We start from the raw sequence: 60,003 nt of genomic DNA on the forward strand, positions 1-60,003 counted from the left end.
GAATACGTTGTACCCTCACGTATTGATGGCCTCACGATGACTGGCCTCATGAGGGCCCTTACGGTGGGCCTCATGAGGGACAATGCCTCACGACTCTCCTCGTGAGGAACGTTCAGCGTGGTCTGGCCTCACTGACCCTCATGTCATCGTCGTGAGGTGAGGGTGAGGCGTCTTCATGAGGGTCCTCATGGGTGAGGATGCCCAGCTATGCGTGAGACACCCTGTATAGGCATGGACAGTAGTTTATCCAAAACCGCAAGCTCGGAGGGCAGGGGTGGTTGCAAAAAATTTGGGGGTGCAGTTCCGTTGTAACAATAGTACACAGGAAAAAAAAAAAAAACTGGGGATGTTTCCAGAGATTTGGGGACTGTTTGGGGCTGTTTCCCTACACTACACCAGTGGAGTGTACACCCTGATTTTTTAACACCCCCCCCCCTGAAATTTCTGAGATTACCCAATAAGCTCGGCTAACAATACATATCCCCACCCCCAACACCTGAAAGCTCGGCACCCGCCCAGTGGTCGATTCCTGGCGAAATTACTTCCTGTAGGAGGGATGGACACTGACACTCTGCCCTTGTCTATTCTTTTATCGACTCATTGTTTATCTGTGAGGACACGTATTTCTGTAAGAATGGTACAGCGAGCCGATGGCAAGGTTTCATGACAAACCGCCCTCCCCTGAGATCTTCTATCTTTCCCAAGACAGATATGGTGGAAGGGCGGTTTCGTCATGAAACCCAAATTTCAGTCACAAACCAATATAAATGAAAACAAAAAAAAACAATAATAATAAGGTGGACCGGATCTGCCACGCAACATTGCGCCATTCTCCTGCCGTCATCGACATCAGAGCCTCACGCTCACCTACCGCTTCCGGTACGTCGCGGTAGCCGACGCCACGACACGGTTTCTCCAGCCGGCGTCTCGGCACTCATCATGGTTAACGCAGCCTTATCCTCATCGCCCCCCCCCCCCGAAAGACGTCAGTTTATAAATTGGATTTCCCCCTCTCCCCTCCCCACTACGCGCTCCGACAAAGGAACTGCGCCCCAAACCGAGGGTCTGGATCTGCACCTGGATCCTACGAACTATTGCTCCCGTGCCGGCTGCGGCACCTCCGGGCATCGCCTTGGACAGCACCCTCCGCTACTTCGCCGCATATCTGTGGTAAAATCTCGTCACGTGCCAGCAGTCTTCTTCCGCTACGACGCTTTGACGTGTCGCCAACGAGTGCCGTGCTCTGTCCGCGTCTCGTCCGGGTCCACGTCCTTGCTCGCCTCCTGGTCCTGCGGCTAAGACAGGCTTGTCTCCACTATTATCGCCGCTCCGCCTCTGAGGGCAGGAGTGATGTGGCGGCCCGTGGATAACGACGAAATCACCCAGCTACGGACACACACCAGAAGGTACCTCAGTTCTATTGGTAACGTCCTGAAGTGAAGCCACGGGTTCAGAAGCTCCCCAGCACATCCGGCCCTCCGGGACATTCCATCGTCGCCTGGACTCATGTAGAGGAACACCATCTTCTCTACACTATCATGGCGCCGACAAGTGTGGCTGTAGCTGTGGTATAGCGATGCATGATTAATTCCTTGTGAAGGAGAACGTCAAACTAGCTAAGGTTTTGCAAAGATTACAGACACAGTACGGAGAACAAACAATGCCAAAGGAAAGAGTGTACGAATGGTGCTTACAGTTTGGCGATGGACGGGGTATGGTGACGAATGAACCACATGGACACCATGGGAATTGATGTTCTGAGGCTGGAACACATAGAAAGGACAAATACATATACCACCTTTTCAGTGACTTCCTTCTTTCATCACATGGACACAAAGAGGCTACCTCCATAGGTAGTTATCTTGCTTGATGACAATACACACGTTCGTCCGGCTCCAGTCACGCCAGTGAACATCACAGGCGTTGACCAAGCCATCATCGAGAGCCAGTATGTAACAGCTCGGGACATATCAGTCCATAGTAATAGTAGTGTCGGCAGTGTGAGGACAATTATTCACGAGCATTTACTGTTCCGCAAAGTATGTGCAAGATGAGCTCCCCGACACCTCACTTGTGACCCGAAGGGAGCGCGCATGGCAATCCGAGGGGAACGAATTTTTGCAATTAATCATCACATGTGGTGACAAAAGGCAGCAGCATGGAATGGCGACATAAGGCTTCCCCGCCGCCAAAGAAAAGCTAGATGCAGCTCTGCCTACTGGGAAGTCCATCGGAACTGTCCTCTGGGACATGCAGGACGTTGTCCATGTCGACGTCTTGGAGCAAGGGGTCAGGATTAACGCCCAGTACTACTACACGTTGATAAATAATGGTGCCGTGCGAAACGCAATTCGCAAGAAAAGGCCTGGAACGTTGACCGTTGATTAGAATGGCTGAGTGGGCCTGTTGGTACATAGCTATACGAAGAAATTGGAGCTGTAAGGATAAGGGGCATAAAGAGCACACGTACACGGTGGGAGCAGCCGGTCCCGTATACGTGTGTTCTTTATGTTCCTTGTCATTACAGCTCCAATTTCTTCGTATGACGTTGTCCGGAAGGGTCATTCTTCTTCATGACAATGCCCGGCTTCACACGGCAAATTGGACGGTATAGCAACCGTGGCCGAAATGCGCCGAGAGGTTTTGCCCCATGCACCTTACAGCTCAGATTTAGACCCAAGCGATTACAATTTGTTTGGGCCCCTTGAAGAGCACCTTGGAGGAAAGACGTTCCACCCTGCCCAGCGAACCACGAATGTCTTCTGGACGTATCAGTAATATCCAAATGTCCAAGACCGAGAGGGACGTCTAATTATCATCTATTATACGTACTGTTAGCACGTTGAAATCGGTGGAGGTCTATGGAACGTGCATTGTACCTATATTCTAGACGTCCACTGTGCATCCATCTAGCAGGTGCAATGGATGTATAATAGATGGTGCAAACTTATGATACATTTATGAGACATCGTTCCAACTGCCTATTAAATGGTAATATTTGTTTAGTGCTAGAAGCACTTGAATAACTTGTGACAATGCAGGGTATTTGGAAACAAGTCAAAGCATTACGTTGTTTTTTTTTTTATCGTTCGGGTCCTGCTGTGTGGGAGTAGTTTTCGTAGCACTCTGCAGCCAACACAGGAAACCTGTTGGCTTTACACCTCCACACAGCAGGTAAAGACATCATAGACGATGGCCTGAATTACAAACACAATTGTATTTGGTGGGAAGAGAAGTCAGAAATGTAAGTTGGTGGCTTGATTCAGTGGAGACGTATGTATTAATCGTGCAAACGCATCCTCATCACCGTTACAAGTGTGTTAGGCACTCACAACACGAAACGAACGTGCTCCAACTATTTGTATGCATACATATACATGATGTATCTGTGGTAAAGGAGCCTTCCTGCGTGATGAAAATACCCATAGGGAGCATTCAAATGAAGACTACCGAGGGATGCTCGCATGTTCCCTATATGGTGGATAGTTCTGTTCAACTATCCAAACCCACACCAAGATGGTTGCTCACCTTTCCTGAAGGCTACTGAGAAACCCCCATACAGTTTCACGGAAGGTAGCGGTAATGCGTTGCACTGCAGTTTAGGCATTTAAAGCGGACAATCGAGGCTCAAATGCTACTGGTACGAGAGGTACGGGGCGTCAATTGACTGCGGGATTTGGCATCTCGCAACACCGGCCGTGTTATATGTTCGGCTGCAACTCCATGGCTTACCCTGAAATTGCCATAGTGCACACCTAACATATCACTGCATATTAGTACTTCAGTAGCTGGAAACTCGTAAAATGTTAGGCCCGTATTAATTCTAATAGATGTCCTATAGACATCCATGTGCTTTGAACTGACGCCCAGTAAACCACAAACGCCTATTAGACATACCAGAAAGATCCAAACATCTAAGACATTTGGGATGTCTATAAGCATCCGGATATGTCCAGCTAACGTGGAATGGATGTACTATGGATAGTCGGAAGCTCATCCATAACTGTATAAATGGATATCCTCTGGATGTAACAGCTGGACATTTGTCACATCCGGTGGACGTGCCTGTGAGGCATTGCGTTGTTAGCTGGACATATCCGGATGTCTACTAGATATCCAAAATATCCACGGTGTACCATCCTCTAGATGTCCACTAGACGTTCGTGGTTTACTGGGACATCTAATATGAATGTCACAAACGTCCAGTAGTTACGTCCATTAGACGTGCTTAGTTAGAGGTGTGGATGAGTTTTACATGTTGATAGTACGTCCATGGAATGTCCAATGGATTAAAATGGATATCTATTAGACGTGCGCAATATCCAGGACGACTTGTCTTATGGATGTTCATAAGACGTTTCTGGGAGATGAAGTCCTCCACAAAGATGTCCTACAGCGGCTACGACAGCAGCCCGCTTCTTTCTACGACAAAGGTATCAAAGAGTTGCCACAGCAATGGCAGCGGTGTCTAGATCGTAGATTGAGATGTTACCCGTCAAAAAGAACTCGTTACAAGTTAAGTTACCGTGTGCAAAATGTAACCAAGTTAATAACGAAGTTCTTCAGCCTGAAATGTAACTCGCAGTTACTGAGTTACTTAAAAAAAGAACGAGTTACTTCCAAGTTACTTCGGACACAATAGCATTACGCAGGTGCAGCTCGCGTGAGCAGTTGAGTTAGACCTTGAGTTGTCTGCGGCAGAGTGCAACACGCTTAGACACGTTTTCGTTTATGTCCAACAATAGACCTCTCCCTGTTTGTAAACTGTCAAAGTCCAGGGGTATGATGCATTTATTTACACTCCTACGTTATTTTAACTCCTAACGCCGTCGATCACCGGCAACCTTACACCACCGATCCACACACAAGACGCGCACACCTCCAACCGTCCCGCTTCATCCTGAGAGAGAGAGAGAGAGCCCCTTCCCCCAGTCATGCGCGGGTTTCCTCTCTCTCCCAACTTCTCTCCACTCTCCAACTGAACTCTCCTCTCCCGTGGACGCCTCCCGGTCTCCTGGCTGGCCCGTACATCACAGCCTCCCCCCCCCCCCCCTTAAAGCGTGCAGATGGTCAAAGTTCGTAGTAGGGTGTTAGTTGGTCGACATTTGCCGTTCCGCACTGGCGACGTGACCGTGGATCTCGCAGTTTGTATGCATTGGGTCCCACTTTGGCTGAAATCACATATGGACCATTCCTTCTCGGGGCCAACTCGCTGGCAATACCCTTGCTTGCATTGCTCAAGGTATGAGAGTCACGTAAGACGAGGTCCCCTATTGCAAACTGGTACGGCCGACGACCGATGTTGTAGTGCTTTTCCTGCAGGGTCCTCATCTGCTGCTGCTGTTGTTCCCGGGCAAATGCAAGAGCGTCCTGGAGGGACTGAGAGAGTTCCACACCATATTCATGAGCAGATTGTATCTCTCCCAGCTGTGGGTTTTGTGGTGGCATCCATGGAGTGCGGAGTTCTCTTCCGTAACATAGAAAGGCAGGGGTGTACCCCGTCACCACACTCTCGGATGTTCGCATGTTCTCGGATGTTGGCGAACGCAACTTCGTGCAGGTGCTTGTCCCAATCTCGGTGATTGTTGCAGTAAGCCATGATGCCCTGCTTTACAATAGCATTATGCGGCTCCACAGTCTGCTGGTCTGTATATGGCACTGTATGTCTGTCGACAATTCCCCAGCGGCGCATGAGTTGTTTCCACATGATACTGACGAATGGTTTGCCATTGTCACTTGCGATACTTCGTGGGACCCCATGTCTGCAGAAAACCTCAAGGAGCCTGTCTACATTGGCCTTAGATGTTTGTGCACGAAGTGGAAATAGTTCTACGAACTTTGTAAACTTGTCCAGAATTACTAGGATATACTTGTAGTGACGTGCGGTTGCTGGAAGCGGTCCGATTATGTCAATACTCAATTCCTCCATAGGTACAGTAGCCCAAGAGCTGCTCATCAGACCTTTTGGCTTCTGCCGCCGGGGCTTTGTCCTTTGACAGATTTGGCAAGCTCGAATGTAACGTGAAATGTCCGCTCTCATTCCCAACCAAAAGTACTGGTCTCTGACGCGTCGGTAAGACTTGAAGTAGCCCATGTGGCCACTTAGAGGGTGGTCATGTCCCAATTGCAAAACCTGTGTTCGAAGCTCTTGCGGGACCCATGCTGTTCTTCTTTCACCACTGATGTGCCACAGTACACCGTAGTCATCTATTTCGCAGTCTTGTGCCAGGTCCTGGACCTTTTTGGCCTCCCTGGAGTCTTCAGGAAGGCTTTCGCTGTTGATGTAGCTGCAGATATTTTGCAGCAGGGGGTCACTTGATTGTTCCTTCGCAAAAGCACGGGGGTCAGAGAACACAGATACTGGCACGTGCTGCACTGCTATTGTCTCTTCAAACTCCACACAGCCCTCAGCTGCAGGCACCTCTACAGGAAGCAGGTCTTCTGCCACATATGGTGACACTTGGTAACGTGACGACACTGGGAAGCGGCTTAAGGCGTCTGCCGGGATGTTTGCCTTGCCTCTGCTGTGTTTTATAGTACAGTTGAAGCCCTGGAGGCAGAGAACCCACCGTCTTACTCTACTGGAGGCTTGTTCCGTGCAGAACGTCCACGCCAGAGAGGCGTGATCACAATGTACCTCGAACTTGGTGAGTTCTACATAGGGTGTGAATTTGTCGAGCGCCCACACCACAGCCAGGCACTCCCACTCCTGCACGTGTAATTCAACTCTGCATCTGTTAGGGTTCTGCTGATGAAGGAAACCGGACGCAGTACACCATCATGTTCTTGCAATATAGGACAGCAGCAATCCCCACACCGCTGGCGTCCGTTTCAACAATGAAGGGGCGATTGAGGTCAGGAAGACTTAAAACTGTCTCAACTAACTGGTGCTTAAGTGCTGTGAAGGCGGCTTCTTGGCTAGATTCCCAGCTCCATGCAGAGTCCTTACGCAAGAGCAAATTAGGGGTCTGGCGGTGTCTGAGTAGTGAGGGAGGAAGTTCTGGTAGTACCCTGTTAGGCCAAGGAAGGCCTGCAAATCCTTGACGTTTTGTGGGCATGGGTAGTCCTGTACTGCTTGGACCTTCTCTGGGTCTGGCCGGCATATTCTCCCGGAGAGATGATGTGACCAAGGAACTTTAACGTGGTCCTACATAGCTGAACTTTCTCCGGGTTGATAGTGAGGCCTGCTGCTCGTAGTCTGTTGAGCACGTCCCGCAAATGTTCAATGTGGTCCTCCAGGGTTTCCGAATATATGAGAACATCGTCCAGAAAAGCCATGCAAAACTTGTGTTTGATGCCCTGCAGAACTCTGTCCATTAATGTCTGGAATGTAGCTGGTGCTCCAGCCAGGCCAAAAGGCATCCGCCGAAGTTGGAACGTGCCTTGGGGACATAGAAAAGCTGTCTTGGGTATATCATCTGCCGCGACTGGGATTTGGAAGAAACCTTGTGAAAGGTCCAGGCTTGTAAACCAATTAGCTCTGCCCAGCTGGGCGAGTACCCAGTCGGTCCTCGGCATTGGGTATACCGGAATACGGGTCTTGGCATTCAAAGCCCTATAGTCAATAGCGAGGCGGTACCCCCCCCCCCCCCAGTTCTCTTCGGAACCAACATTGGTGCACTTGCCCAAGGGCTGGTGCTCTCCTCTATCAACCCCTCGTCTAACATCTCCTGAAGGCACGTATCCATATCCGTATTTTTTCTGCATTGACAGGACGGAGCTCAATTGTGCTCGATGCATTTTGTGCTCAATGATGTCTGTACATCCCGGCACTGTGGTAAAAATATCACCATATTCATCTAACATGCTTGATATACGAACATCGAGGGGTTCCTGGTGTTCCACTTGATTTATTTCAGCAGTACATTCCACTACAGGTTCCTGGAACAGGTCGTCGAGGGCATAGATGTTGTCTGTCACAGGATGAACATGTTGACTGCTGGAAGCCCGCACAAACTTGACCAGTTCTTATCGTTCGGTGCCCAAAGTCCAGCCCCCACGACCCATATAGATGGAGACATCAGATGCGACACGGAAGTCCCCACCCAGAACCACATCCCTACACAGACCCGGCATATGAAGGAAACGTTGCTTCCTGCTGCCTCCTGCCCAGCGAATTCTGCATCGGATGGGCTCTGTTGTATCCGTGAATTCTGCTGCCAGGAGGAGGGAATGTGTCTCCTGCCGGGGGGACGCTCCTGCTAACTGCGCTGCAGCCATTGCACTGTCCCCAAATAAACTCACACTTGAACCAGTGTCCAGCAGTGCTTGAAAGATCCTGTCTCCTACTGTGATGCAGCAATGGCTCCCTGCGCCCGGCCGTAGCTGCTACTTGCAGCGTTGCTTCGTAGGTGCTTGCCGGGTCAGCCCCTACCGGCGGGCATTTCCCGGACTGTTTGCTTTGATATGGCCGACTTTGTTGCACCGGTAGCAGCGGGGCTGGCCCCGCGATGCTCCGGTCGCGCAAAACCTCGCGAGGTGTCCGACACCACCGCATCGGAGGCAAACTGGACCTGCCTTGCGGTTGCTTCGGCTTCCTTCTGAAGCCTAATTTTGCAAGTTTATATCTACAGGCTCTGCTTGGCTGTGTCCACTGTTGTTGGTAGGTGTAGTAGGGAATTCTCCTGGCGGAGGCCCTTCCGTTAGTGGCTGAGGTTGCACAGCCGATGGTAGCAGGGACCATTGATATACTGTGCGTCCTGCATACTCCTGTTGGGTGTTCGATGGAGCTGGTGTCGCTCGGTGATCAACAAATGCTAAGTCCTGGGCCTCTTGGTTACTTCTTGGTGTAGTCGGTACGTAGCTTAGCCGCCTCCACGTCTTTTCCGTGAGGGTCCCAGCTGCCTTTGCCATATCCTGAAGATCTTTGAACTCCAAGTTTTCTGCCAGATCTTGAAACTGTGGGTGCATCAACCTTCGCACGGTACTAACTTTCTCCTCGTCGGGCACCTGCTCACCGATGCGATCATAGAACTCCGCGATGATGTGAATGATGCGTGATGATGATGCGTCCAGAAATGTTGTCCAATTCTCGAACTTGCCCGCGAAGCGTAACCAGTGTTTCGCGCTGCCCTCCATTGCTGCGGGAATTACTTGGCGAAGACGTTGGTCTTCTGTGATTCCGGATATAACGTAGCCTCCAAGCGCTGGAGGAACTTGTCCGGGCTTTGGCGGTCCTCGTACCCTGTAAACTTGGGTATCTCCGTGTACGCACCGCCGGGTCTCCACGGCGCTGACGCTGCGTTTTCAGGCATCATGGCGGAACCGCGTGTCGCAACCGATTCGATGTTCGCTGAGTTGGCGTTCATCGGCGTCTGCATCAGAAGATTTCAGACTTCCGCTGCTACCTTCTCCCTTGCCAAGGCAGAGCCGTCGGTCTGTGCGAGTAGGCTTTGGATGAATCCGCCTGCCACATCCAGGTTCGGCGCCATGCCGCGCTGGTAGATGTTATCGGTCGACATCCGGGTGTACTGGTTCTTGGGACGAGCCCCCACAAGGTATCAAAGAGTTGCCACAGCAATGGCAGCGGTGTCTAGATCGTAGATTGAGATGTTACCCGTCAAAAAGAACTCGTTACAAGTTAAGTTACCGTGTGCAAAATGTAACGAAGTTAATAACGAAGTTCTTCAGCCTGAAATGTAACTCGCAGTTACTGAGTTACTTAAAAAAAGAACGAGTTACTTCCAAGTTACTTCGGACACAATAGCATTACGCAGGTGCAGCTCGCGTGAGCAGTTGAGTTAGACCTTGAGTTGTCTGCGGCAGAGTGCAACACGCTTAGACACGTTTTCGTTTATGTCCAACAATAGACCTCTCCCTGTTTGTAAACTGTCAGAGTCCAGGGGTATGATGCATTTATTTACACTACTACGTTATTTTAACTCCTAACGCCGTCGGTCACCGACAGGTCTCCGGACTGGCCCGTACATCACAAAACAAATGACGTCATATTGTTCGACAGTGCAACAAATTTGGTAGAACTGAACTACGCTCGCAGCTAGAGGTGAACAAGGTCGCGCCTGAAAGCCACGGTCTTGAGGAGATTACGATATGGTCCCTGAGAGGGACGCGACCTTCGGTCCTGCTTTTGTTTCAATGGGAGGCAGCGAACAACCCAGTAAACCACAAACGTCTAATGAACATCCAGATATGTACACCGTGGATATGTCCAGCTAACGTGGAATGGATGTACTATGGATCGTAGGAAGCTTATCCATAACTGGATCTGGATGTAACAGCTGGACATTTGTCACATCCAATAGACGTGCTTGTGACGTCCAGATATGTACACCGTGGATATGTCCAGCTAACGTGGAATGGATGTACTATGGATCGTAGGAAGCTCATCCATAACTGTATCTGTATCTGGGATGTAACAGCTGGACATTTGTCACATCCAGTGGACGTGCTTGTGAGGCATTTGACGTCTAATATACGTCCTATCGATGTTTCTACCGGATTAACATATGTAGACTGGATTGCAAGTCTACATTTTCAGCCATTTTGTGTGCGTGAACAGCGTAAATGCCGTAGCCGTGGCCGTACCCCACCCGACACGGCTTGGTCATTTCTATTGGCGTACTGGATGGAACATATACTAAAATACCAATAATTGAGAGCCGAAAACGTTTGTAACGGTGACGAGGATGTGTTTCTGCAATTAATATGTACGTCTGCAATGAGTCAAACTGCCCGCTAACATTTCTTATATTCCTCCTGACAAATATTGTGTTACCTATACTGAGTGGAGCTGTCAAACTGACAGGTTTCCTGTGTTGGTGGAAGAGTGCTACGTAGATACTTTGCAGAGAGCAGGACGCGAAATGGAAAAACTTGCTTTTACTTGTTCTCCAATTTCTCACGTTTTCGCAAGATAGATTCGATTTCTTCTAGCGCTATACGTAAAAATTACTATTGAATTGCTAGTCGAAACAACGTTTCGTAAACCTTCGTCTATAATGTTAATCCGGTATCTGGATATCTACTAGACATCCCAAACGTCTTAGATGTTTGGATCTTTCTGGTATGTCTAATAGACGTTTGTGGTTCACTGGGAAAGTGCCCGTTCGTGGAACCCAGTCCTCTCCTTCCGATTTGTTTCGGTTTCAGTCTGTCTACCAATGTCATGATGACGTTTCTCTGGTAGAGGTCTATTCGAACGCTTTGCATCTTACTCCCCGTGGGCGCACAATGGTTCAGCTCTATTTCAATCGCATTAAATAAAATGCACCTGTTTTGATCTCACATCGTTGCACATCCACCGGATGTGACAAATATCCAGCCGTTACATCCAGAGGATATCCATTTATACAGTTATGGATGAACTTCCGACGATCCATAGTACATCCATTCCACGTTAGCTGGATATATCCGGATGTCTACTAGACATCCCAAATGTCTTAGATGTTTGGATCTTTCTGGTATGTCTAATAGACGTCTGTGGTTTACTGGGATAGTACAATATTTACTTCGGTATTCGAAAAATCGGAATATTCCACAGGCCTACTAAACTGTCTTGTATAGAACGAAATATTCTTGCAAAATTTGTCATCAAAAACCTCCTACAGTGCTTTCCACTGCCCACCAAGGCAGTACATTGTGTCACAATGCTGATGAATAGAAATTCACGGCAGGGCCATGCGTTTTCCGGTTTAACGTTTTTTGAAAATTCGAGGCAAAAATCGAGTTTTATTTCAGGGTAAAATCGGGCGATTTTAGGTGGAACGGCAGATTTTCGGGTGAGAGAAAAAGAAAAAAGCACTTCTCGCATTTTGGATGAACATGAGATGTGAAACAGCTCTGCTGAGTGTCCAATGCTTACCATTCTCCATTGCCTATATTGGTGTCTGACTTAGCACTTTGCAAGTTCATTTTCGTTTGTTTTTTTCGGGTTTTATCCAAAGTGACGATGCAAATCGTGGGGTAAAAATGGGTTTTTCCTTGAAACACAGGGCCCTAAGCATATTTTGTGGGCATAGCAAGTCACCCGTCATGTGCAAAATATTTTAGCAGACACGAAACGTCCCATCCGCCGTGCAACACGTCTGTCCACTTGCCAAGTTAGTACCATTCTGAACACAAGGACGTGGACGCAAGCCTAAACGGCAGCTAGCTGAAATGTCTCACTTCGGAACCAACAGATCAGGGAAGTTTATGACATTCTCTTTGAGAAGTGCACGCGCACAAACTGTAAAGAGTGCACTATGGCTGACTGGACGTACTGAGCACAGGCACAACAGGAGGTCGATGAGCCTGTGCTGTACTTGAGGAGAAAAGACCTCAAGACGTGGACCTATTATGAAATATTTATTATACTATTACTGTATTGTGGGTTTGCCTCCTGTGTGGCAGCTTTGGTTCATGCACTTCATGTCACAGGATGGGGCATGTTCGTTGTTCATTCTTTTTCAGTTTAAGCAGCAATGCTGGTTTAAAAGCTCTGTGATCTGAAAATTAAACGTGGAAGACATTCTCCACCAGTATGCTGACATGATGGACTAATGACCAGCATTCTTCAAGGTGGGGTGTCATGCATTAGGAAACCTGCAGCTGGGAACTACACGCCCATTCCAGGTGGAAAGCTGAAGGAACTGGCATTGCTCCCATGAGAGTTTGTATAAGTACAATTACTACACTTAACAAAATGAGTGGGCTATACACCGTAGCTTTATATATTTCACGCCGTTTGTATGAGCACACTGCAAGCAACAATGTTGAGCAGCATTGCCCTCTCATCACCAATAAGTTTTATGAAGTGTTATTACATAATTTTATGGATTATGTTGGGATACAACTTCTATAAATTCTGCTTGGGGCTGTAGCTCTAATCAACCTGGTCATCTTCTGGTAGGCATAGTGCAATATACATCCAACAGTACACTACTGCACCCACCCCATAGGGCAAGGGTTGCAAAACGTATTGTTTCCCGTAACAGTAATGTATCGTTGTGTGGTGCCATCCCACGACTGTTCACGACAGCCATACTACTCACGGTAAAAAAATAGCGTTGGCCGAATGCATCACCTAATGTGTACAAAAATGTCAGAGAAGATAAATTACAGCACATTCAGGTCTCCATAGATTAATCAGAACCATGACAATCAAGGTGCCACATGGCAGCCTAGCAATACTGTAGCGAGCCTGGTACTACGCATCCAACAGTACATTTCATACGCAGTGAGGGACCATCCCGTGAGAAAAGATCGCAACTGAACGTTAAATTTGCACCACATGTTGCTGCACAGCCGCAATTGTTCATCGTACACAGCACGGATGCAGCAACGTGACATAGTCATGAAAGACTTCGACGCTCCACGGGTACCTGAAATGAAAATTCACCAAAAATGTGCCTGTAAAATCAGGTGCCTCAAATAAAACGCAAGACATGCAGTTTCTCACCTAGCATGGTCTCTATACCTCTAAGCAGGTCGTTGGTCTTAAAAATGAGTAACATTTCTCGGGGAACCATGTTCAGGATCTGAGAGATCGTAGTGAAATGCTCGCTGGCAAAGTCCCGGATTTCTTGGCCCTGGGCAAAAATACGTATTGTGTGTAAGTACAGCATATGAAGGTTAATAGTTGAACATGTTGTACATATCGTTCCAGTTACGGCCTTGCCTATATCCAAAGTAAGAAATTACCACATAGTACTATTCCTGGGTTTTGAAAATTCTAAACCTGTACCTAAGAACGGCACGAAACGTAGGCCATCAGCCCTAACAGAGTACTCCGCCAGAGAAAACCCAACACAGTGGCACTAGTTGCTGCCAATAAGGCTCCTATATTCTAGTTTCGATGCTGGTGCACTACTTGTCACAACTCACGGCAATGCGGCTAGCTATTGCAGCCAATGCGAACAAGCATAGGGCTGCGATTAAACATGCCGTTTTAAGGTTACGTAATGTTATACGTAAGGCCTCGCTTTTTTGGCGGTTAAACCTGGAAAAACCTGTATCTAGCCCCTGATTTGCATCATCCATTATTTATGGTAAAACCCGAAAATTCCCAAAAATAACTTTCCAAAGTGCCACAAGTCAGTCCAGGTACTGGAGAACACTAAGCACTGTGCATTCTTGCTGAAAAGGTTTTTCTGAAAAGCGAGACGCGAACCTGAAAATTTGCTTTTCTACCCTATATGTAACCATATAGCCCAGGTTTACCCTATCTTACAGCTCCCGAAATAAAACCCAATATTTACCTCAATTTGTTTGTTCATTAACAATGATATCCCGGCTAGATGCTGTAGTGTGTGGCACAAAAAAAACTTTTTGTACAGTGTGTTTTGGACGGATTTTATTCTATTCCTTTAGATTGTGGGGCATGTTATATTGGGCAGCTGGGACGCTGCTTAAATGTCCATTTACTTGAACACATCTCCTGTGTTCGATGTGCTCCTTCCGGCTATCTGAGCGTATGATGTAGAGAATGCAATTGTGAGCCTTGCTTTGCCGACACTTCAGTCTTATGTAAGAATGTGGAAAAAACTGTGCTTGAGGTAATAGAAGCCTTTTACACTGATAAAACTAGTTATAGCATCAGTGCACCTTCCCTAGCTCTGTCGAACTTAGAAAAAGATTATCTCATCTGAAAAAGATTATCTGAGTTTGGATTTGTGACGTGAACTAAAACATTTTGGGTGCTCCCATCGTGCACTTCGTTGACTGAGATTTTAATTAACGCCTGTTTGCTTGGCCTTGCTGACTGAGTGTATACGGGGTGTCCCAGCTAACTGCAAACATATTTTAAAAAAATATATATAACACTTTTTCCATGATGAAATCAATTGCAATATACATAGCATATGCTGAAGGGCACTCCCTTTGAGGGCATTAGCAAAGTCCAAAAGCAATGTCTTAATTAACTTTCATTAATTAACTTTTTAATTATAAAAGCTACAAAGTTGTCCCAATGAGAACATCTGTTCCTTTCAGTCACTTGATATCGTAGCCGTTTTCAGAACAAAAATCCGTTCGATAGATCGCCCGCAAAAAATTAGTGAAGGAACGCCATTTTTTTCTTTATTTTGTTCATTGCGCATCTTCGCAGATGCGTATTTCCATCATCCCCAATGTGAGAGAGGAAAGGAGTACAGCGCCGCCTCATGCATCGAAGATGAGCTTTAACTTGCGGAAACAAAACAAAAACAAATGTATCGGGTGACTCTATCGGAACTGGCCTTATCTTGGGTTGCATTTTCTGTTTCCTTTTAACCTTTTTCCAGGACGCAAGAGGAGACAGTGTGCTCTTTCTCCCTCTCACATTGGGGGTGAAGGAAAGACGCGTCTTCTAAGAAGCACAATGAACAAAATAAAGAAAAAAATGGCGTTCCTTTGTAGCGGCCGGTGGACAATGACGAAGAATGCCACGCGCCTAGAGCACCTGCCTCAGTTCCACCGGCGCGGCCATGGAGATAGGCCACCGTCATCGCCCCTCCGTGGCATACCATCATCGCCGGTCGGGGCTCATGTAGAGGAAGAGTATCGTCCTCTACGTTTGGTGACCCGAACGCTCCTCGTTCACCCACGGCACGAGGCTCCTCTCTCCTACAAAGCACTACCAACCGGTACACACGCGCATCACAGCTTCATTCCCCTTCGCTTCAGCCCGATGTTCACCGCACCCCGGCGCTCCTTCACTGCCGGCCTCGACACCCGAGCTTCGCCCTCACCTGCCGGTCGCGGCAGTCGCGGCAGCCGACGCCACGGCACGTTTCAGCCGGCGTCTCTCAACGGCTCCCACAGCCTCACCCTCTCCTCCTCTGGGACTCTCAGAGCTTCGGCTCCCGTGCCGGTAGCGGCACCCCAGGACCTCCACTTCCCCAGCGACTCACTCTTTTCCTCGCTGTTCTCGGGCTACCGGATCTGATTACTCATCAGCTGTGATGCTTCGCCACCGTCTGCCGTGCCGTCATCCTGTTCAACCGTACATGCTAACCACGGTCGCCCTCGCTGCCCTCCTCCAGTGAAGTCGCGGACATCATCTGCTTTATCGCCGCTCCGCGTCTGAGGGGGGGAGTGATGTAGCGGCCGGTGGACAACGACGAAGAATGCCACGCACCTGGAGCACCTGCCTCAGTTCCACCGGCGCGGCCATGGAGATAGGCCACCGTCATCGCCTCTCCGTGACATACCATCATCGCCGGTCGGGGCTCATGTAGAGGAAGAGTATCGTCCTCTACACCTTCACGAATTTTTTGCGGGCGATCTATCGAACGGATTTTTGTTCTGCAAATGGCTACGATATCAGGTGACCGAAAGGAACAGATGTTCTCATTGGGACAACTTTGTAGCTTTATTTTAAAAAAATATGTTTGCAGTTAGCTGGGACACCCTATATAAATGATCTTTTGAAATAAACTTCCTTAGTTGTGAGTCTGCAAAAGTGTTTGTCACCTTGTTCCTAACTCTGTTTTGTGCTGTCCGGTGCTGCAGTTTCAGAAATGGTTCGGAAAGTCTGAGTGGGTGTCAATAAACACCAGCAGTGTCTGAGGTAAAGGTTAAAAATTTAGTGTGAGAAGAGGGAAGTTTGGTTACAAAGCCTTCCTATACCCACGAACACAGCACTGCTGGTGCACAGCAGCAGCAGCAACGTCAACATTAGGCAGAACTTCTAAACCTGGCAGCTTCATTCTCTTTTGCGTATACCTCTTACTAACCAATCAACAAATGCCTTATGTATTCGCTGTTCCGGGAAAATGCAGGCGTGTACAAGCACTGCAACAGTAGTAAAAGAAATAAAGCTGTTGCAATTGCACCGCAGTTGGCTGTCGCAAAGTTAATTTCAATTTATCTTCCGACCTTAAAGGGAACTGTGTGTCTGCATGGTATGTAATTGTGTTCCCACACTATGACCAGTGCATTCTAACACGTACACAAATGTAGTAAACCCTCGTTAGGTCGAAGCCATAAAAAACGGGGGAAATTTTCAGATACGTAAGGCTTTGAGATAAGTGAAATTCCAATATTTTCAATTATGCACTGCAAAAATTTACTTCTGCAATAGAACCACAATCAGGGTGTCTACCAAACTGTAGCCTTCAAATCCCCTGACTTTTCCAAGTTCTCACTGACTTTTCAAGCGAATTTCAAATGAATTCCCTGACCAAAACAAAAGGGAACTTGGTGTCTGCCACTACGTTTTGATACAGGTCACTCATAAAAAATATCATTTATTGAATAATTGAACAAACAGATCATTTGGGCGATGAAGGAAAAAAATAGACATGGTCTAGTCTGGTAGTAGTGAGAGCACAATGAGTCCAGGGAATGAAGCACTGTTTGGAATGAAACTTTAATATTCACATGCTTCCGTGCAAAACCTGCGCTTGTGAATATTAAAGTTTTATTCCAAAGAATCCTTCATTCCCTGGAATTATTGTGTTTTCAACAGATCATTTATCAAATTCAAACAAACAGAATATAAATACATGTTTCTCCTTCTTCAATGCTTAAGAGAACCGATTCTTTTACTGCCACAGGGAGACTGTGCCTCATTTATGACCCTTGCCTTTGTCTGTTTCTTTCTTTCTTTCTTTCTTTTTTGTTGTTAAAGGTCACTTATTAGTGAGGCAGCCCTACTTTTCTGCCTCTGAGCTTGTCGTACTGTACTATACTCAACAATCACTTTCAGAAGGATTCCAGGAAGCAATAGTGTAATCCAATTTTACGTCACAATCGTTTACATGGCACCATGGGGACGACAAAACTAACCGCACCAAGTGATAAACACGTGGCACTTGCAAGACGTTCACAAGAACAGTCTGCCTGGCCATCATTGCCCTGGCCAAAGCCAGCCATCCCCCGTCTCCTCACAGAATGGGGAAAAAATTTAACAACTATGCTTAGGGAGTGACTTTTTCGGGTTAAATGCCTTTCTCAGATTCGGGGGGGGGGGGGGGGGTAAAAATCGGGAGCTATTTTTAAATCTGTAATTCGGGGAGAAATCGGGCGATAATTGTGCCTTCGGATGTTATTGGGTGTTTTTGTTTCTCCTCTTGTCTATTAAGTCCTTCCCTAATCTCTCTTTTTTGTTTTCTTGCGGGATCGTGACCTTCCAGCGGTAATCCCCGAAGACATAGACAGTGTTGACACACATGGGCGTATTGCTGGGATCGTAAGTGACCCATTCTTGCATGTGTTACACGTGGCAACCTTTGCTCGTCTTCAGTGGAAGCGTCACCTGAGGATTTCATAGTGACTGGAATTCGGGGAGAAATCGGGTTTAACCCGAATTGGTCGGAGGTCAGTTCGGGGGGGAATAACCGGGCGGAATCGGGTTTAACCCGAAAAAGTCACTCCCTAACTATGTTCTGCTGTAGAACTCTTAGAATGGTAGAATTTCACAGCTTGAGATGCGGGAGGGTTTGGACACATGTCGGTGTGGGGCTGCCGTGCGAGGATTGTGCGCAATATCGCAGCGTGGTCTGGGGGCAGATGCAACCGTCAGTAATCTGTTGCCGACTGTCTGCCGACATAAGAAAGCAGCGGGAAAATGCGTCTAGTAACCAAGAAACATGAGGAGCATCATGGGAGGAAGGAGGAACATGGAGGAGAAGTCAAGCAATTTTAGGTCTGGCAGAGGCAATTTGAACCATGCATGTTTAGGAAACGGCGCACTTTAGTAGGGAAAGATTTCTCGTGTACGGGTTTCTCTGAGATAACTGAGAGGATGGCGACTAGCTGGTAAAGATCCATAGTGTAAGGAAACCTTGAGCTAACCTTGACACGTAAAAGATGAACACACACACGAAGGCTCGATGCCTTTGTGTGTGTGTTCATATTTTACGTGTCCTCAAGCTCAAGGTTTTCTGGCACTATGAGTTTCTCGACAGGAAGAACTGTTTTCAGCAAGCGTGTACAGGAAATTTCGTAGCCCCTTTAAAGTTCTTGTACTGTACCTCCTTTGCAGATGTTTTGCGCTTATCGATGCCTTCTGACACGGCTGTCCATGAACGGCCACTAATGATGCACATCAGGATCTTGTAGAGGTCTCCACGAACACCCAGCTCACCTCCAACAACCTTTAGAGTATTTACATCCGCTCTCAGCAGTGCCAGCCAAAGCCGAGCATACTGGAGGCGGAATTTATTGGTCAGCTCCTGTCAGGTAAAATAAGGTTCTTAGGTGACAATTAATTTGCAGCCTTAGCATAAGCAATGGTTTGCTCACCGTGTAGAGGCCATGGTCAAGAAGAACGAGGGTAGGCCCATCTGACCCCGGCTGGATCAAAAGGTTCCCAGGGTGTGGATCACAATGAACATAGCCATGCACAAAGATCATTTCACTGTACAGCTTGCCAAGGCGTTCAGAGACCTGTGATATGAACTTTACTGATCAAAGCAAATCTGTGCTCAGTGTGGACTGTGCTCAGACACTAGATCATTTTGTTGCGCTCCAGTACGTTGTTGTAAGGGTCGACTGATACAGCACTACCTGTGACAGACTGTGTGTTGATTGCACTATGAATAAGGCCATCGGCTTTCTGCTGCGGCAAATTCAAAATTCCTCGGCACCAACTCGTAAATTCTGAGATTTTCCGCGGCAAGCAGTTAATGGCTGTTTGAAACTGGAAACTCTTGATTTTCTTGGATAATGTGGGACCGAAAAATATTTTATAAAATTACAGATTCAAAGCACTGTTGTGGCTCAGCATTACATAGATGATATCTTGTGTTTTCCTCTGACGCGGTCTATCGTCTGCAATCATTTTACACCTGCTGAAAGATCTTTCAGCATCTACAGAGTTTAAAGGAACTTTATAGGAAGGAGTTTACAATCAGGGTGTCGGAGCGAACCGAAAACCGGAACCGAAAACCGAAAAAAAACGCTATTTTGGTGCGAACCGGAACGGAATCGAAACCGTATACGTTTTTTTCGCTCAGGAGGGAAACCGAAAAATATATTTAACGGTTTTCGATCCAAGAAAAAACTTCGCCGGTTTGGACTACGGATAGGACGTCGTGTGCTCTGAAGTCATGTCATGGATACTATACGAGGGTTAGGGTTACGGTAGAATGTATGTTGGTATACTATGACCCTTAGGCTCCCTTTGTAATGGTTTATCGTTCACGCACGCACACAGACTTAGAGGTACATGTGACTCTCTAGCAATGTGCCGTAGTGTTCGTTTTAATTTGATCCTCCCAAACTCTCCCCAACTAAACAGCGACCCAGGGGGGCTGCATAATGGCTTCTTTATCGGTAATGTCGCGCAACGCGTCCCTTGTTTGAGAGCAGCTAAGTTGAATACATTTACGTATACGCGAGGGCAAGCCCATGCGATGTGGCAACTCTTTTGTGGACAGGACACGAAGCAAATATAACGGAGCCGTCGAGCGTGTTTGTGAGTGAAGGTGTTCCTCGATTTGCGTCGTACTCGTAAGCGTCGTACTCGTACTGCGTGGTGGTTGCTGGCTAGACAGTAGCAACAGACATTCGGATGGGACGCGATCGCTCCAACCCAGCAAGAAAGTACTTTACGCATGACATCACGACAAACAAGTCCGTTTGTAGCATGCGCTTCAAGAAAGCAGAAAGCTCATTCAGACAGTAAACTACAGGAACCAGGAGCTACCAATTTCACATCTGTCTATTAAATACCATGTATGCGGAATAAACGGGTTTACATTTTGTAACATTTATTTTTTTTGTGGGGATGAATATTCCCAGCAGAAGCAGAAGCAAAACCGGTTAAAAACCGGTATGAACCGTTAGTTTTTTTGCTCCGGAGCAGAACCGGTACCGGGTCGTTTATGATGTAACCGGAACGAAAACCGGAACGAAAAACGTTTCGGTTCGACACCCTGTTTACAATACATGCCCTGGGGAAGTTACATCTTTGGACACCCTGTTTTGTCCCTGGGCTGCAGGCACTATTTAAGAGTTAACTTTTTTGAAGGCAGCCTCCCAGACATTAAATCAAAATCCCCCACTGCCACCGTTAAACTGCACACAGGAGGGACGCCGCCCCTTCCTAAGTATGCACAATATACTTGGGCTAACGTTATCTTATGCTAAACTACAATCTGTCTGTGTTTGTCCCGCAGCATGGACAATTTTGTAAAGCAGGCTTCACCTCAAGGGGGCGTCAGGTGAAGCCCACTTTTGGAAGGTGTCCTCCGTACTCGGTGAATAGTCGAATATCCGGAAACCCGAATATTGGGTATTCGATTCGAATTCGAGAACTCGAATATCCACACACCCCTAAAAATAAGGGATTCCGTGAAATTATGTGCCAAACAACAGATTGGTATGGGAAGCAGCAGACTAATGAAGCACATGAATGAGCATGCTATGTACAGTCGAACCTCGTTATAGCGAAGTCTCACGGGAACCGCAAATTTGTTCGTTGTATCCGAAATTCGTACTAAAAGAATACCTCCATAAATTGTAGGAGATTGCCACTAAGCTGCTAACAAGTGCGTGCACCACGTTGTGGTATGATACAATCAGGCTACAACACAAAATGAGCGCTCAAAAAAGCATATTTATTTGAAAAAATCTGTAATCACTAGTTGCCTCGTCGCGATAGCATTGCGCACGACGATGTCGCTCACCTTATCGAGACAACGAAATCCGTTGCAAACATGTGCTTCTGACGCCGTCGGATGTTCCAAGAGGAATGTTTGCACCATGCTAAGCGCCTCGGCACTGGTTACGCGAGAGTTTTCCATGCCTTCGTTTCGCTGTTACCGCAGTCGTCATCACTGATTGCGTCAGCTCCAACAATCGTGTTTTGCGCGGTGACGGCAGCGATTATGTCACTGTCTGATAGTTCAGCTGCCACCACGAGCTCGTCGTCGGCCGACACAAAATCGCACCTGCTTCACCATTTGCAGACGCTTCTACACGCTGGCTTCCACTTGGTGCCTTGCCTCGTTTGTTACCGATGTCGCCTCCGTGTAAACTTCCTCCGCGATGGCCGCGAACTTTCCCTTCGCAAAGCAGTTTCGGATTGTGGTGTGCGTGACGTCGTTCCACTCCCCGAACAACATCTCAATCGCATTTTCATTTCCAAAGACAACGCTTTCCGTTTGCGAGATATGGTGTACCAGCCGAAAGTGTACCCACGTTGTCCACACCACACACTGCCAGAAGGGAATGAATCACGTCACGCGTGGTCACGTGGGTGGAGGAGGACTGGACGCGGACGACGCGGAGGTGGAGATGTGGCGAGGAGGAAGCGAGAGAATGCTGGCGGAGCGCCAGGGCCAGGCCAGGACGCGATCGCTCATTGAGGTCATTCGTCTCATCGGTGACACGTAGGCGGCGGCGCTAATCTCCGTGGATAAGTCCTTCCGCGATAAGAAATTCGGGGCAAAAACTTCGCAATAACCGAGGAAGCGATGAAAATAGAGGAGATTACTTCGTTGTAGAAAAAAAATCCCCATAGAATCAAAGCATGACCAACCAAGTAAAGAAAAAATTTCGTAATAACCGAAAATTCGCTATAACCGACTTCGTTTTAACGAGGTTCGACTGTATAGTAATGGGCGTGACAATGCTCTCAAAGTAAAAGCATAGCATGCCATGATTTGTTAAAAGACTGGTACTAGAGATAAAACATTTTCTTTCATACACACCTGAGAAGCAGATATGTTTTGCTTCGTGAGGTACTCTTTGTCGTTAACTTGTCCACCTTCGCAAAATTCCATGGTCAGCACCCTCTTACTCGTTAAATCCCATCTTACATCAGGAACCTTAGAAAGGCAGAGCCCCAGGTCAACAATGTAGAAACAATGGAATGCAATTTGAACAATTATCATAAAGTTGTTTCCACATATAACCACAAACTTCAACCATAAAAGTCAAGAAACCAAAACTTTACCTAAAAGGAGCAATACAATTTAACATGGCTCGAAACCCTGTTTCACTCGTTAAGCCACCATGCAAAATATTTTCGCACTGCGGTGTACGTAACTGCGCAATCAAATTTGCAAAAACAGTCAGCAAAAAGCAGCCGGGAAGCCTTCTGCCTTTCTCTTTGTTTCTTTCTTCTCTTTGTCTCTTCTACATCACGAGTCATGTGCCTGGCGACCACTTTACATCACGACGTTCCCCGATACGCTCTTTTCACAAGTGGATTTTTTTTTTTTTTTAAAGGAGTGTGGAACAAAGGCCTCGCATACACTCTGTAGGTCAACTGCGCTCAGCATATTTTTGCAAGAGCTCAATTTGTTTCTTGCAGAACATGTTGCTGCGAAACAATTGGGGTAGGCTGTGTCGGGACACGGCCCTGAGTCGTGTAAATGGAAAGTGTAAATTATGTTCCTCGGTGTCACATTCTGACCGGATGCAATATCTAAACGCCTCTACTCATTGCACAGCAGTGTGTATTATCTCACGTCTGAGTTTGACGCCAGGTCGACGTCTATCCGCTCGACAGCTGCCTCTTCGTCCCTCGTCGTAGACGTGGATGCAACTGATTCGTTCCGATCAAGCGCACTCATGTCTATGTTGATGTCGTACAGCTTGTGCAGCGTGGACTTGACAAAGTAGTTCAGTCACTGAGCTGCTCACAAACATGTCCAGCGAGGTACACCTACTTGTGTATCAAGTAACTCTTTACGTTTTTATTGAAGGCATGGTCATCGCTCAGGTGATGAGGCAGACACTCAACCGTGCACAACACCGTCAATCGACACACTGATCACCTAGTTGATGGTCCTGTAGCACTGCTTGCACGTAACGCACAGCTGGAACGTCTTCAACGTGTCCACGTCGTCGGAGAAGTGTAAATGGAAAACCTCGATGTGCTTGTTGCTCGCCTGCGTGAGATCTCTAGCGAACGACAGGCGACTGCACACGCTGCTCTCCAACCCGAACTTGTTGTCGGTGAACACCTTCTTGAGGCGAGTATTACTTGGCGCCCATCTCGCCTACCAAAACTCGCACAATTATAACTAGGGGGTGACTTTTTCGGGTTAAACCCGATTCCGCCGGGTTATTCCCCCCCGAACTGACCTCCGACCAATTCGGGTTAAACCCGATTTCTCCACGAATTCCAGTCACTATGAAATCTTCAAGTGACGTTTCCACTGAAGACGAACAAAGGTTGCCACGTGTAACACATGTAAGAATGGGTCACTTACATTCCCAGCAATACACCCATGTGTGTCAACACTGTCTATGCCTTCGGAGATTACCACTGGAAGGTCACGATCCCGAAAAAAAAAAAAAAAAAAAAAGAGAGATTAGGAAGGACTTAGTATACTAGAGGAGAAACAATAACACCCAAAGGCACAATTATCGCCCGATTTCTCCCCGAATTACAGATTTAAAAATAGCGCCCGAGTTTTACCCCCCGGATCTGAGAAAGGCATTTAACCCGAAAAAGTCACTCCCTAATTATAACTCATATGGCGAAGGACGTGATCGCTGCTCTGTCGTCGAATCGACGCTTTCTGAAATTCCGCTTGTACAAATTCTCCAAATGCCTCGACATTGTCAAATGTGAACACTAACTTTTGCAAAGTCTTAGCACGGTTGTTGCAGTGTATCAGCATTGAAACGCTTCAAACATACTTGAAATAGTCCATTATATCCTGCACGAAATGAAGTTTTATTTTCATTGAAATTAGTAGACGCTTTCGGCCCCTATGCACTCTCAAAGTAGACTAGGCGTCCAGGCTCGGGTGCGCGAGAGAAGAGGCGTATCAGCACATGCGTGTACTCTTGCCTTCCCTATCTGTATGCACAACTTGGTTGCACTGCAGCCAGTTTATATTTTATAACGTTTTCAAATCTTCCCTATTTTCGTTCCAGTACCCTATTCCCAGCATTCTTATTTATTAGACGTACTCAAACCCAAAGAAAATTTTGGAGTCTGCTCTGTGCTCCATTAATAGAAGAATGATGTTGAACTGAGACATCTAAGACTGCACCACACTAGAAATACTTCATCGTACAGGATAAACATACATGCATCTAAGGGGCACCGTGGGAACATGCCTGCCCTCCCAACTTCCTAAACCGACTGAAGGTCTGAATTTTTCAGATGTTTGACTGGTACTTCCATGCATTCTCCAAACAAAGTCCTGAACTGCTGCCAAACACCCATTAAACACACGTCCTGGATCGACGTGCACAGAACGTTGCACACAAAAATTTGTCTATGTACTTGCCTTTAACCATTTGAAGTGTTTAAACATATTTTTCACACGCTCAGTGTTATGACCTTCATGGATGAAGTCCAGCTCAACAGGGAGATTGCGTTTTGTCTCGTCTGCCAACCACATCAGTGTGAACTCTGGAAATACTTTCGCTACTATGTTCACCAAAAGCTGAAATGCAGGAAAAACTGAGATAAATAGGTCTGCATCACAGTTGTGCACCTTAGGCTTTTACCTCCATTGTGGCCATGTCCACTCTTGAGTGCGGTTGGACCCGACGATGTTGAACTTTTACAGCTAGTTTTTCTCCAGTTTCCTTCAGAGTAACTTGGTGCACTTGAGCCAGCGACGCAGCCCCAATAGGACGTTCTGATATGCTTGAAAATACTTCAGATGGCTGTTGCATTGAAGAACGATAGTTGAAAACCACATCAAAAACTGACAGACAAAAAAAAAATCACATTTGCCACTTATTAGAATTTTGGTCAAGCAGTAAGGCACTGGACGAGTACAAAGTGCTATCAGGATTTTTGGAACACTACCAATCGTTCAGTGGCCCCAAATTGTATAGAGTTCCAACACGACATGCTACATGCCATCGACACTGACACAACAACCAGAGTTTAATGCAACCCATGACAGATGTGTCACTGTGACCAAATGTTCGTACGATTCCCCGAAAGCCGATAACCATGAACATCAGGGCCATCATGTTTTCTGCTGGACACGTCGTGCTTCTGTGTTAGAGTGGCGTCACTAGGAGGTGTGAGGGGGTCCGCATCAGGTGACGCTGCGCTCCAGTACCGCCGCTACCTCCCTATCTCTGTGGCGCGATGACGCCAAAAACAACACGAGGAACCCTCTGCACGTGATTCTTTTTTTCTTCGTGTGGCTCGATATTGTTATTTATCGTTAAGGCCCAGAGTTTTCCCCGATTTCGCGAAATATCGCGGAATCCTTCGTTTGGCACGGAATTTCACGGAATCCCTTATTTTTATAGGGACCGCAAATCGAATACCCAATATTCGGATTTCTGAATATCCGCCTATTCGCCGAATACAGAAGACACCTCCCGAAAGTGGGCTTCACCTGAAGCTTCCCTGCATGAGGTGAAGCCTGCTTTACAAAATTGTCCATGCTTAGGGTTGTCAACCCCCCCGAGTCATTTTTGCAGTCCCAGGCTTTCGGGATTTTCCGCTGCCAATCCCGGGATGGATTTCGGAATTGTGACGAGTTCAGAAGGTGCTTCCAAGCATAGTCCTGCGCGGGTCAGAATTATCTGACCCACATCGGACCCCTACCTGCAGGTTCAAATCCGCACCCGACACGCAACCTGCGTCCCATTACAAATCCGCATCAGCCCGCATATTTTTTTTCCATAAGCCTACCCGCAACGCGATGAACGTTAACGAGTAAAGTGAGAGTACTCCCTGGTCTATGCCTGATGATTAGATGTGTCTCTGTGCATAGTTTCTTGTACGACATCAGCGCAGGGGGCAAAAAGGTGCAAATGGGTGTTGGTTAGTGACTTCAGGCATGATGATACGAAACGCAACATGGACAAAGGACCCACAGGCGCCATTGCACCTTAACGGTGTGAGCATTTGCTCTGCCCTTGTCGGCGACGTTTTACGTCATATTTCGAGCGACTGCACTACAGACGCATAAGAAATTGAGCAACTCAGTGTGCTTTCTAATAGTGTGCCACGTCGTAGTACCCGCGGGCCGTGCAGGACTCTACTTCCAAGTCCATTTACCTCAAGTGACTATATCGGCATGTTGTGCGCAATTCATGTGTGGTTTGTCAAGTCTACCTGTTCCTGAAGGAAAGCACTTGAAAATTTGCAGTGTAACAGCATTGGTAAGATAGTGATGGCAAAATGGTTACATGTTACTTCTTTTTTCTGTTTTTGCTACGATAATGCCACGCCTTTTTTATTCATCTGCATTTCACTGCTGCAATTGAAAAGAAGGCGCGTCCCGCTACGCTTGAAGTAACAGGAAATATTACTTTATAATTTCCTCAAGAGGTATAACATTCCACTTGAATGAAGAACAGCAACAACAACAAAAAAGCGAATGGAAAGAAACAAAACACTAAACGGTTTACAACACTGACGCTGCGTACTTATCACATTGTACAATGATTAAGACACAACCTGAGAAAGCCAGCCAGTGTTTGTGCAAACACTGGCTGCCGAACTGAAGGTCCGCTCAGCTTCTGCGCTCGAAGAAACGACAGTCAGCAAATATCTGTGCGTACGTGTAGGCAGCGGTCCCCTGCCACCTCCAGTCATAAAACGTGCCATTTCCTTACGAAGGAGTGAGTCGGCGCCTCATGGCCTACAGGTGTTTGATTTTCCTGTCATATTTGCTGGAAGGAATCCCAGGACTTTGAGACGTCAAAAATTGGCGGGGTCCCAGGATATCCCGATTGACAACCCTACCCATGCTGCAGGACCAGCACAGACAGATTGCAGTTTAGCTTAAGATAACGTTAGCCCAAGTTTATTGGGCATACTTTGCCTGAGGAAGGGGTGGCGTCCCTCCTGTATGCAATTCAGCAGTGGCAGCAGAGGATTTTGATTTGCTGTCAGGGAGTTTGCCATTAAAGACTCTTAAATGATGCCTACAGCTCAGAAACAAAAAGAGTGTCATGTAACTTCCACAGGTCATGTATTGTAAGATCCTTCCTATAATATTCTTATAAATTTCCTATGAACTCTGTAGATGCTGAAAGATCTTTCAACAGGTATAAAATGATTGCAGGTGACAGACCTTTGTCTTTGTCAGAGGAGAAACCAAGATATCAAGCAGGTAATGGTGAGCCACAACAGTGCTTTCAAACTGTAGTTTTATAACATATTTTTGTCCCCACGTTATTCAAGAAAATAAGAGTTTTCGGTTTCAAGCAGCCATTGACTGCTTGCCACGGAAAATCGCAGCAGCAGAAAACCAGGGACCTTATTTATCATGTATCGCAGAGTATGGAAAGGTATGTATTCATGGGGGGGAGGTGCACCATGTGACACATACCCTAATGACGCCACTCGTTAGACCAGGGGTCGGGAACCTTTACAATCCCGAGGGCCAATTTTTCACAATTTTTTTGGCAACAAGGTAAATGAGATGTTCACTTTCTAGCGAAAAAAGGTGTAGTGTACCCGAGTTACTTGTGACAGTGACTGAACTAATTATTTGTGCAGAGAAAGAGCACCTGTAACGGTTACTTTTCTTGTGTAGTAAAACTTTTTTCTGTGGTAACTGAAACTGTAACTGTAGCCATTTTTTAAAGTACCCTTACCAAAAATTAAAAAGCAAACAAAAACTTACTTCAGCGTGCAAGTCTTCACGGAGGACACGGAGAACGTCCTCCATGGATGATGCCGGGGCACGACTGTGAAGTACACTCAAGGTCTTTGTGTACTCAGGAGGCAGAAGATAGTCCAATGCCCCAACATGTTGTCCCACTTTGATATATACACCCCCGTTTACAGAGCACAAGTGGAGCAGTCGCTCTGCTGAACGTTGGTGAACCTGCACAAGTAAACACTGATTACTAGTGATTCAAAACAAAAGTGTAATGAATGATCCCTATTTTCATAAGCATTATGCCCATAGCTATATAAGGGAAGGACGGATTTCACGGGTCCCCGTGGATGACATGATAGCATAGCATGAAATACTTTTTGTGGACTCTCAAGCCAAAGATCCAAGAGGGGCACACCCCTGAACTCAGGGGCGGATCCAGGAGTTTTCTGAGAGGGAGGTCCAGCCTTGGCTAGCATGGTAGATACACGATCTAGGTCAATTAAATACTATGTGAAATCAGAAATTGAGGATCCGCCCCTGCCTGAACTGGTGTCACTGCATGGGTGTCAGCCTGAACTGTCCTGAACATGGTGTCTGATGTGAAGAGAGCCATTAAATGGGTTGGGACACTTTCATAGAAGTGGTTCGGCACATTGTACTGAATAAGATAATACTGGGGAGAAAAGAATTATTCCTCTACGTGTCATACTTAGCGAGATACAAGCCCTCGAACACACTCTCATGCAAAGCACAAATGTCACAGAGCTCAGAGTTGCGTCCATTCCCATTGGCAGCCGCAAGTATGTGACTTCTCGTGCGCTGCCTCACTGGCGGCGACGATTGGATGTCATGTCAGAGTCACGTGAGTTTCGGTGTTCGCGGTGCCCATTTTCTGCACTTCTATTACCCTCTTCACCACGAAACTTTCAATGTAGACTCACATCAATGCAAACAACCGTCTTTTACATTTATCTGAGATAACCTGGGATGACCTGTCGCGACCCCTTTAAAGGAGTAACAAATTCCCCCTCAATAAATTTTTCGATTTTGCATTTCCTGTCATTCCATTGTGATCTCACATTGTGATCTTCAGGCAAGCAGTTTACTCTACACACATTTTTTGCTTCTTCCTTTGTTGCTTTGCAGTTCGGTCACTGCAAATCAGCTAGACGACAAGAATATGAAAACTAGTCCCAAAAAATGCAAGGTCATCACCAGAACACACACTGCATGCTTCAATCTGAGTTTATAGGCATGGAGATTTATACCTGAGATCTTTTCTCTGCATATTCTTCAGAGTCCTTATGGATGCCTATGGTTGATATTTTATAATCGAGGGCAATTCGGCTAACCTGAAAACATTGAAAAGTATAGTAGCATCCAATTTGTCCCGCATGATGCAATCACTCGGTGGGAATAGCACACTTACAGTAAATGCCGCACGAGCAATCCGCACGGCTCCGATGCTACTGACATCCCATTCATTGCGATGTAATGTGTACAGTGTACCTCCTAATGCGGCAGTTACCAGAGTGCCTTTGAGCACACGGCGCAGACGAAAGAACTTCAGTCCCCCTCCGCTCATGTTTCGTATGAGACCTAACAATCCAAAGTAAACATTTTTATAGTACCCACTGGTCTGCAGAGCCCTTTCGTTCCCTAACCTACACATATGAAAAGCAATTTGCTCACGTAACAAACATTTCGAGAAGGATGCACAACAGTGACGTCTTATCACATCGAAATTGCAAAATTCCCATATCGGACCCCCCTCCTGGGAACAAGGCTAACCGGAAGTCGCGCGTCGCTAGTAATAAATTGCGCTGTAATGTGCAAATTCTGTAGTGAGGTTAGGTTAGGTTAGGTCAGTACATTTTACACGCGCGGGGGGGGGGGGTCCGGGGGGGGGGTTCCCCCCCCCCCCCGCAGTTGTTCGAGACTGTGCTCACTTCCGTCTAAGCCTCGTTCCCAGGGTTAGATCGGAGGGGGTCCAATGTGGGATTTCTGGCTGACTCCTTATCACATAGACTCTTACCCGGTGGCGTCGAAGGGGGGTTTAAAGAAGCGCTATTTATGAGAAAGCCATCCAAACAGGGGCTTGAGAAAAGATTTCCTGTAAGTGAACTCAAGTAGCAGAAATGACATCCACGAAACCGGCTTTCATCTTCGAAAGTAAACAGAAAAGGAAAACGAAAGCACGTTCACCGGTCTCCTGACAGAGAAGTAAGTGAGCCAGTTGGAAATCCATAGTCATAGCCAGAGTGCTACCCATGCGGCTGCGAGTGACTCGTTTTCATGGCTACAGCCGCTCAAACGCGCAAAGCGTTGATTGGAGCGACACGGACACGGGACTCGTACTGCACGTACACAGTCAACGTTCAAACTGCACAATCCGCAACCGCAACCTACCTGTTTTCGAAAACGAAGCGACAGTGGTTCATGCACAGTGCCATCGCCTTCAACGTCAAAATGGAACACAAAGATTATTACTCTAAAACTGGTAAAACGTCGACTGCTTCAAGCTTTCGTAGACTGTCTCGATGTGTAAACGGCTCGGAAATGCGGTACCCGACACACAACTGTCCTCTCCCGTTCACGTGCTACATATTCACATTGATTGATTGATTTTTAAAAGAAAAAAAAACATTTTGGTTTTCGGCCTTGAACTTGAAGTATGCTTGAAGCTCGGCTTGCGAGCTTGACGAGCGTTTCCACGTGACCACCAGAGCCGGCTCTGGTGACCACGTTACTTTAGCCCTTTAGCCCAGCGCGGCAGCACAGCTGAATCGCTCCGCCAATCAAACATTTGCGTTAGCGACATCGTGGAACCAGTGGATTGTGGAGTTGGTGATGGAGGGTACACGTGAGTTGTGAGAGCCGGTGAAGAGTGTGACCTGACATGATCTGCTGCCAACAGACCGATGACTGACAAAAAAACGCTCGTGTTGGGAAGCAGTACATATAGCTTCTAAAGGACGATGTCATCTCATAAACTTGCGTCATCTGTGAACTTCACAGCATTCGTAGTAGTGGGATTACTCGTTTGTCTGCTGGTGTTGATCCGTGTGGGCATCGAATCTCTCTTCCAAGAAAAGAAAAAGCGCAAGGAACGGAAAAGCCCTCCGTCATGCATGACCGATCCGAATCTTGGTGTCAAGCATCAGTATATCACTCTAGACGTGAGTGTGTATTCTGCAGTTAATATAGATACTGTTCCTCTGATATGATCATTTATTACCTGATTATTTTGCAGCGATGTTGCTGCAAATGAAATTTCTTGCGAAACATCCGTAATAATTGTGATGTGCAACAGATTACAGGAAATACTGATAGAAAGAGAGAGAGAGAAAGACGGGCTGCGTTACACAGCTGTCACTCTGTCTGTTCATCTGTGAAAGGACATCTGTTTTTAAGCCGCATTCTTTTCTTGTATTTTGTTACTTCGTGATAGATCGCTGCCATTGTGCTTGATAATGATGACACGGCAAGGGCCGTGTACTTATCTTGCTGTTAAACGACGCCGAGCTCATCCTTTGTCGGTTCTCACGTATCTCGGCGTGCCCTGCAAATTTGGAAAGCAAGCGCTCTTTTTTTTAATGTTTGCATTCGCAACGAGAGTGCAACGATAATCCCCTTTTTCAAAAATGATAGAAAGCAAGCTAGCTGGTGGCAGATATGTATTGCCCTTTTTCAAATAAAACAGGAAGAAAGGAGTCCACAGCAGTGATTTATCCAGACCCTCTCTCTCTCACACACACACACATACATTTTTTTTTCTTTTTTACCTGGGTACCCCCTACAGGGGGGCCTTTGCTGTTTCAGCTTTAGATACATGTCTGTAATGATATGTCAACCTCTCATGACATGACTGTAATAACGACCCCTCCCCCCCGGTTTTTTGCAACACCCCCTGTACTGGGGATCCTGGATAAACGACTGGCTCACAGTCTCATAATAAGAAAGGTAGAAGCTATGCATTACTGTATGGAAGAGTAGAATGGTAGTTACTTTTTTTTAATGAACAGAAAGAGAGTGGTTATCTACAAAATTCCACAGATACAAGTGGTTATAGGCTTTTAATTCATTGGCATGAATTACTACCACAGTGCCTTCCTGCAACTCCCCCACTGGTCTCTTGTATTCACCCCTGTCTGTTACACGTGTGTGCTCTGACCTCTCCAGGTAAAGTTCAATTCTACCCAATACCTTCCCCATAATATTCCCCTTCAAATTTGCGAAAGCCAATTAAGTGAAGCAAGTGGTCTGACCCTGTATGCATGTGCAGATGTACACATAGATGTATGTATGCATATTATTTGCAGGATATCACCTTACACTATGTATCAGCTGGAAACCCAAAGAATCAGCTCGTCGTATTCTTGCACGGGTTTCCCGATTTTTGGCTCACTTGGCAGAAGCAAATTACGGAGTTCAAGGAGGACCACTGGTAAAGTAGACAAAATTCGATATTGCCGATAAATTTGTGCTACAGATATTTTCCCGCACGTAGGGTTGTGGCACCTGACATGAGAGGGTACGGTGAATCGTCAAAACCGGCTGAGGTCTCACAGTACAGGCTGTTGCTGCTGATGGAGGACGTCAAGGCCCTCGTTGAGAAGCTAGGTAAGTGGTAGGGAGAGCCCACCCAGCAGGAAGCTTACAGTGTACACACAGTGTATGGGAACGCATTGCAGGAAATGATTTCACCTCGTCATTTAGGAGAAGGACGTAAGGCAATCCTGGTTGGCCACGATTGGGGCGGAGTAGTGGCGTGGGCATTGACGGCGTCTCACCCTAACCTTGTTCACCGTCTTGTCGTCATCAATTCTCCACATCCCGATGCTATGCGTCAGTTGCTGCATTCCAGCTTTGACCAGATGAAACGTTCATGGCAAGTGTCCTATTTTTACGCAGTTCTAAGCTTCTCTTCCTCACTACCAGTATAGTCGACGTCTAGCTTTTGTCTACGGTATGCTCACCTGAGAATAAATTTCAGACAGCGAAACAAATTAAACAAGCAATTTGACAAAGTTTGTTTCTGGTGATTGATCTGTTTCTTCAGTTGTTCTAGCATTTATATGAACGGGGATATCCATGAACTTGTTGTTTATAAACCATATGTTATATTCTAAAAAGAGTATGTTATAACTGTGTGAGGCAATGCCTATTTAAACTGTTAGAAGAGGACAGTTTCATTACTTCATTACAATTACTTATTTTGCACCAACCTCAGATCAAGTGAAAGGCTGTGAACGTCATTGGTTTAGAACAGGCATGAAGGTATATGGGTATACACAAAGGACATATGAAGGTATATTATTGTTGTTAGTATTATGCACTATTAATAATGACAATAAAAAACTACAGTTATGCCTGACTCTTTGCAGCCTGTGGTGCATATATTTAGTGCATAAGCCAATACAGTCCTTAGGTATACTCAATAAGTATAAGGCATGTCAGACGTTGAATGAGTTTTGTCATTTTTATGTTCCAGGTAAATTGGCTAAATTTTACTGCAACTGAATTGGGCTACTTCTATTGCATTTACAGTGAACCCTCGTTAATATGACCCCCATTAATCTGACATACTCACTTTATGACCGTTTTTCTCGGGAACCGTTCCGCCGGCATGTAAATCCCCCTCATTAATATGACAATCCGCTTATCGGACAATTACCAAGATTTTTGTCACAAGTAGGGCCAAACACAGGCATTATCTTCCCGCTATTATGACCACGTCACATGACCCTCAGAGTAGCCCCCGGGAGAGGCTATCTCGTACCTCGCTCAGAGGGTGACACGTGTTAAAGTAGGGCGTCACAGGTCGCCTTGTTATTTTTTTAGCAGATAAATGTCGATAACGTGTCCGCAATTGATGGTGCTATTGTCCATTTAGAAAAATTAATGACTGAAGATTGTTTGACGTAGTCATCGTTAATAGATTTTTCAGAAAATAAATCATAATTACGTCGGCTTTTGTTGTGCGTAGCGGTGTGTCCGGTCCGCAGAGGGTGCGTTTCTCGTTAATATGACAATTCGCTTTGTGACCAAAATCTACGGGAACGGCAGTGGTCATATTAACGAGGGTTCACTGTATATCCAAATTTCTCTGGAAAGCTGGATTACCAGTAAACCACTGCTTGAGTGACTAAGAAACTCTGCCTTTCCTTTGAATACATAAAAGGCATTTTGAATTTTAAAAATATAGCAGATGTTTTTGTGTGCTTATGAATGGACAGCAAAGTAGATGTTCTATAAAAAAGAATATTTATGTGCAGGTACATGATTGCCTTCCAGTTTCCCAAAATGTCTAGGATGCTGTTTGAGAGAAATGACTTCGAACGCTTAGAAGAAAGCCTGGGAAAATACGGCAAGGAAGAAGTGGAAGCCGTGAAATACGTGTTTTCACTTCCAGGTAAATCCGAAACCAGTACCGGTCACAGAGTACTGTAAATTCCTTAATGTTCGCAAGGCCCTAATTTTCGGTAACAGAATAATACTATGTAAGTATTCATGGCACGCAGAAATTCTGAACAAGGATTAACACTTCAAAAATGATGTACCAGCCGGATTGAAACTTTTCCACAACTGCTTTTGCGCATGCAATGCAGCGCCTATGACTCTGGGGACCCACAATGCAGATGTTAGATATTAATATAATACCAAAAGAGAATTGTATAGCTGACAAATAAGATAGTGATAGACTCCAAAAATATGTTCACTGGTAAAAATACTTAGGAAATTTTTTTGCATAATTGACTGATAACGTAGTGAAACACTACAGAAATATATTTTATTAGTAAAAATTTACCAGAATTTACCTCTCTAGCTCAGTCAGTAGCGTGCTGGCTTGCTGAGCTCAAGATCATTTACTCCATCGCAGTCGAGGGACTGTAGAAATGTGGACAAAGTTGTCATAGCTCCAAGCACAGTGTGTCTGAGAATGTGGTCGGCATTACCCGCAGCCCTACGCTGCGGCACGTGCGGCATGTAGCCACAAAAGTGTGGGCGAACTCACCTTACATGTAAATCCGGCTCCCAGTTAGTAAAAAAGTAGCATGTTTTTAGTGTCTGGCTGGTTTGCCTGGTGATGTTGTATACTTAGGGTTCTTTGTTTTCGGGTTTAATGATTTTTCAAATTCGGGAGGAAAAAATCGGGTGCTATTTACACACGAGAACTCGGGGAGACACCTGGCGCTACGATCTCTGTTTGATATGTCACCGGGGAAGTTTCGGGTGAAACAAAGGGCATATGAAAGAAGCCACTGCCGCGACACTGGGACGAGAAAGAAGAACCTTTATATTTCCGCTCGGAACTGGGGCAGTGAATGGCCGCGGTATTCAAACACTTGTCCGAGCTCCACAAAAGCTTGTCTTTTTTCTCCTGCAGGAGGGGATTATAAAAGGAGGACAAGCAGGTTGTCACAAATAGCTCTCTTTGCTGATATTATGATTCACTTTTCCGAAGGTTTACCTAGAACAAAAAGGTGAAGGACCGCAAAGATTTCGGGTAGATGTCAGGTTTTACCCGAATTGTTGAAACCTGGTTCGGGGGAACTATCGGGTTTAACCCGAAAGCGAAGAAACCTCTGTATACTGCAAGTCACATTCAAGGAAACCGCGTGTTACAGGAAGCGAACTTTACATTGGTGAAATTTGATTGTGGACACTGCTCCCTAACGCCAAACGACTTTCATCTCGTAGGAGTGCTGCAGTGTGCCATGAACTACCATCGCGCAAATCTCAACTTTGACACTGGCATACCTTCCGGATATATAATGGTGCCAACGCTGATACTTTGGGGCGAGAGAAGCATGTACCTATCGAAGCGCCTGGCGCATCTCAGCATACGGCGGGCCTTGGGGCGGGTGGAGCTGCTGCCAACAGCGGGACATTGGGCTCATCGCGAGTGCGCTGTGCGTGTCAACGATCACATTCGTTCTTTCCTTCAAAGCAGTGGTCCTTGAAGGAGGAAATCCTTGCTGCTCTCTTCAACTGTGTCGTTAAAGAGTCGCTGTTTGTTGGTCCCGTATATTGAACAATAGTGAGAGTAGGCAAGCTGGTCGGCTGTTTACAGCAGGAACAAAATGCACAGATTAAGCATGATACGTAGGCATGAGCCACAACGGTACCTAGGGTTTCACATCTGTATGGTTTTAAAAATGCCAAAGATGATTGAGATTCATTTGTCAAACACATTTTAGAATTGTTTTCATCATTTACGTAGGGACACAGGATTACATTGGTGACTTGCCACATTACACTTTCTTATCAACATGGTGTTGTGATTTTTACCAGTCATTTAAAAACTGTAACACCATAACTGCTCAATAATTTCACATTTAACATCATCTACATTCGTCCGCTCGGCTGCTGAAAAAAAAAAGCTCTCAGGACTCAGGAATAAAAATTTCGATACTTTCAGTGGAGGATCGTTGAGGTAACGGCTTTGGCTTTCACTAAGGCAAAATCAACGATCTCGTTTCATGAATTTAATAAGCACAAAAAATGTGCACTTCTTTTCTTCTCCATAAAATTATTGCACTCATTACATGATACTGTGTGACTTGTACAATTTGTGTGTGTGTGTATCATTTTTAATTTTGAATTGTTTGTGCACACATTTTGTGTGTAGATTTGATGCAGCTGTTCACGCACAACAAAGTCTACGTATGTCTTGTTTGTGCCAAATGAAATGCGCACTCCAGTTTTGCATGCATTTGGTGCAACCCTAGCACACAGTGGAACCATCTTGTGTTGTTCACTTGGGAACTTACTTGTTTGACACTTTGAAAATGCCCATCTTATGGTCAGGATCAAGCACTCATCACCCATTGGTCAAGGACCAACCCGTGAAGTCTAATAGCGTCGTTATTAACGTTTTATTTCATGGAGTTTTAAGTGCTATATAAGTTATCACATATACTGCTATCAGGTCAGGTCTTCACTCGTTCACTGGGCATACTGTTCGTTCACGTTATGAATACTCGTTCAAACCCATAGCTCAGCATTTAGGGCCTCGAAAATTCACGATCACAATCATCTGATAAGGCGTGAGTTCAGCCGCGGCTACAAACTCGTGAAGGTCGACATGGCGTATCGGTGAGCTCGATCATACTGCATATTAGCACACTCACCAGATGACACCACACCTGCTCTGTTTAGAAGTGTGATGTTATCTGCTGAGCGCACTAATATGCGTCATGATCGAGCTCACCGATTGTGATTGTGAGATTTCTAGGCTGGAAATGCCGAGCTATGTTTAAACCTTAACTCCAAAAAGTTTACAGCTCTATTCTTTGCTTGCAGAGGTACATATTTTGTAACCGTTTCCCTTCGTTTATATTATTTTTATGACTCTACACTTTTTGTCTCCCTGCACTGTGTACTGCCATGAGGGAATAAAGGTATTTGTTTGTTATCACTAATCAGAGGTGCTGGTATGATATGTGATACGATGTGGTCTCTTCCTGTGTATACCCAAGCAAGAATGACGTGTCGGGGTAGGACATTCTTAACTTAAGAGCAACTTCTTTATTTGTGATTCTACTTTAATGTGATTAATGACTGCACTTCAGGCAGGTGTAAATTTCGTAAAAATCTTCCCTAAATATGCACCCTTTTGTTACTTTCTTTCAATATAGAAACGAAACGTACATTTACCCTAAAAGTAAATGAGTGAACGATATCTTGATCTTGTCTCATATTTTGTAACAAGGCGGTATTAAATGAGTTATGAAACGACTCCGCCCTTTTTCAGGAATCTCGTAAGGACTTGGGAGATCTGTCTCCTGAATGCGACAGTCAGGCCATGCGATTTCCCTTTCGGAATTGGCAGCGCGATGCGAGGCGTGCCTGTTCCCATGGTAGCCGTCTACTTCTCTCGACGGAAATTCTGTGTGTGGTGTCGCGCCCTTTCTATTGTGGACTCACATCGAACTTTGTAGAAGTTCGCTTCTGCAAATGCTATTACAAAAACTGCGTGCGCCGGAGAAAAACATAAGGCTTTGCTTATTGAAAACCGTCGAGCCCGTTTATAACGATACCGACGGGAACGCGATATCCGATCGCTATATCAGGGTATTGTTACGCACGGACTTTGGCGAAATCGATGGCAGGAACATGTCAGCGAAGCAGAATGGCGCTGAACATTTATCTAGAGATTGACGCAGCTCTGTGTCACATTCCATGAAAGCTTTTACTACGATTGCATAACCGCCGATGCCACAGGGGGGTCCGCACCTCCTGAGACTGATGATCTCGTCTGTTGCTTGTCATACGTTATCGTAGTCATCATCGTCCACACTATGGAATCCGCGTTGTCCATTAGACGCGCACCTGTCTGCCAACTCCCATTTTGGAAGGCACTACACTCCGCAGCACGACGAACGCCCGTTTAGGAAGTAGAAGACTAAACTCACCCGAATCGGTACCTTACACCCAATTACCCTATGTGATACTGTATGAGCGAAGAGTAGCGACACGCCATTCAGTAGCCTTGCTTAACGATACAGGAAAACGCGGAATTCGCTCCAGCAAAGGACCTCGACGTGTTTTTTTATCAACGCAGGGAAACATTCGAGGATAGAAAAAAACTCTTATCCTGCGGCGAGGAGTCTCTAAGCAGTTCGCAGGTGTGTTTGATGGCACGTGCAGCGTACCTTTGCAGACGATACCGTTGCGCTTTTGACGAGAACAATAATCAAGGAACACGCCACCGCTGGCTTACTTCTATTTGTCTTATTGCACTTAAGTGTGATTCTCCAACGCCTTGGGTTATGATAGCCCCCCCTCTGATATGAGGGACTTCCGACGCCCCTGCTTTCCTCAATAGAACGCATCCGGGAGCCGCATACGCCATAGTAACGTACAACTCCTTAGAAACACTTGAGGGCGAAAGAGCGATATGGAGAGGGAGCAACCACCGTTACTTCTCGCGAGCGCCTGCGAAGTCGCGCCAGTCGCGCGCTCTACAACAACGCGCGCATCAAATCCCCGTCAGTCACTCGCGGTGGCTGCGGCTTTTCAAAGTGCCTCCCACCTTCGTTTTAGAAAAAAAGTGTATTGCTTCTTTTTCGCGCGTTTCAGAAACAGCCCGTAAAATTTTGATCGCTATACGCGAGCAAGCGCTTTCATGACGATTGTTACATCGAGTTTTCTCTCGTTCGTTTGTGTTTCTCCTTTGTTCATAACTTCCCAGGCTCAGGGAAATGCTACCAACAACATCGAAGTCATGCATGTAGTAATTAAATAAGTGGGCTGACGAGCACCAGCAATTTGATCGTAATATCGGAGTCATCGTTGTACCGAAAATCGCAATAGACTGGCTCGACTTGTTTGGACAACAGCACTACAAACCGCGCATTGAACAGATGTGGTTACAGACGTCTTCTCAACCCGTATAGAAGCGGGAAAATAATATAATAATGATATGCTGTATCATCATTATACCAAATTACTGTTATTTCTTTCTTGTCCTAGGTCCTCCTCTTAGTCCAATACACATCGATCACCATTTCAGTCCGCATTTCGACATGTCTTGCAAAATATTTTCGTGGTTCTGTTATCCCTACACTCTAAGAAAGAAAAGAGTAGTTTTAGTCATTTTGGGGACTAAATGCATTGCCACAAAAATTAGTCCCTTTCGGGAGTAAATGCATGGGTATAAATGAATGTCACAGGGTGATGACTGCATTTCACGCTGTATTCTAACAGTCCTAGGTACATCCTTCTTTTTCGTGCACCTCTATGTAGGCTCACGCTGTTGGTGGGCACGTAAAACCAATAAATAAATAAATCATTCATGTGCATGAATGAAAACATTTTGAATTAAACCGTCAACTGTGACATGTCGAGTGATATAAAATCTTGCGACGTGCTTAGGGCACAATTTCGCAAGAAAGAACCGCGAACTATTCCTCCCTCTGTGTTGGTGGAAAATTGCCATAAAATTCACATAGAGCCTGGGGAGTAAATTTCGTGGTTAGGGGACTAAAGTGGGGAGTAGTTGGCAATCTAGGGGACTAGAAGCTGCAATTACTCCCCATTCTACTCCTCTTTTTCCTTACAGTGTAGCTAGGAATTTGCTTGTGGTTTACAGATTGGGAGTGCGTAGCAATTTCATAGGGGGCTCTGACACCTATATTAGCTGGCTAGTACCCTGCATATTCACGTAAGATATATTGATATCAGAAAACTTTAGGGCGATGTAGTAAGGTCTTCGGAGGGAGGGCGAACCCCTGTGCACGTGCAATAGCTGCGGTCACCTACTCTGAGCCACAGGGCGCCAGAGAAAATATGACGTTGCTTTCATTCTTAGGACACTCATCACGCACGATGTTCGTGTCCTTATTGTGCTTTATTGCAATATTAACAGCGCAATAATATTGACGACGAGGAAAAGGACAAAAAGGCGAGCCAGCGCGCACCGAACACACCTTCGACCACCGATCAAGAACCAATCCATCTCAGTCGGCAATCCTGTCCGCTTCCTACTTGCATGCTATTTCCACTCTTTCCCTCTGCTATCGGTTCTCTGCCGCTTATATAATATTAATAGCAGCACCTTTTTCCTGAGTCGTTTGATTTCATTAATAGCATTATCTGACAATGACTGGATCGAGCTCATCAATTACACTATCATATTTCATTGGCTACTTATTACGTTATAACACACAATGCATGGATATTATCGTCAGCATACGCAGATAATGTCAAAGCTAAATCATATTCCCAGAGTTTCAACACACAACGTAATATATGTTGCACTACATAGCCAGTTTACCTGCGTTCTCGAGGTTGTCAAAGCCCATGCTGCGATGTCCATATTGCTTTGTGTTACGCATACGTACGGCGGTATAAATATAGAACAACTTCGTCAATAACTCATTCATTTTCTTCCCAATATCTACACTGTATCACTGGTCATCGAATCGCCGTCCAAATTAACATTTCTAAAGAATGTCGGATCGGGTTCCAGGTTTAGTGGCCGTCGTGGGACCCTGACGTGCCAGGTCACCCTTAACGGAGGCGTCGAAGATCCCATATTGAATTCACACTTTGTCGACTCGATTATCAGCACAATAAGGACGCCATAGAGGACGGTCCAGGTGGTGTACTTGGCGAGCAGAAACGCTGCGCACACGGCGAAAGGAATGGCCATGAACTCCCAGAAGTCCCTCGTTCTTTTAGTCCTTGCGTACTTCGAAGTCAGCATGGAGACAACGATGCTCGTGAAAGGAAATAATGTGAATGAGATGATTAAAATAGTGATAGCCGTCGTTATTGCAGGTAACCTGACGTCCACCGTGTCATGGGTCTCTTCAGAGGTCGTCTGTGGTCCTCCATGGTCAGTGGCCTGCGGAGTTGGTACAGGAAGCCTGCTCGCACAGGACGACGGAGCCGCGTGGTTTGCGAGGATCGGAGTTGATATTGTTAGAAGTAAATATACTAGAAAAAGAATTTTGAAAGAAGAGAAGCGATACATGACTAGGGTGGTAATTTTGACTCGCGATGTCATAGTGATGTTGATGGTGATCGAGATTTTGCAGTAAGTAATACTAATAATTATAATATATTATTTAACAAAATTAATATACATTGTCAATGAGGGAAGCATACAAATGGACTCAATTTTTTCTCTCTCTCTCTAAGTCGAGTTCACGAAGATATAGTATTGTCTAAGTGGTTTACTTCACGGTCTCAATAATTCGTGGATTCGGATGGGCGCACGTTCGGGGGAACATTTGGCTGGACCTTATTTTTCCTATACATGTCTACACGATGGAACATTTCATTGTTCAGAGCGCTGGGTGTCCAGTAAGCTACTAAAGAGTGCTACGTTGCGGCCATCGACACATTGACTTTCGTTGATTTGATTGATTTCGTTGCAAGGCGAAGCGTTGCAAAGTATTTCTCGAGTTTCGCGGAAAATAAGTCCTCCCGAAAGTTATTTACGAAATACACCCGTAGAACTCAATTGCACACATATTCTTGCCTGATAATTGGCGTCGCGACAAGCAGTAATGGTGCAATAAATATAGTACAAAAAACTGTTCAAGTCAGTCAGTCTCGCCCAGCGAAACTTGTTTGGGTTATGGCATGCCAGCTATGTAGCGGGATTAAGGCATGTTGAACAAAACACTGTCTCGATGCTGACCGGATGCTCGGAAAGTGTCATCTGACCTACCTCTGCAGTCTTGTCTTGTCTATGTATCATTTATATACGAGAGGAAGCCCTCGTTTTACTTTCTTCTTTTGTGCGGTATATTGTGTGTCCCATAAGGACTATACCTGGTGCGTCTCATTATTTCGGGAGATATACAATACCTTGACTGTGTTCAAACGCTAACTTAATTGAACAACAACAACTTAATTCGAATCCCTGCTTGTATCCCGAAAAATTTGGACCAAATAGGGGGCCGAGCACTTAACCTTGCGGAACGCTAGAGGTAACGGGGAGAGGGGTATAGTGCAACTGTTCTGCACTAACACTGATTGTGATTTATCCCGAAGGTAAAAAATCAAGCCATTTAATGTAATGATCATTTGCCAGAATAATTTTGTGAAGCTTCTTCAGTAACTTCTGGTGAGATACAACGGTTCAATGCTTTCGAAAAGTCGAGGAACAGCACACCGATGTGCCCTCCTGTGTCTAAGATATCTGCGAATATTTGCACATTTTCGGTGAGTTAAGTTGTAGTAGATACTCCCTGCTACACCTTCAAAAAAAAAAAAAAAAAAAGGGAAGAAAAAAGAAATCACGCGCCACAACCCCTAAATGGATGAACCCCCACAGAAAGGAGAAAGAAAGGTGAACAGATAAAGAGAGAAAAAGATCAGCCCTTCCCGGTCATCGAACTGTATGTGCACATGCGTAGCTGCAGTAATTTATTCAGACCCCCCTGCCCCCCCCCCCCCCAACATCCCACCCCAAGTTTTTGGAGACGCCCCACTTTTTTTTTTTTTTACAGCTGTAATAATAACCCCCCAAATTTTTTGCTACCCCTATGTCTGTGATTCTGGATAAACTACTGCGTAGCTGCATCCCTTACGAGTAAAAGGAATTGCGAGAAACTACGCGTATAACAGGAACGAGGAACTCGACGACACATGCCTATAGAACGCGGTCCTAAAATACAGATTCGATATCACTGCTCTCTATGAAGTTGAAAGTGCTGATAACGTTGCATCTTCCTTCTTGGGTTCCCATACACCCAGCACCTCGACTATATCGAGGGTTCTATTCTCGAAGCGGTGTAGAGCAGACTCCAATGTAGCTCTTTGGGATGCATATCTTGCGCAGTGCATGCGGATGCGTTCCATGTTTTCCGCAGATGCACAGACTGGATAGTTTGCTGAACTAGTCCTGCCGACTTTATGGACAAATTGTTGACCATACGGAACGTTAAGGCGAAACCGATGCAAAAGTGTTTGTATAGGTCGCGGTATGCTGGACGGAACACGGAATTTCAGCTCCGGGTCTATCTGGTGAAGCAAGGATGAACGTCTGTACGTCGGCTTCTAACTATTGCCTTCTGCATATGTCTTATGTCAGCAATTTTAACAGGTGTTTCACATCTGACCTGGAATATGCCACCGGGTGTTCCGTTGACGATGTAGGTGCGCTATAACTACTATCTCATCTGCAGCTTCATTACCCTGTATGCCAATATGTCCAGGAATCCACTGAATCAGTATGTCGTGGCCAGCATCTACTGCTTTCTTGTATGCGATGAGAATATCCCGTACTATATCTGTCCCGTATCTGTAGCTGTTGTATAATTGACATCGTGCATCCTGATTTGTGGACAGGCACCACACGATCACATTTCCACGCACGACGCGTTGCCGCAAGTTGGAGAGATGTGCTGAATATAATATAAAGGTACTTGGAGCACCACTCTGCATAACAACGAAGAAATAAATGGAAGGCATGCCATTCGGTCCTGCACTGTTTTGTGTTGAGAGATTTGCTAAGATAACGATAACACACCCTGAGCGGTATCGCAGGTTTCTGGAACAGTAATTATAGGGTGATTGCAGAATAAAGACGACTGTTACTATCAACAGTGAATACAGAACAAAAATGGTCATGAAACTCTTCCCCAATCTCATTGGGATGACTATAATTTCCCTTTCGTTATGCAGTCTTATCTAGGTGACTAGGGGTACCCGCTAGATTACGCCAAAACTTCAAAAATCAATCAATATGGAAAGTAATAAAACTCGATTGCTCGTTAGAAGGACAAATGTTGAAACAACATCTAAAATGCTTTGGCCAGGTAGCGAGATTATTTATTGGAAAATAAGTTGGTGCTGGGCAAGATTGAAGCCAAAGGAGAGACTATAAGATGGGTGGATAGTGTCATGGGGGGGGGGGGGGGGAATTGACCAACGGGAGTGCTGATTGTGTTGTAAATGGTGTCCGGAAAGCTTTACTTTTGTATCATCACAGCATCATTAATGCGTGCACTACGAACAGTAATGGACTTGAGCTAGGAACCTGGTATTACGTGTGCATAGGTTCAGAAGTGGCACAGACGTAGCCTTGAAGTTTTGTCAAGTATACAGGATGTGTGCAGATAAAATGTATCCACGTCTGCGCATGTCTGAGCGTTGTGGGCACACACCCTGTACTTCGAACAATCTGACAGCCCTGCTTGATTCTATGATCAATTCGTATGTGATGCTGGATCAAATGCTTTAGTGATTTTAGAGATGCAAAGAAAATGTGTGGTGTGATTATCTATAGCAGTGGAAAGATCACTGACAGGCCCTCCAGAAATCCGTATACAGTCGGACCTCGTTTTATGAACCCTCGATATACGAATTCCCTCAACTTACGAACGGCTCCACAGGGAACCAAACTTTTCCGTGTATCTTGACCTCGTTTTACAAACCCTCGATATCCGAACTATGAACGGATTATTAGGGAACGGACCCAAAGTATCAGGAAAAAAGATCCAAAGGGAAAAAAGATCCATACGGAAAGAAGATCCACTAGTGGATCTTCTTTCCCTATGGATCTTTTTGCCGCATGGATCTTCTTTCTCGCTTGGATCTTCTTTCCTTATGGATGTTTCTTCCGTATGGATCTTTATTCCCTCTGTCACGTGACCACGTTGGAACTTCTTTGTGTTGTACAGTTGCAGTTCATATTGCGACATGGCTCCTTGCGTACATGTTTTCCTCCTAAGAAGTAATGTACGTAGTACCTATCCACGGCATGGTTTGCATTCACCCCTGCCTCCAGCCAACCCAGCGAATCAGCTACGAGCTCTTCAAGCCCTCATCACATTTTTAACAGCAACAGGGCTCCTGCGTGAGCTCTGAACATTCATCATCATTCACCATCACCCCTCAAGCAATGCAATAGGTTGCCGCCTCAGCACGAAACATCCCACTACATCGCCGTCACTTAAGCATTCCGAGCAGGGTTCTTCGTTTTCCGGTTTTATGATTTTTCAAATTCGGGAGGGAAAAATCGGGTGATATTTACAACCGAGAATTCGGGGAGAAATCGGACGCCATGATCTCTGTTTGATATGTTACCAGGGAAGTTTCGGGTGAGACGAATGGCATATGAAGCAAGCCGCTGCTGTGACACGGGGACGAGAAGCAAGAATATTTATATTTCCGACCGGAACTAGGGCAGTGAATGACCGCGGTAGTCAAACACTTGCCCGAGCTCCACAAAAGCTCGTCTTTGCATGCAGGAGGTGATCATAAATAGAGGACAAATAGGTTGTCACAAATAGCTCTTGGCTGGTATGATTTACTTTTGCGACAGTTTAAGGAGAACGACAAGTTGAAGGACCACAAGAATTTCGGGTAGATACCGGGTTTTATCCGAATTCTTGAAAACGTGTTCGGTACGGAACTATCGTGAAAAATTGGGTTTAACCCGAAAACGAAGTACTCTAAGCACTCGTTGTTATTGTTGTTGTTTACTGTATTTCATGAATTCTTCACAATCAATATTTTTAGAGTAATAAGTAATAATATCCTTAATATGTAAACTGCAAGGAAGATGTTATAAAAAATACCGCCTATACCGCTAATACCGCCAACAAGCCGTCTGCTGGTTCCCTGTCCGAATGACAATCCATCATTTCAGTCGAAGAGATTCCGATCACCCGGTACTTCTCCTGGTACTTCGAGAGCTTCTGGATCGAAAATGCTATCATCAAAGACATATGGGGTCAATTCAAGAATACCGAGCCTCGAACCACGAACATGGTAGAAGACTGACACAACGGCTCACTAAGTCGAATCGACAGGCGGCACCCCAGTTTGGCAGAGCTGTTGCAGTGGCTTCGAACCTCGCAGCATGCCACTTCATGTCGGATGCGTGCTCTGAGGCTTGATCCCATTCCCTTTCCCTATTGACCTTTTTACCGCGTGGATCTTCTTTCCCTATGGATGTTTCTTCCGCATGGATCTTCTTTCTCGTTTGGATCTATTTTCCCTTTGGATCTTTTTTCCATCTGTCACGTGACCCCGTTGGATGTTCTTTCCCGATGGATCTTTTTTCCCGTTGGATCTTTCTTCCACAAGCGAGTAGACAAGCCATTCTGACCTCGATATACGAACGGGCGTTATGAACGTACAGAGGGCAGGCCAATGGACCGGAGGATAATGAAAGTTCCTCAGTACATGCTGCCAAGGTCAAACATACAATGTCCCAAAGTCGCTACGTTCCCCAAACATGGTTCACCATTTCCTGAAAGAATAATTCGGGCGTTTACAGCCGAACGGTTGTGAGTTTGGACCAGGTCTCCGAGATGGAAACATCTTGCCGTTTTAAGAGAAGGTGTTCAGTTCTGACAGCCGGTGACAAGCGTGATATTTGCCGTTGGAAACAGTCTCATCCGCGCGCGATACGGTACTTTGAGGACCGGGTGGATGAGTCAAGTGTCAGACTTCTGTCATCTCTTCTAAAAAGGATAGACGATGCAGAAAGTATGGTGCAAAGCACAATTACGCAGTATTTTCAAAAATAAAACTTATTCAAATCGATTTCCCGCGTTTTTGTGAGGTATTTGCGCGCTGCTCTCCTCGGACCTCGATTTACGAACGATTTTCTGAGAAACGAAGGGTCTTCGTAAAGCGAGGTTTGACTGTATATTCAAATTGTGAGTTAACAAATGTGCACATAACAAAATCACCAATCAGAAGTAGATATGTAACGGAAACAAGCATGTTTGAGCAACAGAAGCAGCAACCGAAAAACCTTCTGGTATATAGTGTTGCTCGCGTGAAGCGCATGATTACCTCATGCCGAAACCTCATTGTCACCAGCACTGTCCTGCTTACACGCATCCAATAGCGGCGCAACCTGGTAGAGGAGGAAAGGAGAGAAACAATGGCGGCAGGCGTTCTCTATTGGCCACAGTTCTGACTAGAGGCCACTCGGTCGATGTGTATATTATTTCCACGGACCTTTCGCAATAAATCGCGTGCTACGAGCACCATCGATTGCCCAACTGAATTCGCTTCTGCCGTTTCCCATTACTGCCAGCGGATGAAAGCAGACGACACTTTCGCAGACGATGCTCCTAACGTCTTAATGTGGTTCTACGGAGACTTTCTGGCCGCCGCCGCCGCCGAATCGCCCTGCTGGTTGAGTGGTTGTGCGCGCTTGATTACTGATCCCGTGTGCAGGCACCACAGTGCGTGCTGTTAAGTGTGGTAGTTATGTCAAGAGGTTTTATGGACACGTTGACGCCGCCCTTGTGGTGGTCATTTCCTGAAGCTCGACAACCGGGAAGTTCGCAAAGGTGAGCCAAGTGTTTGAACCGTGTGAGAAGTGCTGACATATACACTCTTGTGACACTTAGAGAGCTTTGATCTAGATAATGATAACGATTTTGATAACGATTGGATAAAGACATATGAACATAGTAGAGCTATTTCAGGCTGAATATTATATAAGTTTATACACTTTAGTATCCTCATTGCGTATTTTATGATTAGGCTACACGGACTTTAGCCTACAACACATTTAGTTTTCATTTTCTTACATTCTACATAAAAACATATTCTGCGCATTCTTTGCTTATCTTCTAACAAATCTGTTCCACACAGCATTTCCCATCCACACGTTATGTGACAGTACCTTATAGTGGATGTCCTTTTTCTGTTTGTTATATAAAGAAAAGTCCGAGTCGTTGATATAAGAGGTAGAATATGTCTGTCGAGGTGCGCTACAAGAGGAAAGTCACCCTCTTAGTAAACAGGTTTCGTGAGTCATATAGTACTAATATCACATATAATAGTCGTTTAATCCCGCACCCTCCGGGGACTTGTCCATGAGATAAGTATAAAGCACAACACCAATTCCCCCACCTCATCAAAACCTCGCATTCTGTAAGACATTGAAGCAAACGTCTGGAAGCGGCATCTCCAACAATGAAGTCTTCATTAAAAGCGCTAAAAGGACGGTCATCGAAGACGACGATACGACACAGAGCGCTACTTTCTCTTCAGTGGGTTAACCAGTGTGCCCAAAGCACAGTTTTAACTGATCTCCCACAATGTCAATAACACGGCACGGTATCCAAGTACCATGCTGGCGTACCGTACCATGCTGGAGTCAATACAGTTCAGGGAGTAAATCATAGCGGCTGTGATGTGCATTGCAGCATGCCAGTTGCACATAACAGAGATCGATTCGGGTCACCCTAGCGACCGTTGCTACAGGATAAACACGCGGCCGCGCCGGACGCAAGCTTCATGCTGGACAGTATTGGACACACATTAGACATGCTTCGAATCTGAAGCTCACGGTAACCCGCTGCCATACGTCCTAAATTCTCCCCATAAACATCCTTGGATTGGCCTTTCTTCTGGCAATTGGTAAGTGATCAATGGTAGTCTGTGAGATAAAGCGAGGGCTTCAGAGAAAGGATAAGGCCAGTTGAGCATGTGCCATGATATGGCTTCAACAAAAGATGTGATAGCGATGTTAAGTACTTGACCGGTATCGATGTCCAGGTGACAGTCTTCATTGCAGGTTAATAATGTTCGCGTATGTCGTGGTTCTCTAGATACTGCTTGGTTTTATAATTCGTTTTCGTTCGAAGGCACTTTATATAAATACCGCTGTTTAGGTATACCTATATTGGTGACACTTGAAATTGCTAAACCTCACATGCGTGACGTGGACGAAGTTAGAAGCGCGCTCACAGCAGATTGCTCTCTTCTCACACGGCGGGGCCATACCTACCGCGGCAACCATGGGTAATCGGAGTCAGTGACCCCTACAAATGTTAGCTCTTGTACCGAACCACTGCATAGACAGACGATAAAGTTTGCGGCGTCACCAAAGGTTAACGCATTCACGGAGCATTCCAAATGGCCTACTAGAGTCTTTTAGACATCCCGATTACAGAGAGAGAACTGAGGTCTGATTTTTCCGCGTTCTTTTCACGAATTTTCGTCCATTTTCATCCAAATGAGTAAAAAAACCTACATCACAGAGTAGAAGCACATTTGTCGCAATCATCACGGTCCGCCGATCGTAACGAGCTCCCTTCAAGGTCAGAAGAGCTGTAGCGAAACTTCGTTGCACGCGTTGCCTGTAAAGCGTGCTTCCTGAACGCATTAGTATTAGTGAGGAAAAGCCAACTTTAGGTAATTCGTCCGAGACGAACAACGTTATCTCCAACGTATGACTTTCACAATTTCCGTGATAGTAGAGAGTTTTAGTGTATCGTACGCAAAGGCGAAGGCGTACGATGTACTGAAACTCACTATTTGGTCATAATTTCGTCATACAGCCGGCATTTTCGGGCATTCTGCGAAACACGTTCAAATTCGGTAGCGTTACGCCCCAGGGGCCATCCTTCGACACTTCATCATCTTCTACTGTTTCGGGCACCGTACTCGTTTCGATCAGCCTTAGGAAGTAACTTAGCTACAAGTGATTACATACGTAACACTTAACCAGTAACCGCAATCGATAGCGAGTTTTAGTATATCGTCCGCTATCGCCTTTGCGTACGTAAGGGATACCGTTGGTGGTTCCGCGCACGCGCAAGACATAAGCAAAGCTTCGCGCATTGCGCAGTACCATCACGCTGTCCCTTATACGTACGCAAAGGCGACAACGTACGTTATACTAAAAAGCAGCAATACGGAGAGTAACTTTCATGGTTAATACCAGTGTATCACGCATAATCACATTTATCATGCGTCGCGATTTCAAGTACCGTTTGCATTGGAGAAAGTACAGTGTTTTAACCAGTGTTAAGTATCGTTTGCATTGCAGAAGGTTCAGTGTTTCCAACTATGTGTTTTAAAATACCAACACAGAAAAAGTCCAGCAACGGACAAATGTGCAATAAAACGCATGAAGGGCGAAGCCTGATAACAGTGGTGGTTCCCTTTTTCCTGTCCCTGCTCCCGTAGAAAGAAACGCAGCCATTACACACCCATCATGGAAAAGTACGAGAAGATATCCAAGATCGGTGAGGGATCCTACGGGGTGGTGTTCAAGTGCCGAAATAGAGACACGGGACAAATGGTAGCTGTTAAGAAATACGTCGAAACGGAGGACGATCCACTCATCAAAAAGATCGCTCTTCGAGAAATACGCATGCTCAAGGTAAAGACGCTACACTAAATAGTTATTTACATTTCTACATGTTCCACTTTGCACATAAGCTCTTAGAAAAAAGGGTCGAGCAGTTACACCATTTAGGAGCTAATTGTTGTCGCGTATGTTGTGCCTAAAAGGTTGCAAAGTTCTACCTGCTTGCTACCTACGAATGATAGGGTTATCGCTCCTGATTCGGCAAGCGAGGATGGGGGGCGTACCCTTTTGTAGCAATTTGGATATATGATAATTGCTTTTACCACCCTTTTACACCCTTTACTAGACGCTATGTTGACCTAGGTGGTAACTATAGAAGTTACCACCTTTTCACACCCTTTTTTCTTAGAGTGTATTTCGCAAGGCCTATTTTTCTGGTTCGCGCTGCTGGTGCTCTCCAAAAATCTAACCATTGCTTTCAATGAACTCCAACAGCAACTGAAACACCCTAACCTTGTGAACCTGATCGAAGTTTTTAGGCGGAAACGAAAACTGCATTTAGTGTTCGAGTATTGCGACCACACTGTGCTCGACTTCTTGGAAAAGCATCCCAAAGGGTAAGACACGTGTCATCTTTTCTCCTTATCGCATGTACATGTACAGGACCGGGTGTAACTATAGTTCATGTTCGTTTCAGCGTCCCAGACACACTGACGAAACGTATGGTATGGCAGACAATCCAAGGCGTCAACTTTTGCCACATGCATAACGTAAGAATTTTTGTAGCCTGGCGGGGGCTCACTTAACTGGCAATGTCGAGGTTAAAAACTGAAGCTACATTAGGAGCTACCGTATGTTCATGATGAACCCAAATATCTTAAGGAATTATGCTTACAAATACGAGGGGTGTTCAAGTCAAACCGGGACTTTCTGTCTCCTGAGTGTAGAAAAGGCTCGCGCTACTTCTTTTTCGTCGTTTTCACACGCGACAGGCCTCCGCGTTCACTACGTGGCGGTCCAAAGTTCGTGCAAAACAGAAGACACGTGCTGGACAAGATGGCCGACAACGAGATGAGCGCGCACATCGAACAGCGAATTGTCATGAAGTTTCTCGTGAATGAAGGTGTAAAGTCATCTGAAATTCACAGAAGACTTCAGGCTTAGTATGGCCACGATACACTTAGCCGCAGCAAAGCGTTTAAGTGGTGCAAACGGTTCCGAGACGGCCGTACATCAGTGCAAGACGATCCCGGCCGGGGCGGCTCAGAGCCCAGTGTCAGAGTTCCTGAGAACATCCAACTTGTGGAGCGCCTGATCCTCAAGGACCGACGGATAACATGTCTCGAACTGGCTCGAAAGACGGACCTTTCTGGGGGAACGTTGAACACTATCATTCATGAACACCTCCAGTTTCGGAAAGTTACTGCCCGTTGGGTCCCGAGGCAGGTCTCCGTGTTTGACCGGCAGAGAAGACTGGAAATCTCCCAAGAGCTATGGTACCGTTTCGACACTGAAGGACAGCCGTTCGTTGGTCGGATCATCACCTGCGATGAAACGTGGGTGCACCATTTCACTCCTGAGTCTAAACGCGCATCAAAACAGTGGAAGCATCCGGGCTCGCCAGCTCCTAAAAAGTTCCGAAGCACCCCGTCTGCGGGCAAGGTCATGGCCACGGTTTTCTGGGACAAGGCTGGCGTTGTTCATGTTGATTTTCTGCCCAGTGGTACCACCATCAATAGTGCATATTACTGCCAGGTTCTCAGGGATGTGCATAAGGCGCTGAAGAAAAAGCGGCCGGGCCCCATCACCAAAGGAGTCCTCCCCCTACGGGACAATGCACGCCCGCATACCGCACATCTCACGACACGCACCTTACAGGAACTTGTCTGGGAGTTGCTGCCACATCGCCCTTACAGTCCAGACCTCGCCCCCAGCGATTTCCATCTCTTCGGGCCACTCAAGGCGTTCCTTGGGGGCCGCCACTTCAGCTGCGACGACGAGATCAAGAATGCGGTCCGATCATGGCTGCTACGCGCCGGTAAGGATTTCTACGCTGCTGGCATCCAAGACCTCGTGAAACGCTGGGACAAGTGCATTAGTGCAGCTGGAGATCACGTTGAAAAATAAAACTAATTTCTCGCATGTAAGTTCATTTTACTTTTGCGAAAATGGAAAGTCCCGGTTTGACTTGAACACCCCTCGTATGTACGGCAGAGACAGATTACCGACCTAAATCACCGTGCGTGCGGCCCACGTTGCACGTTCCATGTCAGGATTAGAAGGGTGTCAACGGCAAAAGTGTTCGGGTGCAGGCAAGCTGGTACATTCCAAATAGAGTATAAAACCCGAGACAGGGAGCAAAGGATGAGGAAGTGTTGTGTTGTCTGCCTTTGCTCCCTGTCTCGGGTTTTATTCTCGTTAGAAGGACGCCATTAAAGGCTTTAGTTGTTACAGCATGGCAGAAAGTAGCCTTTTGATAGCCGAATGGGTCACCTGTTGGTAATTTTTATAATAATCTCTTTTCATCTTTAGACACATTGGTTGTTTTGTGGATTAGGATTAGAGTAGCAGAGAAAGACAAAATCGGTTACGGATTCGTGCCCACCTACGGGTTTCTAGGAACGTATAGGATAAGCTGCTGGAATTACGGTCGTGCGTTATGTCGCGTACGTCGAGCAACGTGTTGAATAACATGGCATTTTATGGTATAACGCGAGAACGAAAAACTGCATAGGCGTGATCGTTGTATTGAAATGTTCTGGAAATATTTTTGCTTTGAATGGATGTAACAGATTTCACCTGCACTTTTTAGTCTTTCAGCGAAGTGCTCCGCAATTTGGGTGTGAATTTTTGCTTTGTAATTGTTTTTGAACTTCCGTAACGTCCCTAGAAAAATGAACCAGGACAACTAGTAATGTGTAATATCCACTCTATATTAAAATCGAAAAGCTATCGAACAAGAGCAGTATCGTGAACGTCTGCCCTCTACTTGCCGAAAGGCAGTGCAAAGTTTGTACCATCGAAAATGCATAACTCAGCGCCAAGTAACGCCTTCCCATAACGTGCGTGGAGATCTCAACACCCTGTTTACGACGACGACATGTCAGAATCTGTTTTTCTTGCCACCAAGTTACCGGTGTCGAGTCGGCATACTTTGGATCAATAAGCGTCGCGAACTGCGCCAGTTTGAGAATTTTGGAAATTTTGCATAGAGTATACACGTGTGTGTAGCCGATTAACATACTTCAGAAGTCACACTCTTCTTGTACTGATTACGGAAAATGAACTCCTTATTACCACTTCAGATTGGCAGAAAAATTAAGCAGACGAAACTGACAGAAGTTAATTTGACATAGCCGCAAGCTTAGGGATTGTTATATGACTGGTCTTCCAGCGCCAGAAAACGCTACCAAACATTCATTGGGAGCATAAGTTTGATTACTTAGGAAAACGAAAATGCTGGAAACACTGCCTTTGCTTCATAAATTTGAGCCCGCGTATTTCGGCCACAAGCTAGTTTTGGAACAAAGGCGACAGCGATTGCATCATGGTTGACGTCCTCGTCTTAAGTTACAATTTCTTCTTAATTTTCACTTCTGCCTCCCCAGTATACGAATTGCGCAACGATGAATAATAGTGAGGTTTAGTGCAATGTACGTTATCAGCTTTGCGTACGTAAGGGATATCTTGTTGGTTCTGCGCACGGCGCGGAGCTGCCTTGTTTTGCGCGTGCGCAGAACCACCAACGCTATCCGTTACGTATGCAAAGGCGATAGCGTACGGTGCAACATAACGGACGTTACCCCAAATCTCTCCCAAATATTTACAACTTACAATTCCAGTGCATTCACCGCGACATCAAGCCCGAAAACATTCTGCTCACTAAAGAAGGAATTGTGAAGCTGTGCGACTTTGGATTCGCCCGTCCCCTCAGTAAGTCAGTTTATTTTTTATAAAGAACGTGCTCATACGCCGTAATATTTTACGAACTGTACACGCAGGCCCCGGGGAGCAATACACAGACTACGTTGCGACGCGGTGGTACCGTGGGCCCGAGCTTCTGGTAGGGGACACGCAATATGGACCTCCGGTGGACGTCTGGGCAGTGGGCTGCGTAGCAGCGGAACTCATGCGGGGAGAAGCCCTTTGGCCAGGAAGGTCGGACGTCGACCAGCTGTTCCTCATCCGAAAGACGTTAGGTCAGTTGGTTTTCTCCTCGCGAACTCTGGCTTCTGTTTCCATTTTGAAACGTTTCATTGAACGTGTTCGAAGACGCTGTAGTCGCATATACAAACCTGTTCGTACAGAATCAATTCTATAGAAGCCTTTGCAGACATAGCATTTGCGCACTCCTCAATTTGTTCGACGTCATATAGTTGTCGTTTGTGGTAGTGTTACCGTTTTTCTGATGTGTAACGTGCGTGTTTGTGTGTAGCAAAAACTATAAAAGTATCCCGAAGGGATAAAGCGCGTGTTCCACCGTTGCGCGTTACACATTAGTTTTTCCCGGAAGGTAATTGGTGTAGATTTACACGTAAAGTATGTCAGCCTATTTAGGACTGCGGGTAATTTCGACTACCTGGGGTTCTTTTGACGTACGCATGAAATCTCCGACACACGGTGCTGAAAGAGGCGTGCTAAAGAAGATGCAATCTCTAGCCTCGCGCCTTGGTTCGGCCCCTTGAAATAGGCGTGAACTAGCGTGAACCATCCATGCAAAATGGGACAAAAAGATGTACATACAAGGCGAGCACGAGTCTACGAAGAGCAGACAGAGGCATCGTACTCCGAGGTTGCGAAAAGAGTCAGGAGCATACGATGCCATCGAAGTTTCAGTGGCCCTCACCTAACTTGAGAAGCAATGGGCGAAAGAGTCGTCGATGGGACCGACCTCCTCCACAACAGCGACGTTACGAAGTTTACGAGTAAACAACGCGTATGTGAAGGATGCAGTAAAAATTGCTCATAATCGATGAACTGGCTTTGATTTCTGTGGGCACTAACGGCGACAGAGAGTTTCTGAGTATCATTCGCGCCGGTATCTTCACCCCCGTGGTGCGCTATGCAGCGAAGAATACAGTAATAAAAAAATGTTTGCACATTCCCTTTCTTTTTCCTATTTTTTTTTTTTTTTTTGCTCTCCCTCTCTGCTGCACTGTGCAGTTCCTCTATCCTGTCCTCCGTACACAGCTTCCGAGGCATAGGGCCTCTTTGCATCGAATATCAGATAAGTAGTCCTTGTAGATTCTTCGACGTGTGAAGATTCTGCTGGGCGAATGTCTATCAGAGAGGGCTTGAGCTATCGAGCGAGTATAATCTATGTAATTTGTTCCCGGCGAAGGCCACCTCACGCGCAGCCCTGCCCTGCATGTCCGCCAATTTCCGCATTGTTCGCATTGCAGGCGAGCTGATTCCAAGGCACTTGCACATCTTCAAGACCAACGAGTTCTTCGCAGGAGTATCCATTCCCGACCCAGAAGTTTCAGTAAGTCGTTTCAGAAGCGAAAATCCAATGACCAGACTTTATCGTGATAACAACACGCAGGAGCCTCTGGAAAACGCCATTCCTCCAACGGTTGATGCAGCGGGGATCGATTTTCTCCGGGTACGTCAGCTCATAGCCGTTGACATTTTGAGATATGACTTATAGAACCACCTTTTCTTAGCGGTGCCTCGATAAAGACCCAACTCGCCGGTGGACTTGTGAGCAACTACTCCAACATCCTTATCTTAGCGACTGTCAAATTCCTGAACTCGAACTCGCCAGTGCACGGCGCGAAAGGTCCAAGGTAAGTTACAAAGGCGGCAGTTTTACGAAACAAGCCGAGCCATGTACGGGAAGTGAATTGTTTCGGGATTTTTCGGTCTTATCTTGAGTTGTCTCAGGAGGAGGTGAAGGTGGAAAGGGAACGCTTCAGAGTTCCTGCTCTAATTGAGTTTTAGAGTGCATCGTACGCGCTATCGCCTTTGCGTACTTTGGATAGTTCTGATAAGTGATGTTTCACGAGTTCGCAGAACCATCAACTCTATGAAAGCAGGATGAAAGCAGGAAGTCGCTGAAGTCGCAGATTAGCCAGCTATAGGACTCGAACCCACATCTTCTGGATTACCGGTCCAGGGCTCTTACCATTTCAGTGACTTCCTGTTTTCATCTCAATTTCTTAGGCACTTGAGGCTTTGTATATTTGTCCTTACTATGTGTTCCAGCCTCAGAATATCAATTACCATCATGTTCACAAACTCTATTTTTTACGTACGCAAAGGCGATAGTGTACAATGCACCAGTAGCGTAGCCAGAAAAATACTTCGTGAGGGGTTCTATGGGGACTTTACATGGGGAAGGAGGATTTCACCCTCGTTCCCCTCTCCCAAATGCACTACCAAAGGTACGATTTCGGGAGGGATTTCGGGAGGGAGGGAGCTTGGACACCCGAAACCCCCCTGGCTACGCCACTGCAATGCACTAAAATTCACGATTATCGACTGGAATACGGAGCGTCACAAAGTCGTCAAATTCTCGAAAATTACCGAGAATCCCATTGTTTTAGCGAATGTTTTTTTTTATTTAAATGTTTACGGAGCTACAAGGTGTCAATGATCGCACGCGTTGTATCTGGACTTCGTCGCAACACCCGACGTTTCAAATAAAAACGCATATTTGATTGCCACTGTATGTTTGACCTGTACAGTATTTTCTAAGAAAGGGTCCTACGTTTTCGGGTTAAATGCGTGCCTTTACCAGATTCGGGAGGGAAGAATTGGGTGATATTTTATTGGGTGCTATAAACATGTAATTCGGAGTGAAATCAGGCGCGCTATTGAAACAATCGAGTGTTATCGGGTTACTCTTTTTCTTTCTGTCCGGTAAGCGGCCCATAACTGGAAGTGCACATAATGGTCAAACATGCACTCCTCGTGATTTATAGTCACAAGCACATATGATGTAACATTAAATGTGCTTCGTGTAGTTTATCGTTATCAGAGATTTTCTTCAGGCGTGTGCACAGATCGCTACTAAATCGTGTACGCGATACATGATACAACGTAATACGTGATTGGAATTCGGAGAGAAATCAGATTTTGCCCGAATTCGCCCGAAACTGGTTCGGGAGGGAACGATCGGGCGGAATCGGGTTAAACCCGAGAAAGTGAGACCCTCAAGCAGCGGACGTCTGAATGTCGCCCCCCCCCCCCCCCCCCTTAGCTGCCCTTTCACCATTTTGTGGACGGGATCGAGATGGGTGCCTGGTATAGTGTGCCACTACGGACTAAATCTCGTGTCCTCAGAATCCTACCAGAGTCACGTTACTGAAATCTTCCTTGTCTGACTTTACATTCCTGTAAACTATTTCAACTCTACGTGACGTGGAAGTTAAAGAAAATTAATTTTTATTTTTGATAAATGTGACGTCATGTTAAGCTTTGGCAGAGCGCCCGGCCCTCATCTAGCAACGTTGTTGGCCTTCGTGTCGTCCTGGGGTTCACTTTTTGCACTACGTTAGCGGGGCCCCACGTGACATATCATACGACCGCTCCGGCCTTGGAGAAAACACACAGGAGAGAGAAGACATATCTCCCATTTCCCTCTCTTTCGATCAGCGTCATGTGATTTCGTCACCAGGTGACACTTTCCGGACGCCGGCGTCGTTGCTTGGAGACGAGTACCCTCTCCAGGATATGACGTCATTGCAATTTGTGGGCTTATGATTACGTCATCCGCTCCTTCATCCAAAGTTGTGGAGGCTCGCCAGATCTTCAAAAATTGACAGAAATGCACAGCGTTCGTAAACAAGACTGAAATTTCGCATATAAAATATTTGAGGCACCTTCTTTTCAACAAGCATCTGCATGTTCATTGGTGCAGATTTTGCTTACTGTAGGTAACGTGCGTTTCTCCAATTGCAAAGCGCTCGCGCGCTGCTGACGGCAACTGTACAACACAAAAAAATACCATATTTGTTACAGCACAGCAGCAGGTACCGTGACTCGGTGCTGCCACAGTTACCTCCGGGTGGCTTTCCCACCCCCGATGTGAGAGCATCGCAGCTGCATTCCCGGAGGGCACCACCGCAGCGCAAGCTGGATCCCTTGCCCAACATATGACCGAGCGGAATATATCGCACACAACTGCCCACCTGGGCCTGGCTACGTTAGGGACGGCGTCAGTGTGTGTTCGGCGGAGAAGCGCATTTTGAGGACGATGATCGCCTACTCTGATGGAACTATGATCGTGTAAAAAGCATTCGTTATTGAGTGTAGCTTTCTTGACACATGTTTTCCTACGAGGTGAACTTTCTTCTTTTTTCATTCTGTAAAGAATGTTGTCCATCTTAACTCATAAGGTTCACAAAATGTACCACAAGGTATGTAGAGTCACTCAGAGAGAGAAAAGACAATTACTGAATCAATGTGCAGAATTGAGGTAGCTGGTACGTATACGTGAAGCAGCTCCATCACAAGGACATGTAGGTGAAGCAGGGACAAACCTGTGTTTGTCGTGTCGTTTGTCTCTGTCGTCGAGCTGCTTCGCCCATGCAATTGCTGCCAATCTGAACACCCCATATTCACAGGCAGAGAGTGCAACAATGAGACAGCCCCTCTTCTCCAGAACATTCGGAAACTATCCCAATTAGAGAGCAGCAGTTCTCATTGCACCCTGCCAGGGATACTCTGTCTACATGTATAAATGCTACTCAAGCATATGCAAAACGTAAGGTTTTGCCACTTACCATGTTTCTTTCAACATGATGTATTCTAGGAATCAAATACAGGAACCGAACGATGACGACGACCCCATCTTTAGGTTGAGCACCGTCACACGAGGCTATTGGTAACTAAACTCAAAGTAAGGTTGAATGCTTTAGAAATAACAGTAACCACGGTACAGGTGCACACAGTGCACAAATTTTGGTAGTGTTTCAGATATGTTTGGCATACTACGATGTCAATGGCTACAGTTTTGAGCACTGCGGATGAATAAGCGTAGGGCGAAAGGTACACCTGCAAATATTTGTTGCAACAAACTTCCTTGCGGTGGTTATTTTG

At 46.0% G+C, this 60,003-nt stretch overlaps 3 protein-coding genes across 7 annotated transcripts; 2 read left to right on the forward strand and 1 right to left on the reverse strand.

Annotated features, from left to right (window-relative positions):
- Positions 1-12,291: 12,291 nt before the first annotated feature.
- LOC135396784 (aarF domain-containing protein kinase 1-like) lies at positions 12,292-30,976 on the reverse strand. Of its 5 annotated transcripts, none has more exons than XM_064627948.1 (11): positions 30,831-30,976; positions 29,851-30,020; positions 29,690-29,773; positions 28,443-28,646; positions 25,345-25,506; positions 25,122-25,280; positions 22,581-22,697; positions 19,168-19,311; positions 18,897-19,097; positions 13,400-13,529; positions 12,292-13,322 (listed from the first exon to the last, which is right to left on the reverse strand). In XM_064627948.1, exons 2-11 carry the CDS (start codon positions 30,004-30,006, stop codon positions 13,102-13,104), a joined length of 1,578 nt encoding a protein of 525 aa, XP_064484018.1. In that variant the 5' UTR covers positions 30,007-30,020; positions 30,831-30,976; the 3' UTR covers positions 12,292-13,101. The 5 variants fall into 5 exon arrangements, with proteins under 5 accessions (XP_064484018.1, XP_064484016.1, XP_064484017.1 ...); XM_064627946.1 differs by lacking the exon at positions 30,831-30,976 and adding an exon at positions 30,457-30,652; XM_064627947.1 differs by lacking the exon at positions 30,831-30,976 and adding an exon at positions 30,086-30,269.
- LOC135396785 (epoxide hydrolase 4-like) lies at positions 30,651-37,849 on the forward strand. The gene is made up of 6 exons (XM_064627949.1): positions 30,651-31,600; positions 32,744-32,868; positions 32,932-33,044; positions 33,141-33,312; positions 34,700-34,836; positions 36,126-37,849. Exons 1-6 carry the CDS (start codon positions 31,400-31,402, stop codon positions 36,386-36,388), a joined length of 1,011 nt encoding a protein of 336 aa, XP_064484019.1. The 5' UTR covers positions 30,651-31,399; the 3' UTR covers positions 36,389-37,849.
- A 12,890-nt stretch (positions 37,850-50,739) lies between these two features.
- Positions 50,740-59,366, forward strand: LOC135396788 (cyclin-dependent kinase-like 4). Its single transcript, XM_064627957.1, has 9 exons — positions 50,740-51,030; positions 51,454-51,575; positions 51,656-51,728; positions 54,801-54,891; positions 54,960-55,157; positions 56,361-56,443; positions 56,504-56,563; positions 56,625-56,747; positions 58,924-59,366. Exons 1-9 carry the CDS (start codon positions 50,863-50,865, stop codon positions 59,059-59,061), a joined length of 1,056 nt encoding a protein of 351 aa, XP_064484027.1. The 5' UTR covers positions 50,740-50,862; the 3' UTR covers positions 59,062-59,366.
- The last annotated feature ends 637 nt before the right edge of the window (positions 59,367-60,003 follow it).

Source organism: Ornithodoros turicata, chromosome 6 (genome assembly GCF_037126465.1).
Source record: "Ornithodoros turicata isolate Travis chromosome 6, ASM3712646v1, whole genome shotgun sequence".
NCBI lineage: Eukaryota > Metazoa > Arthropoda > Arachnida > Ixodida > Argasidae > Ornithodoros > Ornithodoros turicata.

Coding starts and splice junctions, on each gene's coding strand:
- LOC135396784 (XM_064627944.1), bottom strand. Junction 19,098..19,167: donor TTGACCATGGCCTCTACACG/GTGAGCAAACCA, acceptor TTTACCTGACAG/GAGCTGACCAATAAATTCCG. Junction 13,530..18,896: donor GCAAAACATCTGCAAAGGAG/GTACAGTACAAG, acceptor ATTTTTGCCCAG/GGCCAAGAAATCCGGGACTT.
- LOC135396788 (XM_064627957.1), top strand. CDS start 50,863: ATGGAAAAGTACGAGAAGATATCCAAGATCGGTGAGGGATCCTACGGG. Junction 51,031..51,453: donor GAGAAATACGCATGCTCAAG/GTAAAGACGCTA, acceptor GAACTCCAACAG/CAACTGAAACACCCTAACCT. Junction 56,564..56,624: donor CGGGGATCGATTTTCTCCGG/GTACGTCAGCTC, acceptor ACCTTTTCTTAG/CGGTGCCTCGATAAAGACCC.
- LOC135396785 (XM_064627949.1), top strand. CDS start 31,400: ATGTCATCTCATAAACTTGCGTCATCTGTGAACTTCACAGCATTCGTA. Junction 32,869..32,931: donor GAGTTCAAGGAGGACCACTG/GTAAAGTAGACA, acceptor TCCCGCACGTAG/GGTTGTGGCACCTGACATGA. Junction 33,313..34,699: donor GACCAGATGAAACGTTCATG/GCAAGTGTCCTA, acceptor ATTTATGTGCAG/GTACATGATTGCCTTCCAGT.